Raw genomic sequence first — 72,089 nt, 5'->3', positions numbered from 1 at the left:
TGCCACAGCATGCTTTAGTACTAGGGCAAACAAGCACAGACATGACAAACTAGGCAACAATGCTATTTGGATGCACCAGGGTCTGAGTCTATCTTTATCATTAATGAGACCAAATTCTTAACATTACTGCAAAGCAGGCAGATGGGATGCAATAGAAAGTGTATTTATTTATTTCATCTTAAGCCAATTCAACATGTGTCCTGTGCTCAATTATTCCAAAAATAATTATATATTTTTCAACTTCCCGATTTCTGTCTTTACCCCTGATATTCCTTAATGTTTAGGCACTTTAAACTGTTTTGTATTATCCTTAAATTCCATATCATATTTAGGGGGTGCCTGGGTGGCGTAGTCAGTCGAGTGTCTGACTCCTGATTTGACTCAGGTCCAGATCTCAGAGTCATGGGATCAAGCCCCACGTCAGCCGCTGTAATGAGAGTGGAACCTGTTTGGGGATCTCTCTCTCTCTTTCTCTCTGCCCCTCTCCCCACCACAAGCACGCCTTCTCTCTCTCCCTTTCTCTATCTCTCTCTCTCCAATAAAATAATAATAATAATAATAGTAATAATAACATCATATTTAGGAATTATATGTAGATTTTGTTATAAAATAATGTAATGGAATGTTCCTCTCTGTTGGGAGCTAGCAATAATTCAAAATAAATATACACCAGAATGAAAAGGGATAAAATATTTAGCTTGTGAATATATATATAATATGGGCATATATATGGATATTGATTTTATAGTTGCATATAAATAAATATATATAATCACAAATTGTTCTGGTGCAGAACTTCAAGAAGGAGCCAAACAGACTTTTACTGTAAATAGAAACTGATTCATAATCCAGCAAATGTTTATTGAGCAAATAGTATACAGGAAACAAACACTTCCTGTTGCTGGGCTGAATCAGAGTGATGAAAGACAGCCCCAACTCCGAAGGAGAGGAAGAGATGATACTTTTACATCAACCACAGGAGTGATGCAAGCGAATGGCAGCAATCAAGACAAAACAAAATAAAACAAAACAAAACAAAACCTTTATGGAGCTGGTGAGGTTTAAAATGGGCGTTAGAAAATGAGGAGGTTTTCCTTACAGTGGTTTTGAGCCACAAGTTCCTGTTTTAATGTTATAGCATATCTGATGAATACTCTTCACATCAACATAAACCCAATATTGACATGGAAACAACTTTCTCCACTAATAAGTAACCAATTACTTAATAATTTTCTTTCTCATCCTTACTTAGGGTCGTGATTCTCTCCTGGAGCATGCAACAGTATTTCCTGGGAAGCTTGTTGGAACGGGTTATTGGGCCCCACCAATGTTTCCGATGTAGTAGATCTGGGCAGGACTCAAGGATTTGGGTTCCCCGGCAATGCTGATTCCACTGGTCCAATAACCACAATTGGAGAGCTACTGATTGAAAGCACCTGGAATGGATCACTGTCTTCACAACATGCTGGCTGATCTTCAGAAAAGTCTCAGCCGTTCAAGACTCAATTTTACCATTTATAAAGGTAATGACATTGGTAATGATGATTCCTGTCTTCTAAGCCCATTTTGGGAATTAAGTTGAGCAATGCATACAATCGGGAGCCTGATATAGTAAGTGCCCTGCACTCAATAACAATGATAGCCCCCCACAGCGGGGAAGCTAGTGGGTAAGGGCTGAACGTTTGTATCCTCCCCAAATTCACATGTAAGGCCCTAAAACCCAAAGTGATGGTATTTGGAGGTGGGACTTTGGAGGACTAATTAGGTTTAGATGAGATCATGAGATCGTGTCCTCATGGTGGGATTAATACCCTTAAAATAATTACAAGAGACACGAGAGACTGTCCTTCCTCATCTCTCTCCCTCTCCTCTCCTCCTCCTCCCCACCTGCACTAGCATGCACCCAGGAAAAGCCATGTGAGCACACAGCTAGAAGATAGCTGTCCGTAAGCCAGGAAGCAGATCTTCACCAGACACTGCATCTGCCAGCATCTTGACCTTAAACTTCCCGCCTCCATATCCGTGAGAAATAAACTTTTGTCATTTAAGACTCCCAGTCCATGATATTTTGCAGCCAAAGTAGAGTAAGACATCAAGGACACAGTGTGAGCTACCAGAGGGAGGTGGGAATGGATCGTTCATGTTCAGAGAATGGCATTTCAGACAAGCTAGGATGTAACATTCATGTTGCAGAAAGGGAAAAAATCTTAGAGGACTTCAAGGAGAATGGAGAAGAGCCTGGAATTCCTTAGGTACCTCTTTCTTCCCAATCGTCTAAAGTTTCTGGCAGTGACTAGCCCCTGCTTTCTATCGAAATGTGTATCATTTCTGAAAGAACAGCAGAAGTATTCATATAATTAGCCAGCAATCATAAAAGGAGAAGTGACTTTCGCTGCTCATTCAAAGCATGTGCTAAATATAATTGAGCAAAGAAGAGTTCAGTATTCCCAAGGCAGAAGAGCAGTGAAAACTCCACACACAAGAACTCTACTAATGTCCCTAGAGGATCCTCACAATGAGGCCGTGCAGAGCCCTCTATTACAGAGAGGCACTTAAGCATCCTTTCATTAACCTCAGGCTGTAAGCTACTTATCCTTTTGCTTTGAAACGGACCCTTAGTGATTTGCCGTTGAAGTTGAAATGTTTATATAATTCAATTTCACCACTTACAGTAAAGCTATAGTAATTGACATTAGGTGTTGAGTGTTAGTATGAGAATAAATAAATAGACCAATGAACTGCACAGTAGGTTGAGTGGCAGCCCCAAAAAGATATAGCTCTGTTTCAAACTGTGGAACCTGTGAATATGATTTTATTGGGAAAAACAGATGCGATCAGATTGTAGATGTAGTTAAGGTGGGTTCTAGGTCCAATCACAGGCATCCTTATAAGAGAAAAGCAGAGAGACATTTCAGACTTCAGACCCACTAGGAAGAAGGCAGAGATTGGAGCCATGCCAAGAGATGTCTGGAGCCACCAGAGTCTGGAAGAAGAAATTATTCTCCCCTACAGCCTACAGAGGGAGCTTAGTCCTACAACATCTGGATTTCAGACTTCCAGTATCCACAACTGAGACACATTTCTTTCATCTTAAGCCCCAAGTTTGTAGTAATTTCTTAGGGCCACCCTAGGAAAGTAATACAAACACAAGTTTGTGTTAGAGATTCCAAACACAGATCTACCTTTACAGAGTAACTTGAACAACAACACAGGATTGCAATTCAGTTGAGAAAAGAAGGTCTTTTCAATAAATGTGTTTGGGTCTATTGAATATGAGTGGAAAAAATGACCTTTATCTCCAAAATTAATTTTCCATGAATTATAGACCTAAACATGAAAACTAAAATAAATCAAGCTTCTGGATGAGAACACAGGAGAACATCCTTATAACCTTGGGGCAGTCAGATTTCTAAACAGAACACACACACACACACACACACACACACACACACTCACCATAAAATAAAATACTGATAAATATGATATGGTAGGCAGAATAACAGCCCCCAAAGACATCCAGGTTTAAATCCCCAGAACCTCTGTGTGTGTTAGACCACATTGCAAAAGAGAATTAAGGTTGAAATGACATTAGGGTTGCTGGCTTTGAAGACGGAAGAAGCGGGGCACGTGGGTGGCTCAGTCAGTTGAGCCTCTGGCTTCAACTCAGAGCATGATCTTACAGTTCATGGGTTCGAGCCCTGTGTAGGACTTTGTGCTGACAGCTCAGAGCCTGGAGCCTGTCTTCAGATTTTGTGTCTCCCTCTCTCTCTGACCCTCCGTTGCTCACACTGTCTCTCTCGCTCTCAAAAATAAATAAAACATTAAAAAAAAAAAGACAGAGGAAGACACAAGCCAAGAAATGCAGGAGTTGCATCCCTAGAAGCTGGAAAAATCAAAGAAGTGAATTCTCACCTAGAGCCTACAGAAGGGAGTACTGTCTTGCTGACACCTTGATTTTAGCTCAGTGAGAGCTGCATCTGATTTCTGATATGCAGAACTGTATGATAAGAAATGTGTTGTTTTAAGCCACTACGTTTGTTACAGCAGGCCTACGAAACAAATGCATGCGATTTCATTAAAAATTAAGAACACCTTTTTATGGGAAGACCATCTGGGATTGAAAAAGCAAGACACAGACTGATAAAAGATATTAATTATAAGTCTATCCCATGGTGGACTTGTATCCAGAATATAGAGGTAACTTCCACAAATCTATAATAAGATAACAAATAACCCAACTTCTAAAATGGGCAAAAGACTTGAAAAGGTACATCACAAAAGAGGAATTGAAAAGAGCAATAAAAATTGAAAAGATGTTCACTGTCATTACTCATCAAGAGAAGACAAATTGAAGCCCTATAAGACAAACTTATATGACCATAATTAAAAAGACTCTCATAAAAAGTGTTGGCAAGAACATGAAGCAAGTCAAACTCTCAAACCTTGCCGACGAAGTGTAAATTGGCACAACCTCTTTGGAAAGTTGTTTGGTAGAACTTACTGAAGGTAGACATACTTCTATCCACAATCCTACCCTACACCAATCCTAAATAGAATGTTCAAAGTAGCTTTATTTAAAATAACCAGAAACTGGAAATAATCCAAATGCCCAAATAAGGAAAATGGAAAGATAAATTCAAGTAGACCTACACAATGCAATACTGCATTGGAATTAAAAATAACAAATACACACTCAAGGCACGAATGAATCTCATGGCCACTGTGTTGAGTGAAGACAGCCAGACATAAGATTGTCCATATGATATGATTCCATGTATGTGAAGTTCAATAACAGAACTACTAGATAATAATAGAAGTCAAAATAGTGGATGTTCCTGAAGCGGGGGTAGTTATTGTCTGAGAAAATACAGGGAAACTTAAGGGATGTTTGAAATATTCAGTATCTTGATATGAGTGATTTTAAAACTTGGCCAGCTTTACAGTTCAGGTACTATTTCACCCACTTTATTCCATGTATGTTATACTTTAAGGGAAAAATAAAAATTACGCTCAGATTTCTAGAATGTAGGAGATAGGGATTTCCAAGTAGGTAAAGGCTCAGGCATGTATACCTAGAACATAGTATACAATCATGTTCAATTGCCCTACAGTTCCTAAACCCGTAGACTAAGAGGAGAAGTTCGCCCAGTTTTTTATCAAAAGGTAGTCAAGTCTCTAAATTCTTTATTGTTTAAGCCATCTGCTCCTGGCATGGTGATCTTCAAAGAGATTCCCATCTATGACAGAGAGCATGAGAGGCACGGGAGCTCTGCTCCTGGCTAGGACTCTGACCTCCCAATGTAGCATGGTACCACCTACACAGTCACCCAATTTGGATCACATGTGACCCAAGGCATGGTGATCCTCCTTTTACTCTGGACCCCCAAATCTTTCTGAGGCCTAGGATTCCTCTGAAAGTTGATCCTCAGCCTGGCACCTTACCTGAAAATGAAATATCTTCAAAAGAGGCAATGTAAAACAAAAAGGGAGATGATCCAAGTTGGAAGTGGGGAAGAGAAACAAAGAGAGATCAAAATTCAAAGAAAAGTCCATCAAAGGAGTCCATTAATTCCTTTACTGCTACTTCCTTTCTCATCCTCCAAGTCCAATTCTATAACCTTGTCTTACATCGTGTATTGTGCATCTTTCTCCTAGAGAATGGATGGGGGCGGGGGGGGGGGGGGGGGACAGAAGGATTTCCTTCCGGGGGAGTTGAGTTCCCTCTAGAGGTTAAAATATGTGGCCAACAGGAGCTATAAAATAAAAAAGCACAGCAGAAAAACAAGCCAGCGTATTATAAAGCCAACCCCTCAACTCTCAACCTCTCAACCTTTATTTTAGGGGTGCCTGGTTGGTTCAGTCAATTAAGCATCTGACTCTTGATCTCATCTCAGGTCTTGATCTCAGGGTTAGGAAGTTAAGCCTCGCATTGGACTCCAACCCCCTCCCCCACCAAGAAGAGGAAGTTCCCTTGTTGGGACTCCATACAATCTTTCCTTTAAAGAAGTTACCAAGGGGGGCGGGGGGCGCCTGGGTGGCTCAGTCAATCAGTTAAGCGTCCAGCTTTCTGGCTTCGGCTCAGGTCATGATCTCATGGTTCGTGGGTTCAAGCCCCACGTAGGGCTCTGTGCTGACAGCTAGCTCAGAGCCTGGAGCCTGCTTCGGATTCTGTGTCTCCCTCTCTCTCTCTCTGCCTCTCTCCTGCTCATGCTGTCTCCCTCTATCTCTCAAAAATAAAAACATTTAAAAAAAAAAGAAGGTACCAGGGACCAGCCAAAGTTATATAACATTGCTTAAAAACTAAGGCGAATTACATGTCACCAAGCCTCAACCTCCTTTTTCCAATCTTATCCCCTTTGGAATCTCTTATACACTTCCTCAGCTCCAATCACACAATGCCCTTAGTAAGTGAAAACCATTACCTGATACAAAGGAGAGGCTCAGTAAGGATTTTCTGAATAAGCAAATGCCTGTCCACACCCGTCAGCTGGCATCATCCCAGATCACTGTCCCCTCCATCCCCAGCTGTAGAAATTTTGCTTCTTCCTCCATGTGCATACACTGACATCTTTTCCATGAGGTATCTTCTGCCCTCCTTCCCCCCAAGTTAAAATTTTCTTTCTTTATGCTCCCATAGATATTGTTTGTAATACTGTTATAAAGCTTGCCATATCCTTCTTCATAATCCACACTTACACTCTCTCCTCTGATGAGGAAAATCAGGGCCCCCCATCACAACCAACAGAAATTGATTTCATGTGTTCAAAATTTAGTTCAGGGGTGCCTGGGTGGCTCAGTTGTTAAGCATCTGACTTTGACTCAGGTCATCATCTCACAGTTTGTGAGTTCGAGTCCCATATCGGGCGAGCTTGAGCCCCGCTTCCGGTGAGCCCAAGCCCAGCTTTGGGAGGACACCAGTCTGGCTTAGAGTGAGTAGGGACCCCACTTAGGTAAAACATGAGTCATGGGTAAGCCCTGCTTCTTGTCTCTCTCTCTCTCTCTCTCTCTCTCTCTCTCTCTCTCTCTCTCTCTCTCTCTCTTCTCTCTCTCTCTCTCTGCCCCTTACATGCGCCCTCTCTCGCTCTCAAAAAAAAAAAGTTCAACCTACAAACAATACCTTATAGCTGTATTCCCTCAGTGTCATCATTTCCTTTGTTCTCTGGAACAAATTAAGTGGCTCCACTGTTTTGTTTTCTAAATAAACCCAAACACCTTTTCACAGGTATATGTTGCATTGCTTATACAACTCCTCTTGTTTTCAAGAAATAAATTCATGGGCACCTGGATGGCTCAGTCAGTTAAGCATTGGACTTCTGCTCAGGTCATGACCTCCCGGTCAGGCTCTGGGCTGAGAGCTCAGAGCCTGGAGCCTCCTTCAGATTCTATATCTCCCTCCCTCTCTGCCACTCCCCGACTCCTGTTCTCTCTCACTCTCAAAAATAAAAACATTTTTTAAATCTTAAATAAATTTTTTTAAATGTAAATTTGAATCTGTAAATATACATATGACCTCCATTATATCTTCTCCACTTGGTTTTCAAAATATATACTTGAATCTATTGAAAGTATAAGTTTATAAGTGTATTTCCTTGTGAATACAAGGGACTCTCTCCTCTTCAGATCCAAAACAACAACCCGAAAGGTCAAGGGCATCTTGGGTTTTATTCATATATAAAAAGAGAACTAAAATAATCCCTGGCTCCTGGCTGGAAGACCAGCCTCCTCATTTATCTCTGTGTACAGATTTTTAAGTAAATGTTAAGTCTGTGGGCTTATTCTTACAAGAAGATGGTGTAGGGGCACCTGGGTGGCTCAGTCAGTTAAGCATCCGGCTTCAGCTCAGGTCATGATCTTGGGATTCACTATTTCAAGCTCCGTGTTGGGCTCTGTGCTGACAGCTCAGAGCCTAGAGCCTGCCTCAGAGTCTGTTTCCCTTTGTGCTCCTCCCTGCTCACTGTGTCTCTCTCAAAAATAAATACATTTTTAAAAATTAAAAACAACAAGCTGTTATAAGTAAGAGGAGGTGGGGCAACAAAGATCCTTTTTTAAATGTATTTAAATCCAACTTAGTTAATATATAGTATAATAACGGTTTCAGGAGTAGAATTTAATGATTCATCACTTATATATGACACCCTAGTGCTCATACCAACAAGTGCCCTCCTTAATGCCTGTCATCCATTTAGCCCATGCCCCCTCCCTTCCAGCAACCCTCAGTTTGTTTTCTGTAGTTTAGAGTCTCTTACAGTTTGCCACCATCTCTGTTTTTATCTTATTTTTCCTCCCTTTCCTTTATGTTCATCTGCTGTTTCTTAAATTCCACATACGAGGGAAATCATAGGATATTTATCTTTGACTGACTTCTTTCGCTTAGCATGATACATTCTAGTTCCATCCACATTGTTACAAATGGCAATATTTCATTCTTTTTGACTGCCAAGTAATATTCTATTCAATCTTCTTTATCCATTCATCCATCGATGAACATTTGGGCTCTTTCCATAATATGGCTATTGTTGATAATGCTGCGATAAACTTTGGGATATACATGCCCCTTTGATCAGTATTTTTGTATCCTTTGAATAAACACCTAGTAGTGCAATTGCTGGGTCATAGGGCAACTCTATTTTTTTTTAGGAACTTCCATACTGTTTTCCAGAGTAGCTGCACCAGTTTGCATTCCCACCAACAATGCAAAAGTGTTATCCTTTCTCCCCATCCCCACCAACATAGGTTGTTTCCTAAGTTGTTCATTTTAGCCATTCTGACAGGTATGAGGTGGTTATTTATCTCATTGTGGCTTTGACTTGTATTTCCCTGATGATGAGTGACGTCAGTCATCTTTTCATGTATCTGTTGGCCATCTGGATATTTTCTTCAGAAAAATGTCTGTTCAAGTCTTCCACCCATTTCTTTACTGGATTAGTTGTTTTTTGGGTGTTGAGTTTAATAAGTTCTTCATAGATTTAGGATTCTAACCCTTTACCCAATATGTCATTTGCAAATATTTTCCCATTTTTTTCAGTTGCCTTTAAGTTTTGTTGTTTTCTTTGCTTTGAAGAAGCTTTTTATCTTGATGGGGTCCCAATAGTTCACTTCTTCTTTTGTTTCCCTTGCCTCAGGAGACATGTCTAGTAAGAAGTTGCTGTGGTCGAGGTCAAAAAGGTTTTTCCCTGTTTTCTTCTCTAAGGTTTTGATGGTTTCTTGTCTTATATTTAGGTCTTTCATTTATTTTGAGTTTATTTTTGTGTATGGTGTAAGAAAGTGGTCCAAGTTCTTTCTTATGCATGATGCTGTCCAGTTTTCTCAACACCATTTGTTGAAGAGACTGTCTTTTTTCCATTGGATACTCTTTCCTGCTTTGTCAAAGATTAGTTGGCCATACATTTGTGGGTCCATCTCTGAGTTCCCTATTCTGTTCCACTGATCTATGTGCCTGTTCCTGTCTAGTGCCATACTGTCTTGATGAGTACAGCATGAAGTCTGGAACTGTGATGCCTCCAGCTTTCATTTTCCTTTTCAACATTACTTTGGCTATTCAGGGTCTTTTCTGGTTGATAGCGGAGTGACCTACAGGATAGGAGCTAAGTGAGCATATGATAAGACCTCTGTCCTACTTTGACAGAGGAGGTCCTCCCCTTGTCTTCTCTCCACCACTGAGAGATTCTAGCTAGCCATAGCTCCACCTCTTAGCTGCTTTCAGTTCAGAATGGCCTTTGTCCTTTCGGGTAGGGATTATAGACCCAAGCCATCTGTTTGTCTAGGCTCTGTTTCACATCACTTTAAAAAAAAACTGAAAGAGAAACAATCACAAGCTACCCTAAAGGAAGAGATTGGTCTTAGATGGCCATTACAGAAGTGTATAAATATCTTGTCTCATTATCAGAAATCTTACCTTTATATTGACTCCAGCCCAGTTCCCCTCTCCTTTTATTTCAATTATTTTTTATTTCATATCTTCCCTCAAATGATCTTTACTTCTTGGAACACTTCAGCATGCTTGGTCATATTTATTGACAGTATTTCTAGGATTGCTTCAATATATTACAGGGCCTCTCGATACCCTCCTAGAAAGTCTTCCCTTTTCACTGGAAGGTTGACAAGAAACAGTTAAAGAATGTCCACAAATTCTTCCAATACATAAAGATTCTTTTTTAGTATAGTTGCTACACTTAGCAGAAAAACTTGGATTTCAGCACATCTTGAATGCATGTTCTCATTGTTTGGGAATGTATGTGTTTAGAAAGTATAACTTAAAAGGCCACTGATTAGAAAAATTCTTTTTCAAGGCAAAATTTACATCAATCATTTGGAGTATAATTAGTATTGTTAAATGGTTACCTATATCTTGATGGCAAAAAAATACTTCTTCCTTGTTTGTCATTTTAAATTTAGTAAGTGCTAATGATAAATATCTTTATGTGTATGGACTTCATGCAATGTAAAATTAAACGACTTGAACAGAAAGAGGTGTGAAACTCAGTGAGGCAATTTATTTGAAACAATCTAAAACCTTAACATCAGTTTTTTACAGCTCAACCACGTCAACTCATAAATTTGTTTTCGATGCAGTCTTGAATCAGCACAGGAAGATTCTGAATAACAACGTGGCCCAAGACTTATCCTGAAGCACATAAATCATTTCTGATAGATATGCTCATAACAACAGACTTCAGAAGAAAAGGGAACAGTGAAAGTTCTAAGAAAGTGGCCAGGAATACTTCCTAACGTTCAGTGGTTTAGATGAGTTGCTAAATTCTAAGTTGCAAAAGTGTATGTCGTTTGCATGAAAAAAAATAATTTTATTCGCTATGTGGACAAAAAGTCCCTTTGAACATGCTCTATTTGGGGGTAATTTTGTGACTCAAAGAGTTCTTCGCATTTCCCCAGGGATGCTTTCATCATTTCTGTCTTTTGCCTTTTAAGGACATCAAAAAAATCCAGTTATGTGTCATAAGTGTGCATAGGTACCAGAGACATTCAGAACATACATTTCCTGCTAAGTAATTAGGAGTGGAAAAGCAGGTCTCTGTGAGCTGAATGAAGGTTTTCCCCATAGCTGAGGACAAGCTCCTTAAATCTCAATATTTCACAATAACTCTTTAATATTCATTAAGGGATCAATGTCCAAATCAAAGTATTGTGGTTCTGAAAGATTTTCTACATTTCACAGTTCAGCCAAAGGGCACATTTTGGAACAATACCTAAGATTAGAGAAATGTAATAGAAAATATACATATACATTTAAAAATAATCTAAACCCAAATCCTTACAACAAAGCTAAGCCAGGAGATGTCTGAATTTAGATACAGTTACTATAATCTAAATGGGTATTTGGAGGGGGCGGGAGTAAAAGCAATGGTCTGCATGCTCGCAAACCAGAATAAACTATAATATCCTATATAAGTCATTCCTGAATGGGGCAATAATCTTTTTCTTCTGTACTTGACATCATTTGTCCTGATACTTCCTTCTCTCATTTTCCATATTTCAGAGAAATTAACAAAATCTTTCCATTACCAAAACTTTCAATTATTTCATTAATTTGAATGTGTTTTCAGTCTGAAAGCACAAACACATATAAGATGGCACTCATCCATCTTGATTTTTATTTCTTGCTGCTTGTAACACTTCCAGTCTGAAAAATGTGCCTTCTTGCTGTCAACTTATAAGTAAAGCAACTGTATCTTCATTATTAGTTTCTCTCTCTCTCTTTGCAAGGGTCTGAAAGTCCTTTTTGGCTGTTAGAAGTTCTCTAAGCTGCAGTTGCTTCTGACTTCACACTTCGCATAGTTCTTAAATCTTTTTTTTTTAATATTTTTTAGTGTTTATTTATTTTTTGAGAGAGAGAGATAGAGTGTGAGTGGGGGAGGTACAAAGAGAGAGGGAGACACAGAATCTGGGGCAGGCTCCAGGCTCCAAGCTGTCACCACAGAGCCTGACACAGTGCTCGAAACCACAAGCTGTGAGATCATGACCTGAGCTGAAGTTGGCTGCTTAACTGACTGAGCCACCCAGGTGCCCCTCATAGGCCTTAAATCTTAAGTCTTATCTCCCTCATTCCACATCTCCAAGAACATGATACTTCTTTGTCTATGTTCAGTTCATTCTTCTTTTGAAACCTAACTACATTCAAGAACCTCTTAGATGCCCCTCCTTTCTTTTTTGGGGGTTTATTGTTAAGAAAGGTTCTTCTAATCCTTCTTGAACCACACTATCTATGTACTAGTATGGATTACACCACTTTTTTTGTTTTAGTTGTATTTGAAATTTGTTTCACAAAAGGCCAGAATGACATTTTCAAGTGTCTGAAATTGAGCTCCTTTTTTGTTTTGATTTTCAAGAACTAGCTAGTCACACGCTGTTCCCTCTGCCCAGAATGTCTTTACTCCCCTCTTTTTCTGGCCAACTCTCTGTCATCCCCTAAGGAAATCTACTTAGTAATCATTTTTTCTCTAAAGCCTTCCAGTCCTCATCTCTGTTCTTCCATAATATTTGCATGTGCCTCTACTAAGGCTTAGCACATTACACTAAAACTAATTACCTAGACCATGAGTTCTTGAAGGAAACACTATTGACTTGGAAATCCCTGGTGCTTCTCCATTATATTCATTCAACCATTTATTTACTCATTTAGTCATTCATTAAAAAACATTTTCCAAGAGCCTACTATATGCCAAAAGTCTTCTGGGCTCCAAAACTCAGCAGTGATGACATAACCAAACCCTTGTTCTCCAGAAGCTTTTATTTTAGCAGGATGAAGCCTGACAAGGAGCAAGTAAGCACATAAATGAACAAGGTAACTTCCATTGTTAACTGCTATCAGTAGAATACATGAAACAGTCCAGTAATAGTGTGATGGGAAGGGTAGAATGGATTGGGTGGTAAGACAAATCCTTTTTGCATGGTGATAACTTGAGTTGGAATCCTCACGGCATGCAAAAACAGCATTAAGAACATCTGATTAGGGAAATGCAAATCAAAATCATAGTGAGATAGCACAATACACCTGTTAGGATGGCTATTATTAAAAAGACAAGAGACAAGTGTTGGTGAGGATGTGGACAAAAGGGAATCCCTGTGCACTGTTTGTGGGAAATTGGTGCAGCCACACGAAAAATAATTTGGAGGTTCCTTTAAAAATAGAACCACCATATGATCCAGAAATTCCACTTTGGGGTATGTATTGGAGGGAAGTGACAGCACTATCTCAAAGAGACATCTGTATACACACACACAAACACACACACACACACACACACACACACACACACACACATGGGATATTACTCACCCATTAAAAAGAAGGAAATTCTCCTCTTTGCAGCAGCATAGAATGGAACGTGAGGGCATTATTCTAACTAAAATAAGTCAGAGAAAGACAAATACTATATGATCTCATTTATGCAAAGAATCTTAAAAAGTGAATTCAAAGAAACAGAGTAAAATGGTAGTTGCCAGGGCCCAGAGGGTGTAGGATGGAGAAGGTGGTCAAAAGGTACAGACTACCAGCTATAAAATAAATAAGTTCTGGGGATACAATGTACAGGATGATGCCCGTAACAGTACTGTATCATATATTTGAAAGGTGTTAAAGAGAGTACATTTTAAATATTATCACCATACACATACACAAAAATGGTAATTATGGGAAAGGATGAATATGTTAACTAACCTTATTACTGTGGTCATGTCACTTTGCAACATGTATATATATATATATATCAAGTCATCATATTATTCCTCCAAAACTTACATATAGCATATGTCAATACTGTCTCAATAAAGGTTGGTGTAAAAAGATTCTGAAATATTTTCTTTTTTAAAAAACAAAAAATAGAGAAAGATCTGGATTTAGTGTCTACAAGCCTTAGAGCAGGAGCAAGCTTGGCATGCCCAAGGACCAGAAAGAGGCCTAAGTGAGTAGATTATAGGAATTAAGAGAGAAAGAGAGGTAGGCAGAAGACAGATCAAGTATGGCCTTGAAAGCCATGGTAAGGGTTTGGATTTTATTCTAGTGCAAATACTAGGCATTGGAGGGCTTTAAAAATAGTGATACAAAGTAGGCTTGCATTGAAAACCACAATTGTTCATGTTTGTTGAGTGAATTCAATAAATTGTGTTCCCTTCATTTCTATATCATCAACAAGTTCTTTGGGGTCATTTTTAAATCTTGAATTTCTCTTTCCATATTAGAAAAGGTTGGAGAAGGAAGGTGATTGGCTCCTGATTTGCTGGCATCCCTCCTTCCAGAGTCTTCATTCACTTCATTGTTTTGATGTCTAAGAGTGACTTATTCACACACTTTTCCTACTGCCCACAATGTCTTTTCTCTTTGTCTTTTTCTGATCAACTTTTGGTGAGCTCCCAAAAAGACCTTCTGAGAAATTGACCTCTGGGGGTAGACTTCATCATTAGTTGGTGGATGACAGTCATCGGTCCATATTTCTTGATCAAATAGAACTAATATTTTTAAACTTCTACACAAGAGGGATTAAGATCTTTCTGCCTTTCTTCCCCTCTCTTGTATGTTCTCCCCTATCCCAGCAAGATAGCAGTCTTAGTTGCTGATAAATTTCCCTTTAGCTATGCTCTACCAAAGTTTAAATTAGGACAAGTGGGGGCAGAGGCAAGTAAATTGCGCAGGAATTCGATTGTTGTCGTATATCTAAGTCATAACCTACAATCCACTTTGGGAGTAAGAGAATTGATTAGTTTGGTCTCATCTGCCCAATTCTCATGTCTACCCCAAAACTGGTTCTGATGTCAGAGCAAAGAAAAAAGCATTTCTGAAATGCTGGCAATGTACAGTGTGATATGGCCGGATGACAAGTTGGAAGTTTGATAGTCTGCTCAACTTGGGGTCTAGTTACAACTCTACTGCTAACCAGCTGTGAAAATGTAGGTCAGGCACTTAAAATCAATAGCTAACTCTTACTGTATGTCAGACACTCATTAAGCACTACACAGATTATGTCATTTAATCTTCAAAACAATTCAGAGATAGATATAATTATTAGCCCATTTTACAAGTAAAAAAAAAAAAAAAAAGATGGGCACAGAGACAAAGGCTGATAGCTGCAGTGTGAACCCAGACAGCCTGACTTGAAAGCCTGACTCAGCCTATTCAAATTTCCATTTTACTCATCTATAAAATGTGCAGGTTGAACCAGATAATCTCTAAGATGTCTGTTAACCTTAAATTTCTCTGACACCCTCACTGCCTGGTTTACCTTCTCAAAGATGACATGTTCATCTCCAGTGCTCTGATTTGGGCAAAACTATCCCCATTACTTTTGGGGGTTTTGTGTGTGTGTGTAGTTAGTTGAAGGCACACTATTTACCTTAAGAATTGTAGCTGAATATTTCCCCCACCCCTTAAAATAAAGGTAAAGCTAGTTTTATCAGGTCAACAAATCTGACCTACATATTTTTCCCAGTACTTATCATTTCAACTTTGTCTCTTATGAGTAGCTAATGACTCTAAAACCCAGCTCTTATATTTTGGCAATATCTGTATCTCCACTATTTTCTACCCATATCTTCTTCCCCTTCCAAGTTGCAAACTTTAACTAGAAGAACCTTTTAATACCCAATACTTAGTTTCCCACCCCAGACTTTAAAATCACTTTAGAAGCACATCATACCCTATTTCCTAGTATGTTGTTTGCTCCCATGTGTCATACATGCTGACTGTCTCCAACTATGATTATTTGGGACCACAGGCACATACTCCTTACCAATTGCTCTTGTTTAACATTACTTATCCTGTTTTCCACTGAACTGTTTGGTCTGTGTAGAGTGGATTGATGAGTCTTGGAAGACTTCCTCCCAACTCAGATGTGACTCTGAAAAATAAATACACCTCCTGAATGACCACATTGAATTCGTTGTGGGTAATCATGAAGTACCACTGCCCCCCCCCTCAAACTTCTAGAAACTCTAGCAGAATCCTCCTGTGGTCTAACGTCCTTGGTCCCCTCTTTATCTCTGAGTGGTGGAGTGCTACTTATTTTTTGAAGGCACAGATTCACGCAACACGGTTTGAAATGATGACCAGCTCTACTGAGTTATGATTATTTTTTCTGTAATTTATGTTTTGCTATATTTTTTCAGTTTGACATTAGTTTTTAATACATGCTAATAACTCAGAATCTTCTTCCTGACCTCTTTCTGACTAAATCATTATGCTGCACTGTCTCTAACATACATAATAGTTAATAAAAAAAAAAAAGGAGCAAATATATGCTCAGCAAAAGACATGTATGAGAGGGGCACCTGGTTGGCTCAGTTGGTTAAGCATCCAACTCTTGGTTTTGGCTGAAGTCATGATCTCATGGTCTGTGAGTTCCAGTCCTGCAGAGGGCTCCACGCTGACAGTGCAGAGCCTGCTTGGGATTCTGTCTCCCCTTCTCTCTCTGCTCTTCTCCCACTCATTCTCTCTCTCTCTCAAAATAAACAAACTTTAAAAACAGTTTTTTAAAAGACATGTACTAGAACCCTTAAGACAGCACTATTTCCAAGTGCCTCAAACTGTAAACTAACCAAATGCCTGTTAACAGTAGAATGAGTAGATTGTGGTGTATTTCCACAATGTAATTCAATGAGATAAACAAGCTTAACTACATGTAGTAATATGAATGAATCTCACAAACATAATTTGAGTGAAAAAGGCCCAAGACAAAAGTATAAAACTAAATGTTTCCATTTAGATGAAGAACAAAAGCAGAGGAAAAAGATCAATGCAGTTGGAAGTCATGATAGTGGTTATCCCAGGGGCTTGAGGGATAGCACAAGGAAGGGGACAAAAAGGGTCTCTGGGTATTAGCCACATTGTGTTCTTGACCTGAGCACTGATTACATGGGAGTGGTCTGTCCGTAAAAACAATGCATTCTACACTTTAGGGTATGTGCACTTTATATAAGACTTTAATTTTTTAGAGTTTAATAAACTAAAAAATATATACATAAATTTTTAAATAAAAAAACCCAGTTGCTATTCTATACTAAGGGCTTGCTTTTGTATCCTCTGGTGTTTATCTATCTGATTTTTATTTCCTCGATGGTAATAAAGCAGAATCCAGCGTTCTAACGTAGACAGAGCCCTCATATAAATCTCGTTTCTGCTCATTTCTAGGTATTTTGTTTTGTTTTTGCCACTTTGTTTCTCCTGTTTTTATTTCTTTAATCCTGTTTTCTTACCCATAAAATGAAGGCAATAACAATAGCTACTTCATAGGTTGGAGGTATTAAATGAGCAAACCCTTGTACATAATGTAACACCTGATATGTAGCAAGCGCCCCATAACCTTTACTGAATTATGGTTTCTGGTTTGTCTTTCCTAGAAATACTCATTTCTTGTAAACATAGTCCATAAGCCCTTCAGCCTTCCAATATCAGAAAATTTTTTAAAAAGGAGCACTGTGCTGTGCTATGCACAGGAATAAATGCATAAATGAGAGAAGAAGGGAAAGAAGGAGCAATGAATGACATAGGAAGGAATGCCAGCCCAGCATGTGAAGATGTGGACTAGAGAATGGAAAGACTGAAAGCAAACTTAAAACCAGCAACATACATCATCATCCTCAGATTTTCTAAAAACCAAAAAGTTAAGGTAGAGGGGTAAGTACACCTGTGCTTCTCAATCAACCTTTCCATTCATCATGACTTGGCATTGTGTGTACATGGCCAGCAGCTGGTGTAGCGGTAAGACTGCTGGCTTGGGGCACCTAGATTTAAGCCATGGCCCCCTTAAAGACCTGGGCAGCTAACCTCTCGTCCTCAGTGTCCTCACCTGTGTGTGATAAGGATAGGATTAATAGCAACCGTCTCATAATTTGAAGTTTGTAGCTACCTGATATCAGTAAATAACTTGTAATCATTGGATATAGACAGCACTAACAACTATTTGTGAAAGACAATAAATAATGTCTTGCAATATGAGTAGTACATGACACCTAACATCACATGATCACAACTCGATCAGTGGTTCTCCCTCTCTCTCTCTCTCTCTCTCTCTCTCTCTCTCTCTCTCTCTCTCCTGGATTGTAGGTGATCATCTACCATGCCCAGATGCTCGGTCTCAGGCCACAATGTTTGGCAGAAATCAGAATGTTGGAAGGTGCCCACAATTGGCACTAGTGTATTTTTTGTCACTTCAAAGCACCTATGGACAGTCCGTTGTTTTTTGTTACAAGAGTAAGCTTAGGAATGCTTCCTTCTAGGTCAGGCTGCCTGCAGATATAGATTCTTTCTTCTGCTGCCTTATTGCCAGTTACATTAAATACAGTAAATGACAGGAGTTTGTTAATAATGTACTATTGTCAACCTCCATGTGAGTGTATACAATGGTCCCCATGCAGAAAAAGGTTGAAAATAAAGGTGGTAGGAAGAAAGAGATGATCACAGTGGAAATTAAGGATATATTGAGAAGAACGAATGAGGTATGAGAGTGGCTGAAATCGCAAGATTTTATAAAAAGTCTACATCTGTATCTCGTCTACAGAGGAGGAGGAGAAAAAGCCAGAGAAATCCCTCACATTAAATGATATAATGGAGATGTGTAAAATTTGGGAAACAGCAAAATTTTATAGAAAATCACCACCCAAATAAGGCTGTAGCAGTGCAAGTGATGAATATGTTGAACAACAATACAATGTCACATTTCCGTGAAATCCTCAAAAGGAGGCAAAAGCAAGCATCATTAGAGAAGTTCCTTGTTAAAGTTGCATGAAAGGAAAGATTCTATTGAGCCAATAGGCAGCATTGATCCCATTAGTGATTGTGAAAGTCGTCCTACACAATAACCCTACACAATAACTCTCTCTTGTCTCCCTCACACCAGCCATGAAGGTTTTCAAAGGTAAATGCAGGTCAATTTGTTTATTTTCCTTTATATTTTTTATTTTCTTTATTATTTTGTATTATATTACAGTATATAATCATTTTTATATGAATAATTTGGGGTTAAGGAATGATTCATCTGAGTTTCCATTATTTTTAAGGAGATATTCGCTTTAATATGCAAGTGCTTTGGGTTACAAGCACATTTCCAGAACAAATTACGTTCACAAACCAAGGTTTGTATTGTACTTCCAACTGTTCCTTCCAGGCCCCCAATGCACACAAGCCAGTCCCTGGTAACTCAGAGCCATCCCTCAAAAATACCCCACACAGACCTGCCTCTTCCCCATCCCAGATCCTCTCCTTGGCATCTTTATAAAATGTACTTGTGGGGCTCCTGGATGGCTCAGTCAGTTGAGCACCCAACTTTGATTTTAGCTCAGGTCATGATCAGGATCTTGGGGTCCAGCCCAACGTCGGGCTCCATGCTCAGTGCAGAGCCCACTTAATACTCTTTCTCTTTCTCCCTTTGCCCCTCTCTCCAGCTCATTCTCTCACTCTCAAAATCAAAAACAAAAACTTGTGCTTTATCATTTATCAATGGATACTTGAATTCTTTCCATAATTTGACTATTGTTGATAACGCTGTTATAAACATTGAGGTGCATATGCCCCTTCGAATCAGTATTTTTGTAGCCTTTGGATAAATATGTGATATCTATGGATATTTATGGATATTATGGATAAAAGTGTATACACACAGTGGACTATTACTCAGCCACAAAAAAGCTGCCATTGCCATTTGCAATGACACGGATGGATCTAGAATATACCTTACTAGGCGAAATAAGTCAGAGAAAGACAAATAGCATTAGGTTTCACTCATATGTGGAATTTAATGAACATAGTAGAAAGGAAGGAAAAATAAGATAAAAATTGAGAGTGAGGCAAACGTTAAGAGACTCTTAACTACAGTGAACAAACTGAGGGTTTCTAGAGAGGAGGTGTGTAGGGGGATAAGCTAAATGGGTGATGGGCACTAAGGAGGGCACTTGTGATGAGCACTGGGTGTTACATGTAAGTGAGGAATCACTAACTTCTACTCCCGAAACCAATACTACATTACATGTTGACTAGCTTGAATTTAAATAAACTCTTAGAAGAAAATAGATAGATGATGATGATAGATAGATAGAGAAAACGTACTTGTGTTGTCTGGTTCACTCCACTCAATCGGAATAAAATGCAATCCTTTCTGAGAGATAATAATAGGTGAATTTTTCTCATATAGCATTTCTGTTTTTAATAGAGCTTTCTGAAATCCTCCTCCTAACCCAGTGAAGTGAGACAAATGGCACAAACTTCCAACACCATTTCGTGCCAACTGGGATGTATTTTCAATGAGAAAAATCTTGTTTTAGATTCAACAAATATATGACTACCTGTTATACCCTAATTTTTTTGGAGCTATAAAGTGCAACCTACATATAATTTTCTCCTTTACAACCTTTCAGATCCAAAAAGGAGGAAAACTGGAAAACTAAGAGAAGGACTATGTTCCAATTCATCTACTGAGTTTTAATTTCTTAGCACAGGGGTCACAAAGCTAATAGGCGCAGCCCATTCTCTCCCATGTTGAAAAACTCGGTATTTCCCAATGCTCTGCAAGCCTGGGAGACAGCTCTGGCCTCAAGCCCACCCTTAGTTCCCCTGAAGGATTCCAGGGGCAGCCACATGGCACACAAGCATGTACACACACGTGTGCACATTCACACAAACACATACATACATACAACTGGATTGCCATCCCTTTTCTAGCCCCACAGTCCATTTCCCCAAGTGGAAAAGGGACAATTCTGATAGCCTAACATGCATAACCTAGACCTCACTGGTAGCCCTAAATGGAGCCACAGAAGAATCTGGTTAAAAACCGAGGCTAGCCTGAGTTGCAAAAGCTCAGGTTTTATTGACTACACGATGCTTAGGGATCCCAGAGTAAAAAAGAGCTATAACCCAGGTTCGGTTCAGAAGGCCAGCCACCCAGGAAGTACGGCCGCTGGAGCCTTCCTGGATGGGTCACTTCAACTGCACCAGTACTTCAGTCCAAGGTGGCACTGACAGTGTTATCCAGAGGCTGAAGGGAATCTTGAACTTTAGGAGATGATTGAGTGGTGGTGAATTCCAGGGGTCCAAACACCTAGCCCTTCTCACACCTTCACACACACACACACACACACACACACACACACACACACACACACACCCTAATCACAAAAAGTGACTAGAAAACATTCTAGAGATCGACTTACATGGTGTATCTAATGATGCAAGCCTGCACTAACCCAAGACTCAGAAAGTACTGGATATAAATAATTACCCATGTACTTCCGAGGAAGCTGAATCAGGTCAAGAATAAATGGGGGTTCAAGACATCCAGTACAGAACTGTCTCTTTTAATGTCTGGGGAGAAAGGACTGCCTGAAATGCCTTTAAAACTCTTTAACATTTTGGACTTCTTACATACAGCTTACACATGGGTAGTCTGTGATCACCAGTCTGTTCCAAAAATCTAAACCCTTGCAGTCCTAGTGTGGCCATGTACAAAAGGAGGCCTCATTGGACAAGAACCATATGCTACAAAGGTCACATGGCCCCATTCTGTGCCTCCACACTGACTCGGCACCCAATTCCCTCTCAGCAGAGGCCCACAGCCAGCCTCAGCTCCCTTCATTCTCTCACTCACCTCAGGCTTTTCCATCCATTTACACCCCAACTCTTTCATTCCTTCATGGACTTCTATCAGGGGAAGAAAAGTGCAGGATGGAACTCTTGCTGCTGCACCTGTGGGAAAAAGATAGGTTGAATGTTTGCATAGCCATGGCTAAAGGCAGTGTTGCCCTTGACCTGGATGGGGCCTCTACACTGTGTCCTATGCTTTCGAGGTCTCCTTCTGGCCCCTCGCCACAATCCCCCTCCCAACCAAGTCAGGAAGCTCACAGAACCCAACTTGCTCATGCGGAACCTATGTCTCCCCTGTAGACCAGACTCTGGCCATCTGGAGCTCTGAAATTCCTTACCCAGCCATCACTGAGCCTGCTTCTAAGGTCAGGATGAAATTCCTCATTCCTGAAGGCAGATGGCAGTGGCCCTTTGCTCTTCTCAGGCAGAGGAGTAGCTAAGGGGCTGATGTATTTAGGAACTATGGATACAGTTTGAAGTGCCCACTCACATGTGGGGAGGTCCCTCTTAGTGCAGGAGGGTGCTGGTGGTAGGGGAGGGAAGGGGAGCAGGCCAACTCTCAGAATGTCAAGACGCCACATTGCAGCACAGAACTCGGAGAAGTCTGAGAATTATGAATTTGTGCCTCCCAGGTCAATATAAAGGTGTATTTTTGTTAAGGAAGGAGAACAGAACTTATTTTATTTAACAGATTACTCACTTGAATTATAATGTTTTAATAGACACGGTTTGTGTGCCTCAATTTGCATTCTTGTTCTGCAGACAATATTAGGGACGGACCTGCTGAAAGGCCTGTATGCTTAAAGTTCATTGTCTAGAGTTCAAGAAACTAACCCCTGCAAGGAATCTACCCCTAGGTCTCAAGTCACAATTAAACTCTTTAGGACTTCCCTAGGACCAGCATTGCTTTTCTTTTCTTTTCTTTGTTTTAATTTTTTTAATGTTTATTTAGTTTTGAGACAGAGAGAGACAGGGTGCAAACAAGAGAGAGGCAGAGAGAGAGAGGGGGAGACACAGATTCTGAAACAGGCTCCAGGCTCTGAGCTGTCAGCACAGAACCCGATGTGGGGCTCAAACCTACAAACCGTGAGATCATCAACTGAGTCAAAGTGGGACACAACCGATTGAGCCACCCAGGCAACCCCAGCATTGCTTTTCAAGATACCAGGAAGTACCACCGCCATGCATCCCACCAGGATGTGCCTTGGGTAATCTCCAGGACTCAGTCCTGAATCAAGTATCTTTGCCAGCCCTGTGTCACATGCTAAAAATCCACTGATGTCATTTTCAGTTAAAGTAGAATCCATTCCCATTGTGTGTCACCTAAACGTGGATAGAACAGGAATAACATTTAAAACTACATCCACTCTCCACTCCTGCTTGCTTCCATTAAGAAGCATCATGCCCACGGGGTGCCTGGGTGGCTCAGTCTGTTCAGCATCTGACCTCTGTTCAGGTCACGATCTCACGGTTCATGGATTTAAACACCACAGCAGGCTCTCTGCTCTCAGCACAAGCCTGCTTTGGATCCTCTGTTCTCCTCTCTCTGCTCTTCCCTGGTTTGTGCTCTCTTTTTTTCTCTCTCAAAATAAATAACAATTTTTTTTTTAAAGGGCAGGGTGGATGTCTGGGTGGCTCAGTCAGTTAAGCATCTGACTTTGGCTCAGGTAATGATCTTGCCAAAGGTTTGTGAGTTTCAGCCCAGCGTTGGGCTCTGTGCTGACAGCTGGGAGCCTGGAGTCCGCTTTGGATTCTATGTCTCCCTCTCTTTCTGATCCTCCCCTGCTCGCACTCTGTCACTCTCTCTCTCTCAAAACTATATAAACATTAAAAAGTATTTTATAAGAATCTGTTTAAGAATGCCCTTAATAATCCTGAAAAAAAAAAAAACCTAACAATTTATTATGAAAACCAAGGTAAATAAGTAAGGAGGAAATAGCAAACACTCTGAAAGGCTAGCTGGGTCAGCCCTGGAAAGGGCAGAGGTATACCAGCAGGATGAATTGTATGGGTTGGAAAGGAGGCAGGAAGAAAGTGAGAAAAGCAATAGGAGAGACAGAACCGGAGCAAGGCAGGTCCAGATAGAATTGAGAGTGAGAAAGGAGAAAGATTCAGAAGCAGCTACTATGTGGGTCAGATGCTGAGAAAGATACTTCCCCAGTACCTTTGAATCTATGACTTGCTTTGGCCAATAGAATTGACAGACACGAAACTGTGTAACTTCCAAGGTGAAGCCCATGATGTGCAGTGGTCTCTTACACAAACTTGGGAGGGTCCCTCCTAGAACCTGGCTGCCATGCTGTGAGAATTCCAAAGTCAGAGAGTGAAAAGAAATCAAGACATCCTCCCTGACCATGTCAGTTGAACTCCAGGCCGACAACCACCACCTACGGCCAGCCCAGGAACGAGCCGTGTTGGGTGTTCCAGACAAATGAGCTTTCAAATGACTGCAGTACCTGCCAAAAGCATAAGAGAACTACCATCCAGTCGATATCGTCAACCTAGTTATTGAGACTAAGCCACTAAATTGGGGGGGGGGGGTTGCTATACAGCAACAGACATCCAAAACATGGGAAAAGAAGATTTTTAAGACATTTAACCAGACAGTATGAATGTATTCTCTCTGTGTTGTCAAAAGATTGCATTGAAAAGAATTAATTTGCTTTTCACTTATTTCTAGGTGTCAGCTCAGTGTCGAGATGGAGCAGTGAGATATAAATGCCTTATATTGGGGCGCCTGGCTGCTCAGTCAGGGGAGCATGCCGCCCTTAATCTTGGGGTTGTGAGTTCAAGTCCCACACTGGGGGTAAGTTTACTTAAAAAAAAAAAACAGTGGCACCTAGGTGGCTTACTCAGTTAAGCATCCGACTTCAGCTAAGAACATGATCTCACAGTTCATGAGTTTTCAAGCCCTGCATCGGGCTCTCTGCTGTCAGTGCAGAGCCTGCTTCAGATCCTCTGTCTCCCCCTCTCTCTCCTTCTCTCTCTAAAATAAAAGTAAACTAAAAATATGTAAATAAATAAATGCCTTACATGGACCATACATGTAACCAACCAGAAGGTCTGAGTAATCAGGACAAAACTCATGTTTCTCAAAGCCATACAGGAAGTCCTAGATTTTCATGATAACTACTCTAAATATTAAAAATGTAACAAGATGAAAAAGAAAATGCAACTTGAAAAAAGCTCCAGTGATCCATACAATTTATAGTAACTATAAATAGTCAAAATTCCATGGTTATTTCAATAGTCCCTCCTCCCAAGAGCACTATCCACTAACCAATTCACTGTAAAAGATGTAGACTCTGAGAACCTCCCACGTGGTGTACTGTCCTTAACAGAATACCCAGTTCTCGGCAGCCAGACCATGCCAATCGTATGGTCTGTTAACAAAACCTATACTCTCCGGTACATGGGAGTCCCTACGTGCCCCAGAGCCTTGACGTCTCAAAGGAACACATGTATGCTTATTTGAGACAGGTTGAAAGCCCTCCAGGGGCCGTGCCAATGCAATTTAGGTGATCCTCACACACTGTGGGATTCCTGTTCCTTCAATCAGTCCTTTTGGCCACTTGGAAATGACCACAGCTGCTATGAGTCAGTGCTATTTAATAACAGCGCACAGTATTGCCAAGTTTGGATCAGTGGAGTTGTTATTTTCTCTGCGCAATTCAGATCACTGGCCTGTTCGCATCTGGGCTGCCACACCCATATGTTTAAAGACATTTAGCTTTAAAATCTGAGCAGAGTCAGATAAGCACTTAGCTTGCTTTCAAGTAGGAATTACGAGTTAATGGCTGGTTTGATGTAAACATTTGCCCACTCTTCAGATAAACCACTAGGTGGTATTGCTGAAAAGTCTGTCTTCTCCAGGAGCAGAAAGGCCAGCAGTCCCAACCCCAGAAGGTCTGCATCATGTAATCTAGAGCTGCCACCTTCTACTTCCTCAGCCAAACTCCAAGGCCCATGGGAATCAGCTGGAATCCTGAAAACACAGATATTGTCCATGTGCTGATTCCCAACGAAAATGAATCTCTACCTTGGCCAACTCCAAGAAGGCATCAGAAATAGCTGGATCATATGTTACTCAACCACATGCCCTAAGTGTCTCTTCCGATGTTAGAGACACCTCGGTCCTTAAAGTAGGAATTAGCTAGAACCTTAGATCCAACATCAGAGCAAGGGAGACTAATACTTCAGTTCCTCCTTTAAGTCAAAATTATTTAAATATTCATCCAACATTCCGTTAGCAAGAATCTGGAACTAATTTTATGATTCTCAAAAATTGTATGCAACTATTTAATTTATATTTGTTATTTGTATTTATTCCAGTAAGGAAATTTTAAGAAACACATGCAAACACTCTAACAAGTAAATAATAAAGTAAACCACTGCAGTCCAATTTGTTCCTGGCAAACTGGACTAAAATATGCCTTCGCAGGCAAAGATATATAAATCACTGTCCATACGATCCAATCTGAACAGTATTTCAATCAAGGACACAAAGGCCAGCAACAAAAAAACTCATTTGTCACCTTCCGTGTCAGCGAGGATCACATTTGACTGAGTGGCTGAATCATCTTACATTGGCTTTTTTAAACTAATGTAATGAGTAATGACGTCATTACTTACAGAATGGCTTAAATGATTAAACTGTTCTGGTTAATCCTAATCTCCCCTATTTTCACCAATCTCTGAGCTGCTCTGACCTGCATGGACAACATCATCCAAGCTGTACGGCCCTCTGGCTTAGGTGGGAAGAGAAAGGATCCCAGAATGATTTCCCATAATCCCCACCCTCACCCTTACTTAGACAGCTACGGTTCTGCCAAAGTTACTGTCCTTTGTAGTCACAGGTCATATGAGGTAGCATCTCTTCTCTGACTCAAGCTCTGGCTTCACTGAATACTGCCCCTACCCTTAACCTGCCAGTCTTGCCACTGCTTCTAGCCCCTGGGTGATGCACTATCTCTTCTTAGCTCCTGTGATGGTCAGTTTTGTGTGTCAACTTGCATGGGCCATGGGATGCCCAGATATTTTGTCAGACATTATTCTGAGTGTGTCAGTGGAGGTGTTTTTAACAATTAAATCGGTAGACCAAGTAAAGTGGATTGTCTTCCCTGATGTTGGTGGGCCTGGTCCAATTGGGTTGAAGAACTGGATAGAACAGAAAAGCTGACTCCTCCCTGAGGAAGACAGAATCCTCCTGCCTGATGGCCTTCAGGCTAAGCTATCAGCTCTTCTTGGCTCTGTAGCAACTGGCAGCTCTTTGGGTTGAGACTGAGACATCAGTTCTGCAGACGTTAGTCTCAGCAGCCTCCAGAATCACATAAACCACTTCCAAGAAAGAAGGAAGGAAGGGAAGAAAGGAAAAAAGGAAGGAGGGGGGCGGGAGGGACAGAAGAAAGGAGGAACGGAAGGTGGGTGGTTGACAGGAAGAAGGAAAGAAGGAAAGAAAAAAGGAGGAGGAAAGAAAGGAAAGAACCTCGTGGTTTTAGTTCTCTGAAGAACCGTAACACATTTCCTGTATTCTCCCTCACATCTCTGTAAAGAGTCTCTTCATTAAATTATTTTTAAAGCCCTTTGAGTCTACCTCTGTGTCTTCCAGGCCCCTATCTGATACATAAGGTTTTTCTTTTTCTTCTTTTTTCAGCTCACCATGTCCAGAGGCAGGCAATTCTGTGTCAGGGTGGGAGATCCGCCATGTTGCTCCTTCCTTCCCCTATCCCGCCACTCTGGGCAAGTGACTTTCATCGCTATGTTTCCAAGATATTCCATGTTCTAGAGAGAGAACGGGAAATGGACCAGGAGCTTTCCCCTAGCAAGCCTTTATTCTGAAATGTAATTTTTGCCTCTCCATTCATTTCATCCCATATCTTCCCAGTCAGACTCACCTTTATGGTCCTCCAACCTGCAATGGTGCTCGAGACCCTGAGCACATTGCTTTCCAGGCTCTACATTAGAGAGAGTCAAGGGGTTTAGGGGCTAGATGACATGAAATTTCTAAACTCTCAGCACCTGCCATATGTGGGTTTCTTGAACCTCATAACCATTTTCCTCACATGCCACAGCTACTCTCTTTTTATACACAGTCCCTAAAAAGTTGGAAAAAGAAACCTTTCCTCTTGACCTACCTGCAAGACTATTGTCCTTTCTGTCATCACCCTTGCATTTTGATTCTGCATTATAAGAGACAGAAAGAATCCTTCCACCATTGCAGCTACCCTCAAAGGGTGCAAAGAAAAACACGGATGACCCACAAAAGCTAGAGTCCTCCTGGCAAGCAGAGAAAAATGAAAGTCTGAAAACATTCATACATGAAATAATGTATATGGTATGTTTCACTTCAGAATCCGAGCTGCGTCAGCTAACTATCAACTGCTGGTCTGAGAGCTGGTGACACTAATAATTATAGGGTATAATCTGTACTTGCAAGCACTAAATCCCTTTAGTAATTTAGTAATTACATATGTCCTTTTTTTCTCTCAAGATTTCTAATGACATTATGGTCACAAAATAGCTGCCTCATCCCCAAGCGTCACATCTATGAGCCAGATAGGCTTTATGGAACAAGAAAAGCTCTCTGTCAGTCCCCAGAGAGAGATACAAATTTATATATCTACCTATTATTTTATATTAATTATTATTTAGAGTGTGGTTTGTAGAAAGTTAAGTTAACTGGCATCAAACTTCTAATTTACTCCCCTGGCCCTTTAGCAACCTTTATAATCAGCTCTCTGAGCAGTTGTTCCCTATATCTCAAGAAATAAAGGAATACCCAAGCACAAAAAAACAGCACTAAGGATAGAGGAATAGAAGACAAGCAAGCAAGAAAGCTGGACCTTTGTCACTGAATCAGCTCCTGGCTCCCAGCTCTTTCCAAACACCTCAGTATACTTAAGTATTCCACACTGGGTGGGGCACCCTAACACTTAGAATCCAAGGATGGATAGTCCAGCAATACTTGCCTGAAATAGTCTGAGGTCAATACTCCAGAAGGTATTGACTTGCATTTCAAAGATTACTACATTACTTCTAATATAATGACCAAAGAGAAATTTGGAAGTTAGAGGATCAAAAGCCCTAATTTCAGTAAAGATATGTTGATTTTTCCCATTCTAACATCTTTAGATAAAATTGCCTCGGTGTTTTCCAGAATTCTTGCTCTCCTGTATTAGAACATGTTAAATAAATACTCAACCAAACTAAATACCCTTAATAATTTCTGTCACTATTTGCAGTCATATTTTACAAAATTGATCACCACCTTTAAGTTCAAACAATAATTATTTTTAACCTGTCCAGGATAATTCTTGGTACTTATTAAAATTTAGTAAACAATTATTAATAATGTTATGTTAGATAACTCGGCATTACAAGCCATGCCATGAGAATGCAGATCCCTTCAAATCTGTACCTCTGTTTACTTTTTACATGGACACATTTGAGTGGTTGCTAAAACCCAGATGCTTTCCATACACACTATCAGGCCATGCCTCCTTCAAGCAATTGCAACTCCTCTTGACTAACCAAGAGGAGAATGACTCACTATGTCCATAAGTGTTCTGAATCACTGACACAATGAAGCGGGTTTGCAGACGTCGGTGGAGTCCTGCGGCTTTTAAAAGGCCTATATCCTCAAATGTTTGTGAGTCTCTGGACAGCAGAACTACAAAGCTGTAATTTCTCTCCCTTGAAATTTGCATTTTAATGGGACCACTTTGGTGTAACTGTAGTTAAATCTTTTCAGGCCATTGCCAAGCCTCATTGTGTGGCACTCTTAGAGTGTCTTAGAGACCCTAACCAACCAGCTTGAAAGTGCACATAAATAATATACCTTAAGTATATTATAAATAATCAGGGAGCATTTTCCCTTAACAAAACCATTCTCAACATTTATGAATCATTTGTAATTTACACACACACACAAAGGGAGCAACAAGAATGACCAGAGAGGGGCACAGTGGCACAGACTGGGTGGCTCAGTCAATTAAGCATCCAACTTTGGCTCAGGTCATGATCTCATGGTGTGTGAGTTCGAGCCCCACATCGGGCTCTGTGCTGACAGCTCAGAGCCTGAAGTCTTCTTCAGATTCTGTGTCTCCCCCTCTCTCTGCCCCTCCCCCACTCATGCTCTGTCCCTCCTTGTCTCTCTATAATATAAACTTTAAAAAAAAATTTTTTTAAAGAATGACCAGAGATTGTTTTCAGCTCATATGCAGAGAACATTCTGGCCTCAAATTTAAGGCGGCTATCTCTCTGAATCCTGATAAGAACCACTGTAGTCTTCCTTCCAACATAGGATTGACTAGTATATCAAAACCAGAGAACAATAACAAATCCCTATTTATTGGAAAAAGTGGTGGTTAAACTTTCAGCACACATGCTACATGCCAAACACTCCCCAACTGTAGCCAACTTGTCAGCCATGACCATGAGTGCACCCAATACAAAGAACAGCATAGCATCATCTAAGACCAGTAAAAGCAAACATGATTAATACAGCTGGCACTGACATAGGACTTCCTTTGTGCCAGGTATTAATACAAGTGCTTTAATGTAAATAACTCAATCTCCACAATGACCTGTATGGTAAGAACTATTATTGTCTCTATTTTAAATTTTTTTAATGTTTATTTTTAAGAAAGAGCACAAGCAGGGGAGGGGCACAGAGAGGGAGACACAGAATCCGAAGCAGGCCCCAGGCTCAGAGCTGTCAGCACAGAGCCCAACATGGGGCTTGAACTCACAAGCAATGAAATCATGACCTGAGCTGAAGTTGGACACTTAATTGACTGAGCCACCCAGGAACCATTATTGTCCCTATTTTAAAGATGATGGAATGAAGAACAGGGAAGTTAAGTAACCTTGCTCATGGTCAACAATTAGAAATTAGCAGTCTATCCCCAGAGTCTGTGATCTTACCTATTATGCTGACCTAAAGGTATGTATGCCACCTTTAAAAAACTTAGAATCCTACTGGAAAAAAAAAACACATATCAGATGAAAAAGATGTGAGAATAGTTAGTAAGGGATTAGATTGAAAAATTAAGGACTCATAAATGACACACTATATTTATAAGAAAAACATTTTAATAAACAGAGAACACTCCAATTCCGCTTTCATTAGAGACAAAATGTGCAAATATATATTTGATTAATATTCTCTTTAACTTTATAGAGTCGTGGAGTGACAAAATGTTTCCAGGTTGTACCTAAGAGTTCTACAGTCATGCTAAAAATTAGGATGGATTTCTAAAATATAGACTTAATTCTTTCCATGTGTCAAGATCTGGCCAGCACAGTTTTCCAGGTATCCCAGGAGGCAGCTCTCTGAGTTTATCTTCCTGGTTAGAGAAATAGCTTCATCATGCAGATAATTTAACAGGGATAGAAAGTTTCTAATAGAACGGCATGGCCTTGCTGACCAGGCAGTAGCCATAAGAACAAACTACTGGTAAAGAGACCAACTCTCCTGGGTTTGCCCAAGACCTTCTCAAGCTTAGCACTACAAGTCCCATATTCTTGGAAGTCCTCTTTCCTGGGAATTCTTGGACCATAGGCCATCCTAGAGCTAGTGCTTTCTTTGGTCTTGGGCAAGGCAGCTGAAGGTTAAGGCAAAAAACAGGGTGTTCAGGAAAAGACACTTATAATGCCAATTCTCCCTCTGCCATTTACAGTATGACCTGGGACAAGTCATTTAACCTCTGAGACATCATTTTCTTTATCTGTAATATGTAGATAATTGCCCCATAACTTTTTGAGAATTTAATGAGAAACCATGAAAAGTTCCTGGAATAGTATCTGGCATAAAGTAGTTGCCCAGCAAATGGTAGGTGTTATTACTATATTCCAGGAATCCTAAAATCAAACTAACTATATAAAAACTGTCTAGACAGGTTTTTTTTTTAAGCGTGGAGGAGGTATGTATCTATGACCATGATTATTTCAGTTTTTGAAAAGTCAATTCATTTGACGGGATTTCTTTGTCAAAAATCCATGTTGACTCATGCCCAATTATTGTAAGATCAAGCACTTTCATAATTCATTTATGAATAAAATTCAAATCATCTTTTCCAAAGTAAATATTTAAGGTAAGAGCATAATTGCCTACTACTTCCAGAAACATTTTTCTTTCAGTGAAATTTTTGGAAGAAAGAGGTTATGCCAAAACAAAATCATCCGAAATGTCCAATTATCTCAGTCAAACTATCATGTTTTCCACCAACCTCGATTTTTTTATAACAGAACTGTAGTTTATATTAAGTCCCTTTTTTTATAAAGTTTATTTATTTTGAAAAAGAGTGCACACACAAGGGAGGGTGGAGAGAAAGGGAAAGAAAGAATTCCAAGCAGGCTCAACACCGTCAGCACAGAGGCGGATATGGAGCTTCAACTCACAAACCATGAGATCATGACCTGAGCCGAAACCAAGAGTTAGACACTTCACCAACAGAGCCACCCAGGTACATGGTACATTAAGTAGATTTTAAAGTGTTAATTAGAAGAGAAACAATATATAATCCTATCTTTTAGGTTAATAAGATCCATTAAATCTTATGATTTTTATTTTTTATTATTTATTTTTATTAATGATTTTTATTTTTTATTGATGGTAATTCATTTTTCACCAATTACTTTTGATTCCTCTGATCTTCTCCACATACCTAACACGGTTTTCCACACTTGAATTTTTAATTACATAAATAGGAGGCATTTTTATTAATTAATTTTAAAATTTGATCTCTGATTGTCCACCTTCTCCTGCATAAGGACTTTAGCCATGAATAGAAGGGTGAGGGCTTAGCATCTACTTTTTTCTATCTTGGAAGTCTTTTCTCTTCCACTGAGTATGACATTGAATAAGAATTTTCAAATCTCAAACCAAAAGTGTTATTACTAAAATTGTTTTTCTATTTTATTTTTGAGAATCATCTTACATTCGAGCTCATAAAATTTTCAGTTTATGATATGATACAATTCAAGCTAAGCAGCCAAAAGATTCTGAGAAGGAAACTTGAATTGCTCAGAGAAAGTGTGAAATCCCATGTGCTACTAAAATCAAAGGACTGTCTTGATCAAAATTTTCTGAATACGTTGCAAGTGGATAATTCATTTTAAAAACTCCCCACCCACATTGTTCTCTGAAGCATGTCTCAAAGTCCTAACCTCCTTATTCCTTAGTATAGAATACATGTTGGTTTCTTTTTCTCAACATGTGCTTTTTTAAAAGTCAAATATGTAATGTTCAACCTTGGGACGTTACAGGAAATATGATTTAGATTCTTCTCATTTCTGCAACATAACACACACACATAAAAAAAAAAAGTCCCCTCTCCATACCGCTCATGTTTGTTCTTTAATACCAGCTCTTTAAGTAGATTTTGTCAATATATTAAAAAATAAGAAACTATACTTTTTATATCTCTCACATCGTGTCTTATTTGTTCTCTGCCCCCAGATTTCTCGTAACTATAGGACCTGCCAAGGACCTCTTGAACCATTTCCAACACAGCGCTCAGAAAATGTGAGCATGATTCATATTGGAGAAAGACGATTCTGAATAGAAGTCTCTCTTCCTAATATACTTGTAAAGAAGCACATTAGATCTGTCAGAAAAGTTAATTTTTACTAATCGAATTTGTTGCGGATGTTACAAGCAAATCACTTTACAAATGGCTGATTTGTGACTTCAGGAGCACTAAGATTTGCTGAAGCACCTTATTTACTCAGTGCTTCTAATACGTATTGTATCGCCACATTGCAATTCCAACCGCTCTACTGCACCAGCGAAGCAAAAACAAATTTGCCTGAACTCCTACAATAGCTGGTCATAAACCTGTTGTTTAGTTTGATCCTTAGGAGGAAAACCCTAACTAAAAACACAGATTGCTCCAACATTTCTCTAGCTCTCTCGGGATTTCAAACGCCTGTGATATCAAACACCCACCACCGCCACCAAACAGAATTTGTTTGCTGGAGGGACAACAGTAAGTGGGTAGGTTGCTGAGAGGTCATGAGCAGACATTCCATTTTCAGGGTTTAACTTAACCCTTTTCTGAATTGCTCTTTATTGGCAAAATGACCCGAAAGTCTGTTAAAGACTCTATTCTTCCATCTCATCTGGCTATGAAACCCGGCTTTAATCTCCAAAGGAGATAATTCAGCCTGAAAGTCATCAAAGAAACAAAACCGGTTCTACCATTTTTCATCGACTACTTGTTACACTATGTATAATGTTCCTGCTGATATCCTGACATGTTTTTTAAAAAGGAAAGTTTTCAAAACCCATGAAAGTACATATTCTTTTAACACTTTTCATTGAAATGTTATTGTAAAACTTTGAAACTGGTTTCTTATAAAAGAAAATTTAAACCTTTCTTGGTAAGTTTAATTTTTATCCACAAGAAACTTAAGATTTAGGAACTTAATTTATAAGAATGAATATTGCTTTTTCCTGTTGACTAAAAATTAAAGGAAAATGAATATTATCTTCAATTAAGACAGAATATAACCAAATTGTGCAAGTTGTCAGAGAGTATCATCATTGTGTCTTTAGGTCATTTTTCCCATTTAAAGTAAATTTAGATTTCTAATACAATTAAATAAAATGCCTAAATTGTGTAACAAAATATTTTCATACCACTGAAAACCTCTTCTGTGATTTGTTGTGAAATTTTCATCTGATTTGTAAATTCAAGCTAAAATCTTCTTCAGTGTTTTGACATGATTAATAATTTATTTGGCTGGCATTTTCTCTTTCTTTTTTTTTTTTTTAAGTTTATTTATTTTTGAGAGAGAACCACAGAGCATGAGCAGGGGACGGGTAGAGAGAGAGGGAGACACAGAATCTGAAGCAGGCTCCAGGCTCTGAGCTAGCTGTCAGCACAGAGCCCAATACCGGGCTCAAACCCACCAACTGTGAGATCATGACCTGAGCCAAAGTCAGATGCCCAACCGACTGAGCCACCCAGGCGCCCTGCATTTTCTCTCTTAAAATGTTTACTCTGAGGTGACTGGGTGGCTGAGTCAGTTAAAGTGTCCAAGTCTTGACTTCAGCTCAGGTCATGTCTCATGATTCACGAGTTTGAGCCCCATATGCACTCAGCTCTGACTGTGCAGAGCATGCTTGGAATTCTCTCTCTCTCTCTCTCTCTCTCTCTCTCTCTCTCTCTCTCTCTCTCTCTGTGTGTGTGTGTGTGTGTGTGTGTGTGTGTCTTTCTCACTCCATCCCCCTCCTGCTCTCTAAATAAATAAATAAACAACTAACTAAAAAAATGTTTAAAAATGTTTTCTCTACTAACCTGTCCTCTAAATACAAATAGAGATAATCTCTTTGATTCTAAGAACTTTCCACGCCATGCAAAAATTTAGAAGGATTATTGGACTGTTTCTCATACATTCTATCTCTATAAATCCTTCTTCATAATCTCTCTCTAACATTGTTCTAACTATGGTGAAGCTAATTGAAAAAGATGAATGAACTGGCACTGAACTTTTAAGAACAGCAGCTATGATTGCATAACATGACACAGAAGGGCAATATCTGTCTTTTCCCATAACAAAAACCTTAGGAGGGACCATTAGACTCACTAAGTGTGATTAACTCTGTACATTTTAACCATGCAACTCTTGGCATTGGGAAGTTAGCAGGATAGCTTGCCCAAACACAAAGGATAAGATGTGCCTAAATGCAAACATGTGGTTGATACTAGATGATGGGAAAAATAGGCCAGAAAATGTCAGAACTGGGAGTCAACTCAGCTAATGGGTATGGGAATGTATGAGTTGAAGAAGTGATAAAGCATGGGGTCAGGGGACCACAGGCAAGAGATCAAGTACTCTAGAGAAATGTCTAGAGGGAAAAAGCCAAGAAATCATTTTTGTGTCATCCAGTAATAAAAGACAAGAAGCAGATTCCCAAGGATCATGTGGTGGACAGAATAATGACCTCCCAAAGATGTCCATGTCCTAATCCTTAGAACCTAAGTCTATGTTACATTACATAACAAAAATAATTAAGGTTGCTGTTCAGATGACCTTAAAATAGGGAGATTTTCTGGATTATCTGGGTGTCCCAATGTCATCATATGGTTCTTCAGAAGCAGAAAAAAATAAACAAGAAGAGAATCAGAGAAAAATATGCAACAGGGGAGAGGAATCAGAGACACTATGTTGTTGGCTTTGAAGATGGAAAGTAGACCCCAAGCCAAGGAAGATGAGCCCTTAGAAGTGGAACAAAGCAGAGAAACAGACTCTCCCTTAGAACCTCAAGGAAGGATTGTAGCCTTACCAATATCTTGATCCTAGCCCAGTGAGGTCAGTATCCAACTGGATACTGGAAGGAAGGAAGAAAGGAAGGAAGGAAGGAAGGAAGGAAGGAAGGAAGGAAGGAAGGAAGGAAGGGGAAAGAAAGAAAGAAAGAAAGAAAGAAAGAAAGAAAGAAAGAAAGAAAGCAAGCAAGCAAGCAAGAAAGAAAAGAAGGAAGGAAGGGAGGGAGGGAAGGAGGGAGGGAGAGATAGAAAGGGAAAAGGAGAGACAAAGGGAGAAAGAGAGACAAAGGGAGAAAGAGAGAGAGAAAGAAAGAAGAAAAAGGGAAGAAGGAAGAAAAGAAGGAGGGAAAGGAGAGAGAAATAAAGAAAGAGAAAGGGAGAAAGAGAGGAAGGAAGGAGGAAAGAAAGAAAGAAAGAAAGAAAGAAAGAAAGAAAGAAAGAAAGAAAGAAAGAAAGAAAGAAAGAGAAAGAAGAAAGAGAGAGAGGGTGGAAGGAAGGAAGAGAGAGAGAGAAATAAAGAAAGGAAGAAAAACAGACTTAACTAAGGGAAGAGGTGCTCAGCATCATTCATCATCAGGGCAATGCAAATCAATACCACAATGAGATATCCCCTCCCCCTTGTTAGAATGACTATTATCAAAAAGATAAGAAAGAAGCAATAGTGCTGGTGAGGATATGGAGAAAAGGGAAGTTTTGTACACTGCTGGTGAGAATGTAAATCAGTGCAGTGACTATGAAAAACATTGTGGAGTTTCCTCCAAAACTAAAAAAATAGACCAACCATGTGATCCATCAATTCCATTTCTGAATATGTATCTGAAGAAATTAAGTTACTATCTTAAAGAGATATCTGCACCCCATGTTCTTTGCAACACTATTTAGGGCAGCCAAGGTATGGAAACAAACTAAGTATCTATAAGAATAGATAAAGAAAATGTGAGATAGACAGACAGACAGACAGATATAGATAGAAGATAGAGATACATATACCACATTTATTATGTATATATTTACATATAACATATATACTACATTTATTACATAGACATATATATAACATATATAAGAAATATTATCCAACCATAAAAAAAGAAATCCTGTCATTTGTAACAACATGGATGAAACTTGAGGGTATTATATTAAGTGAAATAAGTCAAACAGAGAAGACAAATACTGTATGACCTCACTTACATGTGGAATTTTAAGAAGCTGAACACATAGAAACAGGTGGTTGCCAGAGGTGGAGAGTGTGGGGTAGAGAAAATAGGTAAAAGTGGTCAAAGGGTGCAAATTTCCAGTTCTAAGATAAATAAGTTCTGGAGATGCAATGTACAGCATGATGACAAAATGAAAAATGCCAAATTTTGTATTTGAAATTTGCTAGAAGAACATATTTTAAAAGTTCTCATCACACACACACACACACACACACACACAAATGCAACTAATGAGATGATGAATGTGTCAACTAACCTTACTGTGGTAATCATTTTGCAATATATATGGAATCACTGTGTTGTGCACCTTAAACTTATACAGTGTTATATGCCAATTATATGTCAATGAAGCTAAAAAATAAAAATCGGACTTATCCCCCAATTCCTCATGTTATTGTGGCAATTGATCAAGACTGAAAAAATAGTATCTCCAGGTCTTCAAGCTTGATGCTGCCTCAGCTTGGCAGGTTCTCCAGACCTCTCCTGTCTACTCATTAACTTCTTGCTTGAGAGAGAAAGCAAAAGGGAGAGAAAGAGCGTGCATGAGAAGGAGAGAGAGGCAGAGAGAGAGAGAGAGAGAGAGAGAGAGAGAGAGAGAGAACTTCAAGCAGGCTCCACACTCTGCACAGAGCCCCACATGGGGCTTGATCCCACGACCCTAGGATCATGACCTGAGCTAAAAATCAAGAGTCAGAAACTCAATCCACTGAACCACCTCTACTCATTAACTGCTAATCACCATCTCTCTTACAGATTTCCTTAAAGAAATACTCATTTGGCTGCTGACTGGGAGTAGTCCCCAACTGCATATTCCCGTAGACTCTTGTACATTCCATGACATTTGTTTAGCACCTGGTATTTCCCAGTAAATCCTAAAGCGGGAACACTGGTACGGTCCAAGGATCCAGAAGAGCACCTGTGTCAGCCATATTCATATCTGTGAAAATCCACCTTTGCTGATTTCACGGTCCAAACTGGCCCTCCCGGGCTGCCACAAATGCTCTAAAAAGGCAGGCATAATGTCCACCTTGCCCACCACTGACTCCTCTACATCTCTTATTGTACCAGACATAAGATGGGTGCCTAGCAGATTTTTGTGATATGTAAAAACTAAAGACCAAACAATAAAATCTAGGTCTCTCTAAGATGCTTTTTCTTGTATTCCAATTTCACTCCTGTCGCCAAGATGAATGTTTTCATTTCTGTCACCAATAGATCAATATACCATTGATATTCTCTTCAAAGATAAAGTAATACTGTTTTTCATATTTTTCCTTTCCAGGAGGAAGATTAAAAATATTTTATAACATAACTTTTCAGTTTTAATATGTGAATAACCTAAAACTATACCACATCATAAGTCTGTGTACATATAAATATATACATAGAGTGTAACAGTCAAGGTTCCAGAGAAATAGAACCAATTGGAGATGGTAGATCATGGATGGATGGATAGATCGATGGGTGGATGGATAGATAGATAGATAGATAGATAGATAGGTAGACAGACAGACAGAGACACACTCTGAAATAATGTTTAAGCAAATATCTGGACATTCTATGCCCCAGTAAAGTTGGCACATAAAATTTGGTACACCCCAGTGGCTCAGTTGGTTAAGCGTACAAGCTCAGTTTAGGTCATGATGTCATGGTTTGTGAGTTCGAGCCCCACGTCAGGCTCTGTGCTTCGGAGTCTGCTTCAGATTCTGTCTCTCCCTCTCTCTCTCTGCCCCTCCCCCACTCACATTCTGTCCTCTTTCTCAACAATAAATGCAAATTTTTAAAAAAGTAACTATCACACACATATACATATTATATATGTATATATATACATATATATACATATGTAATTCATTTTATTTTCAAAAAGCCTTTGTTTTTACTAACATATTTTGATTCTGGAATTTCGAAATGCTCCTTCACTCTCATTTCTGACATTTTGATGAGCAAGACATTTCTAGATTCAGATGACTGAATGAGGCTGTGTTGATTCTCCCTCTTGCAGTGCCATATTAATTAAAGCACAAAAACTTCAAAATTAACAACATCAGTTCACCAGTAGTGCTTTAAAAAGTTGCGGTGGGGAGGGGTGGTGTGGCAGAGTCTAAATATATCAATTCCCAAGGAAAAGGGGCCTGAGAACAACCTGAAGCAGAATCACCACGTGGTGAGTCCCACCCTTCCTCCCTCACACCCTGATCACAGGCAAGTCAGTAATCAAAACCACCGCGTTTCTTACTAATGTCTCCACGTGTTCATGTTCTATAGCGGCCATAACAAATTACCACAAAGTCCGCAGCTTAAAGCAACGCGAAATTACTGTCTCCCACATCTGCAGGTCAGGAGTCTGGGGGGCTCAGCCAGTTCCTCTGGCCCGAGCTGCACAGGCTGAGTTGGCAGGCTGGACGCTTAGCTGGAGGCTCTGAGGGGGAGTCAGTTTCCAAGCTCATTCAAGCTGTTGACGGAACTCAGTTACTCGGGCTGCAGAGGTGAGGTCCCTGTTTCCTTGCTGGCTGTCGGCCAGCGGCCTCTCTCAGCTCTGTGAGGCCGCCTGAATTCCTCACCATGTTGCCCTGCGTCTTCAAACCAGCAACTTCCTGTGGAGTCCACCTCGTGCTTTGACTCTCTGACTTCTCTTTTAAGATGCCACACCTGCTCTGCTTCTAGTTAGAGAAAGTTCTCTGCTTCTAAATGCTCAGATAATCAGATGGGGCTATCTTGGATAATCCAGGATACTCTCCCTATTGGGTGGTCATCTGCAAAGTCTTCTTTGCAATGTGACATAACATGGTCACAGGCTCCAGGGATTAGGGCATAGACATCTTTGGGGAAGAGAGACATTCTGTCGGCCATACCCATGTCTAAAGGGAGCTAAATGCAAAGAGCTGGAGATACCACCTTTTCCCTCTTCTAAGTCAAGAATACTACAAATGATTTATAGAGGGAAATTGGTGAAAAATTGTCAGAAACCAATATCCAGAGCTATGTATAACCTTATTGAAGATCCCACCTGAAATGCAAAGATACTCTGCACTGGGAATGGACTACTCGCCCCTACGAGGTGGAAGGGATCCTGGAGTGGCTCCACTGATTTACATAATCTTGGAACTGACAGCAGAGCTCAGGTATTCCAATATGGTGAGAGCTTAGCTGCCCAGCTGTGTTTTGGTGCCTCAAAAAAATAGAAGGATCACCAAGAATCCAGCACTCAAACCATGGAGCAGTGTGGGAAGTACCTATGTCAAAGGCATCATGAAGAGAGGAGTAAGAATCTTCTCACACTCACCCAGTTTTAATAAAATTTTGTGGCAAAGCCACCTAAGCTAGAAGAAGGAATGTCATGGCAAGCATGGAAGCTACACAGAGGAAGGAAAAAGAAAGGAAGAAAGGGAGGGAGGGAAGGAAGTAAGGATGAGAAAGAGAGGGGAAGAAACTAACATATAGAATACAAGAAAAAATATGTATAATCTAAGGGGGAAGAATTCCTCACAAGTGCTTCAAATTATTTAGAACATTAACAAATTTGCTCAGAGATAGAGTTTTTTAAGAGAAGGATAACATGAAGGGCTCATTCGGTTAAGCGTCCAACTTCAGCTCAGGTCATGATCTCAGTTTGTGAGTTCAAGCCCCACATTGGGCTCTGTGTTGACAGCTCAGAGCCTGGAGTCTGCTTCAAACTCTGTATCTCCCTCTTTCTCTGTCCCTTCCTTGCTCTCTCTCTGTCTCTCTCTCTCTCTCTGTCTCTCTCTCAAAAATAAATAAGCACTAAAAAATTTTTAAAGAAGGATAACATGATAAAATTGCAGGTTTAATGAAACTATTTAAGGACCTAAACACTATTATCAAAGACCTGATGGATGGATTTTAAAGCAAGAAACTATTACACATGGATACAGACCGAGTCATTGACATGGAGGAAAGACGACAGTCATGCTGAAGGCAAACGAGAAAGAAATTAGAGAGAAACTCAGTGATGAAATCCAGGTAAACATAGGATGGCATAATTAATGTCTGAAGCAGAACCCCCCGCCCCCCGGTAATGTTGGAGTAACCCTGTAAGTGAAGAAAAGTCCACTGACCCTTGTGAAAGGTGGTAAGGCAGACTTTATTCAGGACCATCCATTGTTACAGGTATAGGGAACATTGCAATTGGATTTTACAGTGCAGGAAAGAGATTCGAATACACCATAAGCAGGAATTTACTGCCAAGGAGCAGGGTGGGGGTTAGTGGATAGAAAACTACTAAGAGGAAATATCCAGAGTGAGGAGAGATTCTGGCTAACCGGACATGACAGGGTTGTTTGCCTAAAACAGAGCAGGGTGACAAGACATCCCAGGGTGTGTGGAAGAGGGAATCCGGTCCAGATACTGAAGGTGAGCCGATACAGAGGGTGGGGACTCTAGTTAAACTAATTCAGCACGGTTCTTCTTAAACTGGATTTTACAAGGAGGGACACACATGGGTCTAGGAGGTACAGGAGCTTTCTGAAGTCTGGTCAAAAACAGAGTCTTTGTCAATCTCCTGTTTGCAGGGCCTCATCTTTCTACAGAGAGGAGGGAAGCTCTACTCAATTCTCTAAGAAGAAAAAACGTGAAACGAAAATTTCATCTTTATACTCTGCTTTTTTCTCCCCTTTTCCCCAGGGACAGATTGATTTATCTGATGGGTGAATTTAGAATAAAAGACTGAAAATGGGTGGATGATGGGTACCCTTTGGCTCTTGCTTTTGGTCTGCCTACTCGTGGAGAGGTACAGGCTGTCAGAGGGGCACAAGACGAGTACAACTGTCTAATTCAGGAAGAATATCATTAATCCACCTGAACTCAGCTCTCAGATCATCTTTTCCAGCTTTTCAATAATATTAAACTCCATTAACCTATCTCCTGGGTTTGCTTGCTTGCTTCCAAATTTGGCAAAGAAAGAAATGGGGCCTCCAAAATCCAGCAAAATACCTTCTATTAAAAATATTCAAAGATATAATACAGAGAAATCTTTCCGGAACGAGTAAAAAACTTCATTTTGCCAAGCAAAAGAGTGTGTGTTTCAGGTACATCTATCGCAAACTATAGTTGACTCATAACTATCTTTTTTTAACTGATGGACCATCAAGGAAAAAATCAAATATTATTCATATATCCACCCAGAAAAAGCACATCTCTTCAAAGCAAGCATGGAAACCAGGTTGGCCAAGACTTTCTGAAGGCAACTATCCACAAAATCCAAGTGAGGGAGGGAGGGCACACTCTGAGATACTGTTTAACGGAAGAGGTAAAACTCAAAAGGCTTTTTGCTTACTTCTTTGACATTAAAACTAGAAAGGTTTTCACATTCTTTTTGATTATTTAGATATTTTTTCATATTGTTTTCCAGAATCTTCATGTTTCCCTTTTCTATGTGGGTTAATCCAACTGGAATTATTTTAGTTATTAGGAAAGCAAGGGATGGGATTTAATCTTTTTCTTTGTAATGATCATCTCAAGATAGTGTTTAAATATTTATTCTAACTTACATTTGATTCAAAATACCAACATAATGAAGATAATAAAATTATCTATGGAGAAGTAGATGAGCCAGGATCACTATGCTAAATTCTCTTCAATACATCACATATCATAATTAATACGCACACACACACACACACACACACACACACATCTGTCACACATCTATTCCTGGACTTCAAACTGTGTTTCATTAGATTATGTAATTCCTGGACCAGAAATACACCATTTTTATTATGGTAGCTTTACAATATATTTTAATACCATGAAGTTTAAGTCCTAGTTCTTAATGTCCTCTCCCCCACCATACATACAAATTAAAGTTTTCTTTAGCCATTCTCTTATTAAATTTTCACAGTGAGTTTTGGGTGCATGAAGTTGGATTCATCATACTTCTTGGTCAATCTTAGTTCTTAAAATAGACCCATTTTACTGTTTTATTTATTTAACATTTATTCAGTGATTGTTTAATAAAGCAATGGATACCCATTAATCCATCACCTACAGGGTGCCTGGCTGGCTCAGTCTGTAGAGCATGTAACTCTTGATCTAAGCATTGTGAGTTTGAGCCCCAAGTTGGGTGTAGAGCCTACTAAAAAAATGCATCAACCAGGCCAGGATCAGGAACATTAACAGTAACTTACATTTCCATATCCTTCCCATTCTATTCTCCTGCCTCTCCTCCCCTGCACACGCATACCTGGACATAACCACAATCCTCAATTTTGTGTTTATCATTATAAAATAATTATGTGTTTATCATACTTAAAATAATATTTACATATCATGTTTAACCAAACACTGTCTATTTTACTTGTTTTTTAACTTTAGAAAACATTAGTTTTACAGATGACTTTAGTATCGTTTTGTCAAATCTACCATTGAAAAAGTTTTACAACTTTAACTGAAATGCATGATATTTATAAATGATTTGGGGAAAATTATTATCCATATAATAATGAAATATCATATTAGTGGTGATTACCATTTTCATTTATAATGTGTTGCTGTTATTGTTTTCTTTGTTTTGCTTCAGATTCATCTAATAACTGAGCCTCTCAATGAACTGTTTCAAAAGTATATCCTAGAATTTTTTTAATTGTTAATTTTCTGCTTTAATCTTTCTTGTTCCATCCTACTGATGTTCTTAGATTCCTTATACTGCCCTTTTGAGCTTCTTATATTAACACTCAGTCTCTTTAATCTTTATTTTTCTTCTTTAATAAATAACACATTTAAAATTCTTGAGTACACTCTTACTATTCTGGCTTTCACATTATTCTCAATATTTTGTAAGTGCAATTTTGTTTTCCTATAGACCTGAAGCTACTCACAATAACTTTTTTTAATTTCCGAGTAACTGAGTCTTTAAGTCAAAATTATTTTGGTTACATTGTTCTCCTATTTATGTAAATATCTGCTTTTTAAAATAACATATGGAGCTTTTATGTTCTGATGTGTGATCATGCTTTAATGTCTTATAAACATATTCTCTGCTTATAGGATACAAGAATTCCTAATATCTACATTATTTAAGGGCTATTTGTCGAAGAGTAAGATATCTAGAATATGCTTTAAAACACAACAGCAATAACTTATTAACTAAACAGACACATACATGAAGGGATAGAGATAGATGAAAAAGCGATGATAAAATGTGAATTTTACCTTTTATCAGTATGGATTTTGCTTTGCATGCAGCTTTCTTTTTGTTTGCATTGACCAGCGCTTATTCTTTAACTTTTAATTTTTTAGGTGATTTTTCTTGATTTATCTTTTTTCAACATTAACTTGTGCACTTTTTAAAATCCTACATGAACTTGTTCTTTTAATATGGAAATTATAAATATTGTTATGATGTATACATGTCATATTAATTCCCTCTTTTAATGCTGCTTTTAATCATTTCTTACCAGAGTCAGATATCTATGCTAGTCTTAATATATAGGAAAATATGTCCTATTTTTTAAAATTCTGTAGTTATGTTTATGTTAAATAATTTTTAATGTTTATATTTGAGAGTGAGAGAAAGAGTGTCAGTGGGGGAGGGGCAGAGAGCGAGAGAGACACAAAATCCGAAACAGGCTCCAGGTCTGTCAGCACAGAGCCCGATGCGGGGCTCATACTCAGGAACCAGGTGATCATGACCTGAGCCGAAGCCGGATGAGCTATCCAGGTCACCCCTGTTTTTACATAAGTTTTAATTTACAAATCCAAACTTCGGAATCAAAAGTTAAATTCATATATTCGGTCAACAAACACATATTTAGACCTTGCCCTGTGCCAAACACTGTGATAAATTTTGAAAATCAAATGCCAAAAAGTATAAATCTAATCCTTCTCCATATGCAGCTTAAAATCTAGTTGAAATATAAGCGAGTGAAAAGGTGTTTACAACTTATCATTTTAAGGACAATTAAGGGAAAGCAAAAGATGCTACAGATGCACAGAGAGGAGACTCCATCTGGACTACATTTTATGGAAGAAGCAACATCTAGGTGGAGACCGTAGGACAGAGTGGGAGTTCGTCAAAATCTTTTTGGCTATCTTGTTTAATTTAGAACGTGTTTAATCTCCAGCCCTACTATTGTTGTTTGTCAGTTGTTATTAATAATATCTTACATTTTATATTTAAATATTCATCATGAGTTTATTATTATTGCATCCTATGTTTTCACTTTCAGGAAAAACTGTTGATTTTTTATCCTCAGATTCCAATAAAATAAGTTAGATGCATCTTTATTTCAATTAGCTCTAGTGCTCACATCCAGGCCTTTTAAGCTGTTATCTCCTTATTCCTTAGTTATTATTTTCCCTGGAAAATTCTGGTTAAGAATTTTCCCCTGAGCTCTGTATCTAATTCTTCCTCCATGTCTTTGGGGATATCACTAAATTAATTATCCTTTCTTGATGATATCTCTAGTATTTTCTTTCTAGTTCTTTTTCTTCAGCATATAAATATTCTTCCTACTTAACTTACCAGGTGGATCATTGTCAAGGTCTTCCATTGTCTCCATTCTTGCTCCACTCCAATCCATGACATTCCTCACAGAATGATTTCCCTAAAACACAAATATGATCATGCCACTTACGCACGTACATCTTGCAATAATTCTTCACTGCCTTGATTACAAAATGCAGACTCCTTAACCTGGTATATGAGATCGTTTCTGATCTACCCCCTTCCATTAATTGCAGTCTTATCACTACCCAACCCATACACAGGCTCACACAACCATTTTCCCTACCAAGACACTTTCCCCTTTGCATATGTAGTTCTAACTGGAAAAAAACTTAACACTTTACCTTTCCTTCTTGGCCTGATTCAATTCCCACTCATCCCGTCAGGTGGCTGTGTCTGACAATTCCATCCCTCTCTGTAGGTTACATATTATTTTCAAATGTTTATATCATTGTTGTAGTCAACTTTATGGGAATAGTTATACTATTTAACATTACTGTCTCCAATATGCAACCGAATTCAATGAGGATAGGAGTCATGTCTTATAAATCTCCTTGACCTGAGGGTCTATCACCAGAGCCCTGTGATCAGTTTACAGGTATATAAATTTACATGAATGAAGAGCAAGTAGTTCAGCACAGAAGTATTATAAGGACATACAGGAAAATGGCTTGAACATGAAAAATCTTGTATGCCAGATAAGGTTTTTGAAAGTTACCAAAGTCACTTTAACAGGAAATTATATGATCAAATGTGCATGTTTGAAACCTCAGTCTTGTGGTCATGCGGTGAGTAGACCATAGAAGGATGAACCAGAGGAAGCAAGAGACACTAAAATGGTACCAGTGAACAATTATGAAAACCAAGTTGGTGACAGCAAGAATGGCGGATGGAAGGCTGATACAAAAGATATTTGGAAAGTAAAGTAAATTGAAGTAAATGGCCAATTAAGTATAGGGGTTAATGAGGCATGAAGAACCAAGAGCACCTCTAAGACTCCTGGCTTGTGTGACTATGAAGATGGATCATTTATTTTGAAAACCATCAAATCCTATTAAGCCTATCCTCTAACAGGCAATATGCCAAGTGATAAAACCACAAGATAAATAAACAAAACACAGTCCCTGCCCTCTGGAGTGTGTAGTGAAAGAGATGAAAATGTAATAAACCATATTAAATATTATTAGAGATGTATAGACAATGTCCAATGGGGGAAAAAAGAAAGACAATGCTTAACTTTACTTGGAAATGAGTAATATATAAAACTAGTCAGAGGAAAACTCTAAGAAGAATGAGATACCATCAACTGATATAGGGAATTCAAGACATGGAACAGAATCTGAGGAAAGAATGAATAATGTTTTCTATTTTAAGTTGAGAGTGAGTGGCTTGTTGGCTAATCCAGATGACAGCCATTAGGCAGTCAGGATCCAGAGTTTATGGAAAATTGTTGAGGGAAAAACCTCTTGCACCAGGATTATCACAAAGGCTTTGCATTCATTTCCTGTAGCTTCTGTAACAAAGTACCAAAATGTGGATGGCTTAAAACAATAGAAATGCATTCTCTCATAGCTCTTAAGACCAGGAGTCCAAAATCAAGGTATGGGTAGATCTGCACTCCCTCTGGAGGTTCTAAAGGATAATCTTTCCTCGCCTCATCCAGCTTCTGGAGGGTGTCAATATTTTTTCATTTGTGACCACATCACTTCCTCTCTGCCTCCATTCTGTCCTCCCCTTCTGTCCATCTCAAATCCCCCTGTGTGTTTCTGTTGTAAGGATACTTGTCACTGGATGTGAGGACCACCTGGATAATCCAGGATGATTTCTCATCTCAAGATATTTTGTTTAATTATGTCTACAAAGACCCATTTTACAAATAATGTAACCTTCACAGATTCTGGGGATGATGTTATAGACATATTGGGGCGAAAGGGGCACCATTCAACCCACTACAGGCATCCTAACTAACCTGTCTGATTTTTCCATTGCTTTCTTCAGTCAGTTCCCAATACTGCAGCCAGAAGGACTCAATATTTAAATCAGATCAAGACTTTCCTGTTCAGGTTGTACTTTTGATCTCAGGGTCTTGAGATCAAACCCCACATTGGGCATACTGCTTACTTAAAAACAGACAGACAACAACAACAACAACAACAACAAAACTTCTCTGTTCCAATACCTCTTATTGGCTCCTGCTCTAAGTAAGAGCCTACCTAGATCAGGCATATCTGGCTCCCCATGACCTCTCTGGATTCATCTCCTTCTTCTCTCTCCCATGTTCACTCCCCTCCAGACACCTTGCTGTTTCTTAACATGACAGACACATTCTATCTAATATACATCATTGTGATGGCTAAATTATGTGTTAAATTGACAGGGCCTTGGGGTGCCAGATTATTTGTTCAAAATTATTCTGAATGTCTGTGAAGGTGGTTCTGGATGAGATTAACATTTTATTTCATTTCATTTTAAGTTGTTTTATTTATTTATAACTTATTGCCAGTAAGAAGGACTGGCTAACTGTGGTTTTCAATAAAAACCTTTACAAGACCATTGCATTAAATATACAGATACCATTAAAAGTCTGTCATGTTGATTTTGGCTTATTCAGATATACAGAAGGTCTGATTACTCTTCCCAAAAGTGAAAAATGTTTACAATTCTAAACAATCCATTTAAGCAGTCCATTTAAGACATGTCCATATATCAGATCTTTCCTTATCATATGTATATCTAGAAATGAAGGAGTGTATAGAAACGTGTTAATGAAATAATCACACTTCAGTGGAAAAAGACATTTAATGAAATCCTGATTATATTAAAAAATCAGGGTGCTAGGTAATAACACTAATACCACCAAAATTCAATCCAAAACAAATGCACAAAATATCTTGAAAATCCAGGAAACTATGAAAATTTAAATATGTACATAAAATTTACCCCCAAGTAAGACAGAAAACTTAAAATAATCAATTTTCTATGAATCCATGAATCATGCTCTCAAGATAGTAGGACTGATTTTTAGTTCATTATTTTAACACAAATATTAATACCAAAAAATTCTCAGAAGTGGCAGAGCCAACATAAATCTCATCCAGTTGAAGTGGGTTAGGACACGGAAAATAGCTAACATGTCAAGAGGCAGGTGGAGCAGCGTAGCCATTCCCATTTTAGCTCACTAAGAGAAGTGCTTGAGCACTACTACAAAGAACAATGCAGAACAGGTTCCCAAGGGGCTCAGTCAGTTAAGCTGCAGACTCTGGCTCAGGTCATGATCTCACGGTTCTTGAGTTTGAGCCCCAGGTGGGGCTCAGTGCTGACAGCTCAGAGCCTGGAGCCTTCTTTGGATTCTATGTCTCTCTCTAGCCCTCCCCCACTCACTTGCTCTCTCTCTCAAAAATAAATTAAAAAACATTAAAGAAAAAGAAGAACAATGCAGAAGATTAATTACATAATCTCTATAACTTCATTAAATTACAGGCACTGTGGGGGTTTTGAGCCTCAGACTTCCCTAAATTGTTGCAAATCTGGTGGAGGAATTATCCCCTCTTCAAAGTGCCCACTGTCTCCTCTCTCATGGCCACTCATCATGACCTCAGACTCCACAGCATGCCGACACATCAGAGCAAGAAGCTGGGAAAGTACAAAGATGTGCGTCTGTTTTCTACAGAAGAAGCTGCAAAGTGTCTTTGATGCTGTGAGTAGTTCTCTACCAGCACTGTTCTCTCACCAGTGCCTGTTGGGGGAAGTTCAGACATATTGACAGGTTAGAAATTGGGCAGATAAACTGATTTAAGTTGAACTCCCGTCAGTTTTCCAATGAAAAACCCAAACTACCTGCAGAAAGCATGTGTCCAGGAGGGTCTATGGATTGAAACTGATCACTGAATTCTGGAGGCAGTGATGGTAACTCATCAGGCACAGGAAATTCTTCTGCTGGTGGTAGAAAATCACTTTCAATGTCATAACCTCTAGGGTAATAGTCTGTGTCAATAGTATCTGGATCTGCTGAGTACAGGGGTATCTACACATCAATAACTTCATAACTGGGGAGTGCTTGTATATCTGGCAGAGGGACTCTTGGCATGAAATCTGATATATCCCAGTGACGCCGGTTGTCATCACACTTTTCACTAAAAGGAGCTAAGGATTTCACTTCAGACGTGCTGTCCTGGCCACTGGACAGGCGAGAAGATCTTTCCTTGCAGAGGCAGAGGTCAGGATCCACTCCTTTAGTATCACAGTTGGGCTTCTGGATTGAGTTGCTGTCAGAAGGAGAGTTTGAAGGAGAAAGAGAGTTTGGGGCAGCAGTGTGGACTGCATCTAGATCTAGAACCAACCTAGTATAGTTTCCATTCACTTTGAGAGACAATACATGTCACAGCCCATTACTGACTTGAATGCTTAGAACAGAGATAATTCCAGGGCCACCTCCACGCTCAGATTTGTGTTGTAGTCTTCCGTTGTGCATCTCCAAGGTGTTATAGTCAATTCCCCAAGCATATGTTACAACTGCTGAGTAGAATATGTTCTAAGCCTCATGGTCAATTTCATCTCTAGTTTTTTTTTATTTTTAAGATTAGTATTTTAATAGGTAGACTGAGTAAAGTAGATCATCTTCCCTGATATGGATGAGTTTCATCCAATCAGTTGAAGGTCTAACAGAATAAAAATCTGATCATCCCCTAAAGAGGGAACTCCTATCTGACTGCCTTTGAGCTGGGACATTGGTTTTTCCTGTCTTCAAGCTCAAACTGAAACCTACGCTCTTCCTGGGTCCTGAGCCTCCCAGCTTTTGGACTGAGACTAGACATTTGACTTTCCTGGTTCTCAGGCCTTAGGTCCCAGATTGGAACTAAACTATTGTATCTCCTGGGTCTCTAGCTTGCTGACTCAACTAGAAGATCTTGGGACTTGCCAGCTTCCATAATCACATAATCTGTATAATAAACCTATCAGTTCTGTTTCTCTGGAAGACCTTAATACACATATCTTTTACCTAGTTATCCTGTTTATCATCTGCGTCCCACTAGAAAGTAAACATGATGAGGTCAAGGAATTTTCTGTCTTGATCGGTGATCACTCAGTCACTTTTAGAGCTGAAACTGGTGCATTGTAGGCACTCAAAAAAATCTCTCTTTTTTTTAAGTTTTTAAATGTTTATTTATATTTGAGAGAGAGAGAGAGACAGAGTGCAAGCTGAAGAGGGGCCCAGAGAGAGGGAGACACAGAATCTGAAGCAGGCTCCAGGTTCTGAGCTGTCAGCCTAGAACCTGATGGGGGTTCAAATTTCACGGAGCACGAGATCATGACCTGAGCTGAAGTCAGACACCTAACCACTAAGCCACTCAGGAGCCCATCAAAAAATCTCTTATTGGATTAATTCATTGGTATATATAGATCTGAGAATAGTCAGAAAAACACTGTTTCTCCTTTCAGTTTAAATAACATAACACACAGTATTTCTTATAATTTTCACAGATTCTCATTCATCTAAAATACCAATATTTGGCAGAAGAGTCATTTAAGAGTTAAAAGCACAGTACAGTTTCAAAGAAAGACAGGGAGATTTTAAGTCATACAGTATCAAGGAGCTAAATATCCAACCCAAAGAGGAAGGGACAGATAAGACTGTCTTGTGAGAAGAAAATAAGTCAAAAATGGAATGTAAGTGATAAGAAGTTTGAGATTATGTCTTCAGGATCAAATATGTTTAGACGAGATCGGGTGCCATAGACTGGATCAAATATGTTTAAAGAGAACTTAATGAAAAGCTTCTATAAGTGGGGTGTGCATGATTATAGTTTTAGAGTGCTTTTCTAAAAGCTTTCTCATTTATAGACTATGAGGGTTTTATTAAGAAAGAAAAGTCCATTTAATTATATCATTTAGAAATTTGAAAGTTCCAGCTTCCAGATGAAGATGGTGGACTTGGCACACATGTTTACTTTTCTCCCCACCACTATCCCTTTAAAATGACAAAATTAAAAAAAAAAAAAAAAAAAGAACAAATATGGCAATGCAGGAAAGCCAGGAAGCCTTGGATGGAAACAGTGAGAAGTTTCTTGATGATATAAAGGAGTTGAGGTGGATACTAGGGACGCCTGGACGGCTTAGTCGGTCATTTAAGCATCGACTTCATCTCAGATCATGATCTTGCAGCTGGTAAATTCAAGCCCTGCCTGGGGCTCTGCAATGGCAGCTCAGTGCTTGGAGCCTGCTGTCAGATTCTGCGTCTCCCTCTCTCTTTGCCCCCTCCCTCTTGCACTCTTTCTCTCTCTCTCTCAAAAATAAATAAACATTAAAAAAAAAACTTATAAAAAAAAAGATGGATGCTGAAACTTGAGAGCCAGATGTCCTCTAAAAGAAGATGTCACATACCAACAAATAAGAGTTTTGCTCAGAAAGGGAGTTTGGTAGGGTTTTTTGTATGTGTGTTTTCAGTAGAAACCCTGAAAAACCCGTAAAAGCATACATAAGCAGTAAACCGCCCGCCCTCTAGTAGGCCATGAGTTGGTTGGTGAGATTCAAGTCACACAGGGCTCCAAATCGAAGGTGCAGTGGGTACACGATAACCCACGTCTTCCAACGCCCTCAGCTGAGGAAACAGGAGGTGACTATCAATTAATAAGAGATTTCAATAAACACCTGGAAGACACAAAGCATGAGGAGAAATAGTTACTAATGCTGTAACAGAGGAAGGTGCAGCCTAAAACGCACAGAGGTGGCCCGGACAGAAGGACGCTACCTGTCTGCGGGCGGAAGTGAAGTGTGCACCCAAAGGCAAGAGGGTACAGAGGAAACAGTCAATCCTTCCCTAACAGCCAGGTGTTTCTCCCTAGGGAAGACAACATGGGGAATTCTTCTCTTTAAAAATTGAATGAATTCCCTTTTTTAAATGCTTTTATTTATTTCTGAGAGAGAGAGAGAGAGAGAGAGACAGCGTGAGCAGGGGAGGGTCAGAGAGAGAGGGAGACACAGAATCTGAAGAGCAGGCTCCAGGCTCCTTGTCAGCACAGAGCCTGACGTGGGGCTCGAACCCACGAACCGTGAGATCATGACCTGAGCCGAAGTCAGAAGTTAATCACTGGGCCCCCAGGTGCCCCCCAAAAATCGAATGAATTCTTTAAAAAAAAAAAAAACTGAATGAACTGTTTGGGAGAACAAAGGCAGCTGGAGAGCAGAACTTCTGAGACCCCCTTCCAGCTTCCCTAAAGGCAAACGTGCCAGCTGGCACATCCCATCCATGTTCGCAGACCCCACAGTCAGCTTGTCTATTTTCTTACTTTTAAATAAGAATGGAAAACCAAGGACATTTGGGGGAACAAGAGTATACTAACCACAAAATTACCTCCAGAACATAAAACTCAAAAAACAAAACAAAACACGGAAAAGAATCTAGAAAAATGCTAATTAGAGAAATTAAACTGAAATGAAAATCTAGATTTTGTGTAACCCTAAAGTTTAATCAATCTTTAGGGCCTTTTTAAAAATACAAAATTAGAATGTAAAATTAGGTACAAAAAAATAAATGTTTATATATGAGAAATATGTCACAATTAAAGTTACAGAAACTTAGAGGTTTCAATCCCTTTCTTTTGAAATCAATTTAGCCAAAACACTTTCACAGTAATTATCCTGATTGTAATCTAGTTGTACCTTCCCACTGAGAACACTCTATACCTCCCAGAAACTTCCATGACCTAAGTGAGGGGTCATCAGCTTCATGGCAAATCTACTCTAGCACAGACACAGAAAAAGGGGGGGGTAGAGAAGGCTAGAGAACAAGAAAGAAGTTGAGCATCCAGCTTTGGCCCAGTTCACGATCTAACAATTTGTGGGTTTGAGCCCCGCATCAGGCTCTACACTGACAGCTGGCACAGAGCCTGGAGCCTGTCTTCAGATTCTATGTCTCCCTTTCTCTCTGACCCTTCCCTGCTCACACTGTGTGTATCTCTCTCTCAAAAATAAATAAGACATTTAAAAATTAAAAAATAAAATAAAAAATAAAAAGTGACTGCTGATAGGGCACATGGGTGGCTCAGTCGGTTGAACATCTGACTCTTGACTTCAGCTCAGGTCATGATCCCTGTATCACAGAATCAAGCCCCACATTGGTCTCCATGCTGAGTATGGAGCCTGCTTGAGATTCTCTCTCTCTCTCTCTCTCTCTCTCAAATTGAAAAAAAAATTGCTCTAAATTGCTGTCAAAAAACAAGCATCAATAAAAAGTTCTAAGAGATATAGTTGAATATATTTCAAAAAATAAGACAAAGAAAGCCCCCTCCAAAAAAGACAGAAAAGATTAGACACAAAAGAGGATTAATCCAGGTAGCCCATCATCAGACCAAGGACGTTGCATTAAAAAAGGACAGAGACAATAGTCAAAAATCGATGAGTAAAGACCCTCTTCTGTACATATTCTTGTGAAACTGCAGAATGCAAGAACTAAAGATTCTAACTGCTCCCAGCTAGAAATAAAGGAAAAAAGAAAAAAGGAAGCCACATACAAAGGAACAAGGGTCAGTTGAACATCATTCGAAATAGAATGAAAATATATCTTCAAAGTTCTAAAGCAAGGATTGACAAACTCAATCCCGTGGGACAAATCCAGCCTGCTGCTTCTTTTGAAAATGAAGTTTTACTGGAACACAGCCAGACTCATTCATTTACCTCTTGTCCATGGCTTCTTTTGTGCTACAAAGGCAAAGCTGAGTAGTTGCAACATTGGTCCTGTGACCCACAGAGCCTAAAATATTTATTATCTGGTCCCTTTCAGAAGTTTGCTGACCTTTGCTCAAAAGGAAGATGATTCTCAACCTAGATTCCTCCAATCTCCCAAATCATCATGAGAGCTTGAGGGTAAGACATATTTACACACATGTAAGAATTAATAGATTAGTCTATCATGCAGTTTTCAGAAGTTATTGGAGAATGGGTTACACAAAGTGGGGACATAACACAGGGAAGCAAAGGACATGTGGTCCAGGAAACAAGGGCTCTAACCTAGCAGAAAAGTGCCAAAGTGTCAGGATGACAATTGTCCAATGAGTCAGGAGCCTCTAGTCCATATAAGATCGTAAAGGCAAAGAAGCCACCTCTAGGAAACAGAATTTGACAGAATTCTGGTGTAAAGTCTGGGGGTTGGGGGGGAGGAAGGGAATGAGGCCACGGTGAAGGCAAAACATAAACACTGAATACTGAATTTCAACTTATAGCATCCATCTGTAAGCAAACATGAAAGATTTAACCTTGGCTGCAGAAAAGAAAGTAAAGGTCATCAATCACTAAGGTGTAAAAGTAAATGTACAGATCAAAGAAGTTGAAAGATTAAAGGGAAAGGAGACAAGAGAAAACTCCCTCTTGTAATATCTTCACCCTACCAACTGAGGCAAGGCTCTGATGTAATGAGTTATAAAGGGGGGGGGGAAGGTAACCAATACAGAAATCAAAGGGGATGATGGAATCACACTGAGAAGACAGGAAAAAGGAAATGTGTGGTGTAAATGAGCGAAATGTCTACATCTGAAAAAGGACAGTGACATAAATATGTCATTTAGAAATATGGTTTAAGTCACCTGGAAAAACAGGTAAAGGGGTTTAAAACTGCTCTCTGGGAAGCAGCAGTGGGAGGGGGAGGGATGTGGCAGAACTGTGATTTTTACACTTAAGTCCCCGTGTTTAATTTTGTGAACAATGGGGTTGGTAAATGTTTCCTTTAAATGAGTAGCAAAGTTGTTATTAACCACCATATTGAAATGAAATAAAATGAATGAAATGAAATGAACTGAACTGTATCCAGAATAGAGTCACCACTGCCACCCTCGCGGCCGCTGGCTGCCTCTGGGGTAAGTAAAGCAAATTTGCCCTGATATTGCTTCATGACCTCCTTCTGGGCTATTATTATCACATATGTTGCATGTTGTCAAATACGTATTTTTCAAATGTATAATTTTTATACATATAATATATATTCAACAATATGGAGCTATAATTCGTTAATTGTTGGTTTAAGCATTTCTATGTGGGATTTTTTAAGGATATTGAGAAAAGAAAAGACGAGAAAATACAAATGTGGTCTTTTACGTATACCTATATACTTAATATTTCCTACAGCAGTCATCTTTCCTGTAGATCTCAGTTACAATCTCATGTCAGTTCCTTCCTTTCTGGTGGGCTTCCTCTAGCATTTCTTGCAGTGAAAGATGGCTAGCAATGAATTCTGCCAGATTTTGTTCATCTGGGAATGCCCTAATTTTACCTTCATCTTTGAAGAGTATTTTTGTTGGCTGTCAGCAGGTTTGTTTTTCTTCAGCACTTTGACTGTCATTTCACAGTTTTGGGGTCTCCATTGTTTCTGATGGGAAGCCAGCTGTTTACTACTGTATTGTTAATGCTCTGTGTGTGGGAAGTCATTTTTCCCTTGCTGATTTTAAGATTGTCCTTTATTGTTGGACTAGGGTATGTCTAACTGTGGTTCTCTTTATGTTTATAATAGGATTCGCTGAGATTCTTAGATATGTAGGTAAAATTTCATCAAATCTGGGGAGGTTTTGGTCATTACTTCTTCAAATATTTTTTTTTCTATGCCCTTCTCTCTCTGTCTTGCCTCTCCTCCATTGACTCCCAGTACATGTATGTTACACACTTTATGTGGCTCTAAGGTTTCCTTTGTCTTCCCTCTTTTTGTCTACATTTTTCTGATTAGAGTATTTCTATTGGTCTTTCTATAAGTCTCATTTTTATTTCTGCCATCTTAAATATGCTATTGGGCTTATCTAGCAAATTTTTATTTCAATTAAGTCATCCCCCCTCATCCACAGTTTCCTTGCCATGGTTTCAATTGCACACAGTCAACCCTAGTGCACAAGCAAATGATCCTCTTTCTGATGTATTGTCACATGCTCAATAGTAGCCCAACACTATGTCACAATGCCTATGTCCTTGACCTCATCTCTATACAGGCATTTTATCATCTCACTTCATTACAAGAGTGCAAGGCAATAAGATATTTTGAGGGGCACCTGGGTAACTCAGTTGGTTAAGCATCCAACTCTTGATTTCAGCTCAGGTCATGATCTCACAGTTTGAGGGATTGAACCCCACACCTGCGCGGTCAGCACACAGGCTGGTTAGGATTCTCTCTCTCCTTTACTCTCTGCTTCTCTCTCTCAAACTAAATAAATAAAATTTTAAAAATGATATTTTGAGAGACAGAGACATATTTACATAACTTTCATTACAGCATATTGTTATAATTTTTCTATTTTGTTATTAGTTATTATTGTTAATTTATTTCTATGCTAATTTATAAAGTAAATGTTATCATAGGTAGGACTATGTAGATAAAAATATAGTGTAATAGTGTTTGGTACTACCCAAGGTTTCAGGCCTCCACTGGAGTTCTCGGACCATAACCCCCATGGATAAGGAAACACTACCATATTGCATTTTTCAACTCCAGAATTTACATTTAGTTCTTTTCTTATACTTTCTAGTTCTCTACTTCTATTTTTTGTATGTTAAGTCAGCGTCATAAAATTTTCCTTTCATTATTTGAACATAATTTCCTCTAATTCCTTTTTTTTTTAATGTTTATTCACTTTTCAGAGAGAGAGAGAACCAATATGAGTGGGGGAGGGGCAGAGAGAGAGGGGATACAGAATACAAAGCAGGCTTCAGGCTCTGAGCTGTCAGCACAGAGCCTGACACGAGGCTCAAACTCGCGCACCACAAGATCATAACCTGAACCGAAGTCCGATGCTTAACCGACTGAGGCACCCGGGAGTCCCATAATTTTTTCTAATTCCTTGAACATATTTAGAATGGCTGCTTTGAAGTCTTTGTTTATGACCCAGGATCTGGGCTCACCCTGAGCAATTTCTGAGTGCCTCATTTTTAATTGAGTATAGATTATATTTTCCTCTTTCTTGTATGCCTAGTAAATTTTGTTTAAAAATGAAGATTTTTAGATAAATATTGTAGTAATTCTTTTCTTTCTACTGATGTGGATGAGAATATGGGAATTGGGGAATGAAAGAAAAAAAATCACTGTGCTTCTTTCAGCCTGATGTGAAAAGATGGTTGGTGTTTTTCCTGCATTATATCTTTTCTAATTGTTCCTTTCATAAGTGGAATGAGAGGGCATTACTTGTTGATTCTGCCTAAGTTTTTTTAAGTTATGGGGGGGTTAAATAATTTTATAGTAACATACTTGTACTTAAACTGTGGAATCACTGATGTCTCTGCTTAGCTTTTTAATTCTTATTTTTGTTTTTAGACTATTTTCCTAAAGATCTCCCTTTTATATGCATAGCTTAGTAGTAAGCCAGTGATTTGAGCAGAGCTTGAGGTCAAAATTTCCCACCTCTGTCGATTGATTTGTGTATTGCTGGCAAAATGTACTTCAAGTTACGGCCAATTCTCAAGTTTTCCTCAGCTTTCAATGTTTACCAGCCTTCCCAGGTCTCCCCCAAGCATGTACAGTGTTCTAGTCAGCCAAGTTCATATGGAGAGATTATCTCAGCCTTTCTATGGATCTCTCAATTCCAGGATTTCCCCATTAAATTTCTGGCTGGTCTACCATTCACCCCAACCAGAACCATATTGTCAGGCTTGCAAAGCTGCACCTTTCCTTTTTTGTCCCCAGTCATGCCCACCCTTTTTAAACAACAAAGCCAAATATTTTCACCACCACCCCCACACACACCCAAATTGAGTTCATCCCCTCTGCAAGCATGGCCGTTGGTTTTCCTGATCCTCCCCATGCTAATGAAACTACTATTCTTGCCAGCCAAGTTGGGTTGGGGGGAAGAAGAGAAGGATGGGTGAAGTACCACTACACTAAGGCATATTCCTATTCTTCTTACCTGAAGTTAGAGCAGCTCTCCAAGAGTAAAGGCTCCTCAGTTTATTATCTGCCTTTGGTTGAGTTCCAATGCCCAATCTCTTCGTGGCTCCATAACTAGAAACACCTTCCTTCAAAGGGATTTGAGAAGGTTGGAATCCAACATGGCGGAGAAGTAGGGGGATCTGAAATTCCCTCCTCTCTCAAACGCAGCAGTGTTGAGGCCAAAGGACTTTCAACTGCAAGAGTACTGGCTGCAAAGTGGCAGAGATGCCTCCAGGGACCCACCACGGAAAGTGGGCGGGCCATAGGTGTGTGATTGTGAACTGGGAAAGATAAAACGGATGGCAGAAGAATGAAAGGGAGGGATCCCCTACTGCGGAGGGACAAAGGTAAGCAAAAGAGAGGCTGGAAAGTGTAAGACTGTATCCAGACAAGAGAAAAACCACAGACCAGGATGGAGAAAGATCCAATAGCTAACTGCAGGCTTCCTCCCGAGGGGGGCCAGCTGCCCTGTTGGCGCACCTGGAGAGGAGGGGAGCCAGTCCTGGGCTCAGGTGCTAGCTCAGAGGCACAGTCCTCAGTGGGAAAAAGCAGTCCCCGCCGTGGAGTGCTGTGAGAAGGAGGTCTATAACCGCTCAGAGGACAGACTGCCTGTGCCCGCCAGCCAGAGACCATATATCGGCGGCGCACACCAGCACCTCCCCAGAACCAGGCCTCCAACGCGGGAACCTTTAAGACGTTGGGGTTAAGTCCCAGCCGAGGCCCAGGGAGGCACAGAAGTCAGTGGAGAGGAACAAACCGCCTCGTTGGTGCCTCCGGCACAGTGAGGACGGCCTGAACAGAGTGGTTTGGGACACTTGGTCCACAGAGGAGAGACTGTGGTCCCTCCATTTTCCTCCCCATCACCAACTAGGTGGGGCTTCAGAGAACCGTCTGCTGGCCCACAGGAGAGGCGGGGCCTGCACCAAACCACGCCCCCCCGCGCCTTTACCAGCGGAGCCTTTACTGCGGGAGCTGGGCGGACTGACCCGGAGGAGCCGGTCGGCCCCTCCTCCAAACCAGCGCTGTCGCGTTGCCTGATTTAATTCTAGGGCAGTTCTTATTACATATATATTTTTTCCTTCCTTTTTTTCTTCTTATCTATTCTCTCCTTTAGTCTGTTATTCTGGTTGTTGATTTCTTTAAGCAGACATATTTAATCTATTCTCTTTATACATGTTATACACCTCCTTCTTTATTTTCCTTTCTCTCTCTCTGGATTAAGCCGTATAGTTTCTCTGGTCAATTTTCTTTTCTTTTTCCCCGCACCCGGTCATGTCTCTCTGTATGGAATAAGGCCTCTTCCATCAGCACCGCCTCCACCCTGTTGTTTACTTGCAGCCAGTGTTTCTAGGTTTTTTTGTTTTGCGTGTTTTCTTCTTTGTTCTATGCTTGGTTTTGGTTTTTGTTTGTTTGTTTTCCTTTCCAGGGCTACCTCAACAACAACAACAACAAAAAATCAAAGCACATTTTGTGGAGTTTCCAAAACATCACTACGAAGTAGAGACATAAAATAATCAAGGTCACAACAACAGAGAGCAAGTAATACTCTCCAAAAAACACCTCTTGAAGGTAGCTAGGCCCTGGACAGTGTATGACCCCTCTTAAATATAGTAGTGCTTTCAGGTTAAGGGCACAAAGCAAGCTTTTAAAACACATTAGGGACAGAAAACTAGCCAAAATGACAAAACAGAAGAATTCTCCTCAAAAGAAATTCCAGGAAGAAATGACAGCTAAAGAATTTATCACAACAGTTATAAACAATATAACTGAACAAGAATTTAGAATAATAGTCATGAGTGTAATCACTGGGCGTGAAAAAGCATAGAAGACAGCAGAGAATCTATTGCTACAGAGACCAAAATGCAGCAAAGGTGGTCCTAAGAGGAAAATACATTGCAATCCAGGCCTATCTCAAGAAACAAGAAAAATCCCAAGTACAAGATCTAACACCACACCTAAAGGAACTAGAAGCAGAACAACAAAGAAACCCAAAGGCCAGCAGAAGAAAAGAAATAATAAAGATCAGAGCATAAACAAACAATATGGAATTTAAAAAAAAAAACAATAGAGCAGATCAATGAAACTAAGAGCTGTTTTTTGGAAAAAATAAACAAAACCCCTAGCCAGACTTCTCAAAAAGAGAGATGACCCAAATACATAAAATCACAAATGAAAATGGCTTTATCACAAGCAATCCCTCAGAAATACAAGCAATTGTCAGAGAACCCTATGAAAAATTATATGCCAGCAAACTGGACAACCTAGAAAAAAATGACAAATTCCTAGACATCCACACACTACCAAAATTCAAAAGGGAAAAAATAGAAAATTTGAACACACCCATAACTAGTGAAGAAATTGAATCAGTTATCAAAAATCCCCCAACAAACAAGAGTCCTGGGCCAGATGGCTTCCCAGGGGAATTCTACCAGACATTTAAAGCAGAGTTAATACCTATCCTTCTCAAGCAGTTTCAAACATAGAAATGGAAGGAGACCCATTCTATGAAGCCAGCATTACCTTGATTCCTAAACCAGACAAAGAAGAATAATTACAGGCCAATATCTCTGATAAAGATGTATACAAAAATTCTTAACAAGATACTAGCAAATCAAATTCAAAAGCATATGAAAAGAATTATCCACCATGACCAAGTGGGATTCATTTCTGGGCTACAGGGCCACTTCAATATTCACAAATCAATCTGATACATCATATTAATATAAGAAATAATAATAACCATATGATTCTGTCAATAGATGCAGAAAAAGCATTTAACAAAATACAGCATCCATTCTTAATAAAAACCCTCAAGAAAGTTGGGATAGAAGTAACATACCTAAACATCATAAAAGCCATATATGAAAAGTCCACAGCTAATATCATCCTCAATGGGGAAAAACTGAGAGCTTTCCCCCTGAGATCAGGAACACAACAGGAATGTCCACTCTCACCACTGTTGGAAGTATTAACATAGTGTTGGAAGCCTTGGCATCAGCAATCAGGCATCAAAATTGGCAAAGAAGTCAAACCCTCACTTTTCACAGATGACATGATTCTGTACATGGAAAACCTAAAAGACTCCACCAAAAGGCTGCTAGAACTGATACATGAATTCAGCAAAGTCGCAGAGTACAAAATCAATGTAAGGAAAGTGGTTGCATTTCTATACAACAATACCGAAGCAATAGAAAAAGAAATCAAGAAACTGATCCCATTTACAATTGTGCCAAGAACAATAAAATACCTAGGAGTAAACCTAATCAAAGATGTAAAAGATCTGTATGCTGAAAACTATAGAAAAGTTATGAGGAAATTGAAGACACAAAGAAATGGAAAAACATTCTATGCTCATGGATTGGAAGAATAAATATTGTTAAAATGTCAATACTACCCAAAGCAATCTACACAGTCAATGCAAGCCCAATCAAAGTTGCACCAGCATTCTTCTCAAAGCTAGAACAAGCAATCCTAAAATTCGTATGGAACCACAAAAGACCCCGAATAGCCAAAGTAATATTAAGTAGAAAACCAAAGCGGGAGGTATCACAATCCCAGACTTTAGCCTCTACTACAAAACTGCCATCATCAAGACAGTATGATATCAGCACAAAAACAGGCACACAAACCAATGAAGTAGAATAAAGAACCCAGAATGGGACCCCCAAGTGTATGGCCAACTAATCTTTGACAAAGCAGGAAATAATACCCAATGGAAATAAGACGGTCTCTTTAGCAAGTGGCACTGGGAGAACTGGACACCAACATACAGAAGAATGAAACTAGCCCACTCTCTTACACCATACACAAAAATAAATTCAAAATGGATGAAAGACCTAAATGTGAAACAGGAACCATCAAAACCCTAGAGGAGAAAGCAAGCAACAACCTCTTTGACTTCAGCTGCAGCAATTTCTTGCTTGACACATCTCCAAAAGAAGGTGAATTAAAAGCAAAAATGAACTATTGGGACCTCAAGATAAAAAGCTTTTACACTGCAAAAGAAACAATCAACAAAACTAAAAGGCAACCGACAGAATGGGAAAAGATATTTGCAAATTAGGGGCTACTATCCAAAATCTATGAAGAACTTACCAAACTCCCTGAAAAACAAATAATCAACGGAAGAAATGGGCAGAAGACATGAACAGACACTTTCATCCAGGTGGCCAACAGACACATGAAAAGATGCTCAACGTCACTCATCATCAGGAAAATACAAATAAAAACCACACTGAGATACCACCCCACACCAGAGTGGCTAAAATTAACAACTGAGGAAACAGCAGATGCTTGCTAGGATGTGGAGAAATGGGAACCCTCTTGCACTGTTGGTTGGAATGCAAACTGGCATAGCTGCTATGGAAAACAGTGTGGAGGTCCCTCAAAAAATTAAAAATAGAACTACCCTATGACCCAGCAATAGCACTACTAGGAATTTATCCAAAGGACACATGAGTGCTGATGCATAAGGGTACATGTACCCCAATATTTATAGCATCGCTTTCAACAATAACCAAATTACAGAAAGAATCTAAATGTCCATCAACTGATGAATGGATAAAGAAGGTATTGTTTATATATACAATGGAATACTACTTGGCAATAAGAAATAATGAAATTATGCCATTTTCAGCAACATGGATAGAACCAGAAGTAATTATGCTGAGTGAAATAAGTCAGTCGGAGAAAGACAGATATCATATGTTTTCACTCATATGTGGATCTTGAGAAACTTAACAGTAGACTATGGGGGAGGAAAGGGGAAAAAAGTTGCTAACAGAGAGGGACGGAAGCAAACCATAAGAGACTCTTAAATACAGAGAACAAACTGAGGTTGGATGGGTGGTGGGGGAGAGGGGAAAGTGGGTGATGGGCATTGAGGAGGGCCTTGTAAGGATGAGCACTGGGTGTTGTATGTAAGCGATGAACCACAGGAATCTACCCCAAAAACCAAGAGCCCACTTTATACACTGTATGTTAGCCAATTTGACAATAAATTATATTAAAAATAAATAAATAAATAAAAATTTAAAAAAGAGATTTGAGAAAAAATTTCCTCTAAAACAAGAAAAGACGATTATGGAACAAACCACACACACAAAAAGATAACCACTTAGAAATTTTTTTTTATCTTTTATAAAATACTTGAATAAAAGGAAATCTAAGCTTTAATTATTGGCTAATTAGAAATTAATAAAACCATGACAATATATATAAGTACTAGTGAAATTGTTTTAAAGTGGTACTCAAAAAATTATTTTTAGCTTTGAAAGGAAGGAAGGTTAAAATTCAACTTAAGGAATTCGAACAAGGACAATAAAATAAAAGTAAAGTAAAAGGAAGCATAAAGCTAAAAAAGAAAGTAATGAAATATGGAAGAGAAAGTGAATCTTAAAAATAAAGCCAAGAACTAATTCTTTGGAAAAGACCAGTGAAATACACAAACCTCAAGCTAGTCTAATGAAGGAAAACTGTAACAATTCAAGCTTCATGAGAGCCTTGTTGGCCACTACATTCTCAGCGCCAAGAAAATTTCCTGCTACATATGGGTACTCTCTAGATATTTGTTAATGAAAAACATTAAAAATTTTAAGGCTATAAAAACACAGAAAAGAATTTTTAAAATATTACATGGCAATACTATAAATCTTATGAAGTACTACAAAAAAGCAAACTTTAATGGAAATATGCTTGTATTAGTCAGCCATAGCAATCACAGTGCTGTATAACATATAATCTCAGTGTCTTAAAAACAGTAAACCACATGTTTCTCACTACCAGTCTGCAAGTTGGCCGCTTATATGCTTATATCCCCAACTTGAAACACCCAAATATATGTCAGTTTACCACAAACATAGAGGAACTCATTGATAATAATACAATAATAGTAGGGGACTTTAACACACCACTTACAGCAATGGACAGCTCATCTAAGTAGAAAATCAACAAGGAAACAATGGCTTTGAATGATATACTGGACCGGACAGACTTCACATATATATTTTCAGAACATCTCATCCTAAATCAGCAGGATACACATTCTTCCCAAGTGCACATGGAACATTCTCCAGAATAGATCACATACTGCTTCACAAATCAGCCCTCAACAAGTAAAAAAGATTGAGATCTTACCATGCATATTTTCAGACCACAATGATATGAAACCAACCAGAAGAAAAAAAACTTGGAAATACCACAAATACTTGGAGATTAAAGAGCATCGACTAAGGAATGAATGGGTTGACCAAGCAATTAAAGAGGAAATTAAAAAGTACATGAAACCAATAAAAATGAAAAAATGATCATCTAAAACCTCTGGGATACAGCAAAGGTGGTCATAAAAAAAATATATAGCAATCCAGGCCTTCTAAAGAAGGAAGAAATGTCTCAAATACAAGACCTAATGTCATACACAAAGGAGCCTGAAAAAGGACAGCAAATAAGACCCAAAGCTAGCAAAAGGGGAGAAGTAATAAAGATTCAAGTAGAAGTCAATAATATAGAAATTAAAAATTAAAACAGATCAATAAAACTAGGAACTGGTTCTCTGAAAGAATTAACCAAACTGATAACCCCCTGCCCAGATTTATCCAACACAGAAAGAAAAGTACCCAAATAAATAAAATCACAAATGAAAGAGGGGATCACAATCAACACTGCAGATATACAAACAATAATAAGATAATATTATGAGCAGTTATATGCCAACAAATTGGACAATCTAGAAGAAATGGATAAATTTCTAGAAAAGTATAAACTACCAAAACTGAAACAGGAAGAAATAGAAAATTTGAACAGACCCATAACCAGTAAAGAAATTTAATCAGTAATTAAAAATCACGCAACAAACAAGAGTCCAGGGCCAGATTACTTCCCAGGGGAATCCTACCAAACATTTAAAGAAGCGTTAATAGCTAATCTTATAAAGGTATTCCAAGAAATAGAAATGGGAGGAAAACTTCCAAACTCATTCTATGAGATCATTTTTTTCTTGATTCCAAAACCAGACAAAGACCTCACTAAATAGAAAATTACGGATCAATTTCCCTGATGAACATGGATGCAAAAATTCTCAACAAGATACTAGCAAACCAAATGCAACAACACACGAAAGAATTATACACCACAATCAAGTGGGATTTATTGCTGGGCTGCAGGGTTGGTTCAACATTCGCAAATCAATGGTAATACATCACATCAATAAAAGAAAGAACAAGAACAACATGATCCTCTCAATAGGTGCAGAAAAAAGAATTTGACAAGATATAGCATCCTTTCTTGATAAAAAAAAAAAACCTTAATAAAGTAGGGATAGAAGCAACATACCTCAACATCATAAGGGCCATGTACAAAAGACTCACCGCTAACATTATCCTCAATAGAGAGAAACTGAGAGCTTTCCTCCTAAGATCAGAACATGACAGGGATGTCCACACTCACCACTGTTGTTCAAGATAGTACTGGAAGCCTTGGCTTAAGTAATCAGACAAGAAAAAGAAATAAAAGGCATCCAAATCATCAAGGAAGAAGTCAACAACATGATTTTTCACTTTTCAGACAACATGATACTCTACGTGGAAAACCTGAAAGACTCCACCAAAAAACTACTAGAGCCATTATGTGAATTCAGCAAAGTCAGAGGATATAAAATCAAAGTACACAAATCAGTTGTATTTCTTTATACTAATAATGAAGCAGCAGAAAGAGAAATCAAGTAATTGACCCCATTTACAATTGCACCAAAAACCATAAAATATCTAGGAATAAACCTAACCAAAAAGGTAAAAGATCTGAACACTGAAAACTATAGAAAACTTATGAGAGGAAGTGAAGAAGACACAAAGAAATGGAAAAACATTCAATGTTCATGTATTGGAGAAAAAAATATTGTTAAAATGTCTATACTACCCAAAACAATCTATACATTCAATGCAATACCTATCAAAAAAACACCAGCATTCTTCACAAAGCTAAAACAAATAATTCTAAAATTTGCATGGAACCAGAAAAGACCTTAAATAGCCAAAGTCATGTTGAAAAAGAAAACCAAAGCTGAAGGCATAACAATTCTGGACTTAAAGTTATAATAATCAAGACAGTATGGTACTGACACAAAAACAGACACAAAGATCAATGAAACAGAATAGTTTGGACACATATGTATGACCAACTAATCTTTAACAAAGCAGGAAATAATATCCAATGGAAAAAAGACAGTCTCTTCAGCAAATGGTGTTAGGAGAACTGGAAAGTGACATGAAGAAGAATGAACCATTTTCTTACACCACACACAAAAATAAACTCAAAATAGATGAAAGACCTAAGTGTAAGCAGAAAACTATCAATACCCTCGAGGATAAAACTATCAACAACCTCTTTGACCTTGGCCGCAGCAACTTCTTACTAACACTTCTCCGGAGGCAAGGGAAACAAAACCAAAAATGAACTATTGGGACTTCATCAAGATAAAAACTTCTGCACAGCAAAAGAAACAATCAACAAAACTAAAAGGCAACTGATGGAATGGGAGAAGATATTTGTAAATGATATGTCAGATAAAGGGTTAGAATCCAAAATGTATGAAGAACTTATCAAACTCAACACCTAAAAAACAAATAATCCAGTGGAGAAATGGGCAGAAGACATGAACAGACACTTTCCAAAGAAGACATCCAGATGGCAATGTCACTCATCATCAGAGAAATACAAATCAAAACCACAGTGAGATATCACCTCATACCTGTCAGAATGGCTAAAATGAACAACTCAGGCAATGACAGATGTTGGCGATGATACAGAGAAAAGGGAACATTTCTGCTTTGTTGGTGGGAAAGCAAACTGGTGCAGCCACTCTAGAGAACAGCATGGATGTTCCTCAAAAATTAAAAATAGAGCTACCTTACGGCCTAGCAATTACACTACTAGGTGTTTATCCAAACAACACAAACATGCTGGTTTGAAGGGACACAGGCGCCCCAATGTTTATAGCAGCACTATTAACAATAGCCAAATTATGAAAAGAGCCCAATTAAATAATGCAATGGAATATTACTTGGTGATCAAAAAGAATGAAATCCTGCTGTTTGCAACAACATGGATGGAACTAGAATGTATTATGCTAAATGAAATGAGTCAGTCAAAGAAAGACAAATACCATATGATTTCGCTCATGTGTGGAATTTAAGAAACAAAACAGATGAACATATAGGAAGGGAAGGGAAAATGAGATAAAAACAGAGAGGGAGGCAAATCATTAGAGACTTTTAAGTACAGAGAATGAACTAAGGGCTGCTAGAGTGGTGTGGGGTAGAGGGGATAGGTTAAATGGGTTGGGCATTAAGGAGGGTATTTCTTGGGATGAGCACTGGGTGTAAGTGTTGAATCACTGGGTTCTATTCCTGACACCGGTACTACACTATATGTTAGCTAACTTGAATTTGAATAAATAGTTTTTTAGAAAAAAAAGAAGAAAAACAAGATGAAGAAAGGTGTAGACAGTACACTGACATTTGTCAAAGAAAAGGAAGATGAGATGCATATTTGCATAAATTCAAAAAATTGAAGGGTAAATTATAAAAATATATTTTAAGGAAAAGAAAGACAATAATCTCAAAATATACCTTGTTTTATAACTTTGAGTTTGAAACCATGCAAATGGATTATGGAAATAGATAAAATGAAAACAACTCAAACTAAAAAGGCAGTACCTAACAATTGAAAGCAAATTAAACAAATAAACTTACCTGTATATTAAGTTAGTAGCAAACTGAGAGAAATTATTTCAAGTGACTTTGAAACAAGATAGATCACACATCCCAAGGTGGGCTATATTCTTTGTGTGACAAAGAGGACTGAAAAAAAATTATAAATTGTTAAGCTGTTTTCAGTAATAATAGTACCAGTAATAATGCTGGTTTTCTACATTATGGTGGTGGTGGTGGTGGTGGTGGTGTGTGTGTGTGTGTGCACATGCACATATGTGGTAGGATAAAGCAAATGTAGTAATGTTGATGCTGTTGGGAGCCACAATATTTCACATGAGAAAGAAGAGATGCAGGTGTAAGATCAAAGTTAAGTAACACTGTGGACTTCTACGTTTAAGTCAGAAATATTCATGAGACGTAAGAGTTCGTGATGACTGTTGCTTTGTCCAAGAATGGTCACGAGCATTGGTGTCGGTCTCTACAAAGTTCTGTGACATGGGGCTACGACCCAGCCTCTTAAGGCGATCAATACTGGTCAAGCATGAAGTTTAAACGTTAGCAACTCCACCTGTATTAGCTTCCCTTGCTGCGGTAACAAATTCCCAGCAGTTCGCTCAAAACAATATAGATCTGTTATTTTACAGTTCTGGAAGTTAGAATTCTAACATGGATCAGCAGAGATGTGTTCTTTTTGGAGGCTTTAGTGGAGAACTTGTTTTCTTGCCTTTTCCAACTCCGAAAAGCTGCCCACGTTTCTTGGCTCATGGCTCTCTTCCATAGTCAAAGCCAACAATGGCTAGTTGTGCCTTTCTCACCCTTCATTACTCTGATATTAAGTTTTCATTACTCTCCCACTTCTACATTTATATAACCCTTATGATCACATTGGGCCCACCTGAAGAATCCAAAATAATCTGTTTTAAGGTTAGCAAACTTAATTCCATCTACAACTTAAATTCTCACTCACCCTGTAAGATACATATTCACAGGTCCCAGGAATTAGAGCAAGGATATTTTTGAGAGGGTCATTATTCTGCCTAGCATTCCACGCAGAACATGCCAGGGAAGAGGTTTATGCTTCGTCAACTATGAAGGGGAAAGTGCCGAGTTTTGTCACTAGCTTGTTACATTGCACAGCTTCATAAGGTTGGAACCCTGGCCCCCATCACATCAAAATGGCAAGCACTTCCTTGATCATCATGCTTAAAGCCTTACAGCCTAGGGATCAGGGTCAGTCTCCCAGAAGCTAGCATTTTGCCCCATTCTGTTGCTGCAACCTGCCTCAGAGTGAGAATGAATGACAACAAGGAAACTTCACATCTCCTACTGCCCATATGCCCATGAGTTTGCCCCAGTGAACACCAGTCAGCAGGTTTGGTGCTCTGAAGCTCCGTGATCCATGGAAACCAACTACATCCTACTGCTTAAAGCTATCTATCAGTCGTGGTCAACCACAATGTTGGACCCAGTTCCGATAGATAATTTTCGTAAGAGCAAATGAAAGCACTTAACACTCAGCAAACCCAAGTAAAATTTTATTAGAGAAGATAGTAATGCTGTAATGGAGAAGAGAAGAATAACAACAGAAAAACCCACAATATATCCAGAACTCATATTCACACAAACTGGAGAGGCAGGAGCAGTAAAATGGAATGGGCAACTAGTTGTAGCAAGAAGGGACACCTGCAACCTCTCTCACAGGGATGAGACAAAAGATGTACTTGTCGGGGCGCCTGGGTGGCTCAGTTGGTCAAGTGTCCAACTCTTGATTTCAGCTCAGGTCATGATCTCATGGTTGTGAGTTCGAGCCTCGATTGGGCTCTGAAATGTCAGCACAGAGCTTGCTTGGGATTCTCTGACTCTCCCTCTCTCTGTCCTTCCCCTGCTCATGCTCTCTATCTCTCAAAATAAATAAATAAACTTTTAAAAAGTAAATAAAGTCCTTTAAAATAAAGAATATGTAACTTGTCTGGATTCTCTTATTCATCCTTGGACACTTGTCCAGTAAGTGCATGGTCCCAAGATATTTAACTCCTTGAAAGATTATATTAGTGTTTACACACAATTTATTCCCCCCAGGAGACCAACATTATTTATAGATTAGTAATCTATCTCTACCTTTTTTCCGTGATATTGGATCTTCTGTTCTCTACCAACTGACCCAAAGGGAGTATACCTTCTTGAATTCTTTTATATCATTTCACAGTTAGTTTTGTGAATGCTACTCCCTTGAATCCACTTTTTCCCATTTCCTAAGCCCAACACTGGAGTCCTTATTAAGTTATAGTCAACAGAATAAACATTAGAATACTGTTCTTAAAACAGCCATGGGGATGCAGAAGAGGATACAAAAGAGTCCCTGTGAACATTTAAATAATATTTAAAATATAACTATAACATTAAAAATATATCTCTGTAAAGATACAACTAAGAATTTTCAGTTTACATAAAAGAATACAAAGAGAAAACCAAACACATTTATTTAAGCCCTAACTAGCCCCCAATGTGATTCTATTTGGAGATGAGGCTTTTCAGAGGAAATTAAGGTTAAATGAGGATCAGAAGAGTGGGATCCTAGTCCAATAAGATGAATGGCCTTATAAGAAAAGAAGGAGAGAGAGAATGTTCCATATGCATGCTCTCAGAAAAGGTGAGGTGAGCACATGGCAAAGAAGGTGGTCATCTGTAAGCCAGGAAGCGAGTCCTCACCAGGAATTAAATTGGCTGGCTTTTTATGTGTACTTCCAAGCTTCCAGAACTGTGAGAAATAAAGGTCTATGTTTAAGGTCCCCACTCTATGGTATTTTGTTCTGGCAGCAGCCAGAGCTAAGACGCTGAACAACATCCGAGTAGTATTGAGCTTGTGGGTGGTTCCCAGTGCCCATTTACACACACTGATCCTCCAGAAGAAACAGAACACAAGAACAGACAGTGCTGGAGCTCAGAGAAGTCTCCTTGGTCATTTCAGGGAGGAAGGAAAAAAAAGACAGTGGAGAGTGATTTACTAAGAGTGACTCATCAATTCACCAACTGAAGTTGAGAACACTGAGCTGGGCCAGGGGAGATAAGAATGAGGCTGAGGTCAGATACAGATGAAGTGAGTGGTGGGGGTGGGCGGAGGAATTTTCTCCATATGTGATGATGGTAGACAGGGAAGCAGAAGGGTCCCTGCCGATATTGATTGCTCATGAACCAAAATACTTTCAGAATCTCAGTTCAGTTCCAAGACCCTAACACTTCCCTCATCATATAAAATATTTCCAACAGATAATGACAACTTGGCTTCCCAAAACATAAAAAAGGAAGAAAGAAGAAAGAAGGAGGAGGAGGAGGAGGAGAAGAAATGAGTCTGGAGCAAATGATTTTCACTACTAAAAAGTTTAAACACTCAGATTATGAAAGAAGTTGTCTATCGAAGGCAGCATATATGCAAACGAAGGACTCTCAGGAGGGAATTGGCACACACAAATCATTACACAGTATGGGCACAGCTAATCGGAGTCCGTAACTCACTGCATTAACTCTGTCCTATTAAGAGATTTGCCTTCATTTCACTGTGCTTTGGGATGAGGTGAATGGGAAAGATCACGCTGAAAGGTTAATTCCCTGTAATTTGTAAATCCCATCTCTTTGACAGAGATTTTTTTAAATTATTTTTTAATGTTTATTTATTTTTGAGAGAGAGAGGAGGGAGAGCAGAGAAAGAAGGAGACAGAGGATTCAAAGTGGGCTTTGTGCCGAGAGTGGAGAGACCCACATGGGGCTGGAACCTTCGATCATGACCTGAGATCATGACCTGAGCCAAAGTCAGATGCTTAACCAACTGAGCCAACAAAAAGAGATTTTAAAAAAGAGAGAGATGGGCTACTCCTTTATCCTCTGAAGGGAAAGGCACCCCAGAATGTGAGAGTGTCACACAACACTCTCAACCAAAACACATTTACAGAGGAAAT

The 72,089-nt window shown here is 39.1% G+C and overlaps 2 long non-coding RNA genes across 3 annotated transcripts; one reads left to right on the top strand and one right to left on the bottom strand.

Annotated features, from left to right (window-relative positions):
* Nucleotides 1–979: 979 nt before the first annotated feature.
* LOC115292599 lies at nt 980–2,048 on the top strand. Of its 2 annotated transcripts, XR_003909052.1 has the most exons (3): nt 980–1,054; nt 1,253–1,523; nt 1,897–2,048. It is a non-coding gene; the product is annotated as an uncharacterized LOC115292599 (long non-coding RNA). The 2 variants fall into 2 exon arrangements; XR_003909051.1 differs by lacking the exon at nt 980–1,054 and having other exon boundaries at nt 1,154–1,523.
* A 10,694-nt stretch (nt 2,049–12,742) lies between these two features.
* On the bottom strand, nt 12,743–45,630 carry LOC115292598. The gene is made up of 5 exons (XR_003909050.1): nt 45,556–45,630; nt 21,588–21,685; nt 15,741–15,848; nt 13,295–13,361; nt 12,743–12,960 (listed from the first exon to the last, which is right to left on the bottom strand). It is a non-coding gene; the product is annotated as an uncharacterized LOC115292598 (long non-coding RNA).
* Nucleotides 45,631–72,089: the final 26,459 nt, after the last annotated feature.

Source organism: Suricata suricatta, chromosome 5 (assembly GCF_006229205.1).
Source record: "Suricata suricatta isolate VVHF042 chromosome 5, meerkat_22Aug2017_6uvM2_HiC, whole genome shotgun sequence".
In the NCBI taxonomy this organism is placed as follows: Eukaryota; Metazoa; Chordata; class Mammalia; order Carnivora; family Herpestidae; genus Suricata; species Suricata suricatta.
Note: the sequence above shows the minus strand (reverse complement) of the source record. Positions and strands in the feature narration are given on the sequence as shown.